The sequence below is a fragment of the Scyliorhinus torazame genome, chromosome 5, assembly GCF_047496885.1.
Source record: "Scyliorhinus torazame isolate Kashiwa2021f chromosome 5, sScyTor2.1, whole genome shotgun sequence".
NCBI lineage: Eukaryota > Metazoa > Chordata > Chondrichthyes > Carcharhiniformes > Scyliorhinidae > Scyliorhinus > Scyliorhinus torazame.
Window position 1 is genome coordinate 74,016,077 of NC_092711.1, and position 72,089 is coordinate 74,088,165.

Genomic DNA, 72,089 nt, shown 5'->3' on the forward strand with positions numbered 1-72,089 from the left:
TGACGGTGTCACTCAATTCATTACGACCTAAAAAGCACAAACTTTCAATGTGTTTGTTCTATCTGTGGGCAAAGATTTCAAATATCAGTGTGACTGGAAAAGCACCGACACACACACAGCACATACCTGAGCGAGAAAGTTCCAGTGAACTCACTGTGGAAGGAGATTTAACCAGTTTCACAGCCTGAAAGAACATCACACCATTGACAGCAAGGAAAGACTGTACACGTGTTCTGTGTGTGGACGAGGATTCAACTGATCATTGGATTGGATTGGATTGGATTTGTTTATTGTCATGTGTACCGAGATACAATGAAAAGTATTTTTCTGCGAGCAGCTCAACAGATCATTAAGTACATGAAAAGAAATGGGAATAAAAGAAAATACATAATAGGGCAACACAAGGCACACAATGTAACTATGTAAGCAGCGGCATCGGGTGAAGCATACGGAGGTGTAGTGTCAATGAGGTCAGTCCATAAGAGGGTTGGTTAGGAGTCTGGTAACAGCGGGAAGAAGAGGACTTCTGGTGGCGGCTATGAAGGAGTAAGTCACACATTTGCTGGCTTCCACTCGAGTCAGCATTTTGGACCTTTACCCCCAATTTTCTACCGGTCTTGAATTGTAAAACTGATGACAGAGGCAATTGTGTACTGAATTCCCACATTGGTGAATGGAGAGAAGGACAAGACGTGCTCGTCAAGGCAGAAACAGAAAGACAGAGAAGGCTTGGGCTGAAGCTGCAGCAGGAGACAGCACGGCGGAGGACCGGACCTCTGGTTTGTCGACCCAGCAGTCTCTGGAGCAGCTGATGCAAGTTATTCAGGAAGGCTTTGCTAAGCAGAAACTGGACTGCTTGGACCCAATAAAAGAGTCAATTGAGCGGCTGGAGCTTAGATTGGATGCCCAAGATTGGGCGATCCAGAAGGTAGAGAAGGCACTGGCTGAACAGGAGGAACATCAAATTGCGGTGGAGTTGGAGGTGGGGATGCTGAGAGACCAGCAGAAGCAGCCCCTGGAGAAGGTGGAGGACCAAGAGAATAGGTCTCGCCTGCAGAAATTGAGAATTGTTGGGCTCCCGGAGGGGTCTGAAGGAGCGGATGCTGGGGCATACATCGCGGACGCTGGGGCATACATCGCAGACATGTTTGAGAAGCTGCTGGGGGATGGGACATTCCCCCGACCCTTGGAGGTTTAGCACACTGGGCTAAATCGCTGGCTTTTACAGCAGACCAAGGCAGGCCAGCAGCACGATTCAATTCCCATACCAGCCTCCCCGACCAGGCACCGGAATGTGGCGACTAGGGGCTTTTCACAGTAACTTCATTTGAAGCCTACTTGTGACAATAAGCAATTTTCATTTTCATTTTCAGGTGGACAGGGCTCACAGAGCGCTCGCGAGGAAGTCATGAATGGGAGACCCCCAGAGGGCAATGGTGGTGAGATACCATAGGTGCTTGGATAAGGAGCGCATTCTACAGTGAGCCAAGCAGACACGGAGCTGTAAGTGGGACAACAGTATCCTGCGGATCTATCAGGACCTGAGTGTGGAGGTGGCCAGGAGAAGAGCAGGCTTCAACCAGATCAGGTCGATCCTTTTTAAGAAAAAGGTGAAATTCAAACTGTTGTATCCGGCCCGACTTCGGGTCACGCACGAGGAGCAGCACTTTTATTTTGAGTGGCCCGAGGACGCGCTGGACTTCGCGAAAAGGAAAGGACTGGTGGTGGACTGAGAACTTTTGAACTTTGCTGCAATGTTCATGTTTTTTTTTGGCTTTTCTGTTCTTCTTTTAAAAAAAAGTTTCTTGTTTCTCGTTTTCTGGAAGCTGTTTGTAATGCATTTTGCATTGATTTGGGACCAGCGGTAGAGCAGAGTGAGTTAAGGTTTTCATTTGCACTGTTGGGGATGGGGGTATGCTTGTTTAGATTTTGGTGTTTTTTGTTGGGCAATTGTGTGGGGATTGTATGACATTGGAGTTTGTTTGTATGAGAAAGGGGAGCGTTGGGAGGGAACAATAGGTGGGAGACTATCCAGCGCCAGGGATGGGGCCACCAAGCGAGTTGGGCGGGTTTGCTCACGAAAGCGCAGTGGTGGGTGTGCATATGTTCAGTTTATTAAAGGGTTTGGGTTACAGAGTGTGGTTACTAGGGGGAGGGAGGGGGTGAATGTTCTGCTGACGAAGGAGGGATTTGGGCTAAGGGACAGAAGGAGGTTGGGGGCGGAGGCTGTCTGGAGGCGGGCTGGTGGAGGCGTGGAGCATGGGCTGCAGGTGGGCCCAAAAAAGGGGATGGCTGATCGGTGAAAGGGGGAGGCAATGAGCCCCCCAACTAGGTTGATCACCTGGAATGTTCGAGGGTTAAATGGGCCGGTCAAGAGGGCATGTGTGTTTGCGCATCTTAGGGGACTGAAGGTGGATGTGGTAATGTTGCGGGAGATGCACCTTAGAGTAACTGATCAGATTAGATTGAGGAAAGGCTGGGTCAACCAGGTCTTCCACTCGGGACTAGACTCAGAGACTGGAGGGTCGCGCTCCTGATCAATAAACGGTTGGTGTTTGAGGCGGGTAGAATAGTCTCAGATGTGGGAGGTCGGTACATTATGGTCCGTGGGAAACTGGAGGGGGTGCAGGTGGTATTAGTAAATATGTACGTGCCAAATTGGGATGATGTGAAGTTTATAAAGAGGATGCTGGGGAAGATACCGGACCTGGACTCGCAAAGTTGGTCATGGGAGGGGACTTCAACATAGTTATTGACCCTGGCTTGGACCGGTCAAGCTCGAAAACGGGCAGGGTGCCAGCAATGGCAAAGGAACTAAAAGGGTTCATGGAGCAGATTTGGGGGGGGGTTGGATCCATGGCGATTTCAGCAGCCTAGAGTGAAGGAGTTCTCCTTCTACTCACACGTGCACAGAGTGTACTCCCGGATTGACTTCTTTGTTTTTGAGTAGGTGAGTAGGGCCTTATTGACATGGGTGGTGGACACGGGGTACTCGGTGATCACAATCTCAGACCATGCTCCGCACTGGGTTGACCTGCAGGTTAGTAAAGACAGTAACCAGAGCCCGCACTGGAGGTTGGATGTGGGACTTTTGGCCGACGAAGGGGTGTGCGAGCGGCTGAGGGAATGTATTCAGAATTACCTGCAGGTCAACAACACGGGGGAAATTTTAGCAGCGATGGTCTAGGAAGCAATGAAGGCAGTGGTCAGAGGGGAACTGATCTTGTTACGGGCCCAGAGGGAGAAGGTGGACAGGGCAGAGACGGGCTGACTGGTAAAGGAGATACTACAGATCAATAGGAGGTATGCGGAGACCCCAGAGGCAGGGCTTTTAAGGGAATGGCGGAGGCTACATCGGAGTCTGGCTTGTTAACCACAGGGAGGGCGGTGGAGCAGCTGAGAAAGGCGAGGGGGGCGATCTATGAGTATGGAGAGAAGGCCAGTAGAATGCGTGCACAGCAGCTTAGAAAGAGGGAGGCAGCCAGGGTGATAGGGAAAGTAAATGACGGAGATGGGAACCTGGTTGGAGATTCAGCAGGGGTGAATAAGGCATTTAGGGATTTCTACAGTAGGCTGTATAGGTCAGAACCCCCTAGGGGCCGGAGGGGATGAGGCACTTCTTGGAGGGGCTGAATTTCCCAAAGGTGGACGGGGAGGTGGAAGAAGGGCTGGGGGCCCCGATCGGGCTGGAAGAGATAGTGGAGGGCTTGAAGGCCATGCAGTCGGGTAAAGCCCCGGGGCCGGACGGGTACCCAGTGGAGGTTTATAAAAGGTTATCTGGGATATTGGGGCCGGTGTTGTTGAGGATGTTCAATGAGACAAAGGAAAGAGGGGTGCTGCCCCCGACGTTGTCACAGGCCACGATTTCGCTGATCCTTAAGTGGGTCAAGAACCCGGAGCTGTGTGGATCCTATAGGCCGATCTCCCTGTTGAATGTAGATGCCAAATTGCTGGCCAAAATTTTGTCCACCGGGATTGGGGATTGAGTTCCTGACGTTATTGGGGAGGACCAGACGAGGTTTGTTAAGGGTAGGCAGTTGGTGGCCAATGTAGGAAGGTTGTTAAACGTGATCATGATTCCCTCGGAAGGTAGGGAGTCGGAGGTAGTGATCGCAATGGATGTAGAAAAGGCCTTTGTTCGGGTAATCTTTGATGGGATTATCTGTGGGAGGTACTTGGACGGTTTGGATTTGGGCGGGGTTTTATTGACTGGGTCAGGTTGCTGTATAAGGCTCCTGTGACAAGTGTATGGATGAATAGGACAACATCGGACTATTTTCGTCTGCACAGAGGGGCGAGACAGAGATGCCCCCTTTCCCCACTGTTGTTTGCGCTGGCTATAGAGCCACTGGCGATTGCTCTGAAAGCCTCAAAGGGCTGGAAGGGGCTGGTCCGGGAGGGGGGTGGGGGTGTGGGGGGGGGAGCACAGAGTCGCACTCTAAGCAGACGACCTGCTTCTGTATGTATCGGACCCAATAGAGGGGATGGAAGAGATTATGAGGATTCTCGGGGAATTTAGCTGGTTTTCGGGGTACAAGTTAAATATGGGGAAAAGTGAGATGTTTGTGGTCCAGACAAGGGGACAGGAGAGGCGATTGGGGGAGCTGTCGTTTAGATTAGTAGGGGGAAGCTTTAGGTACTTAACCATCAAAGAGGCGCGGGAATGAGACCGACTGCATAAATTAAATTTGGCCCGGCGAGTAGACTAAATGAAGGATGATTTCCGAAAGTGGGACGCGCTTCCGTCGTCACTGGCTGGGAGGGTGCAGACGGTGAAGATGACAGTCCTCCCAAGATTCCTGTTCGCGTTTCAATGTCTCCCCATTTTTATTCCGCGGTCCTTTTTTAAACGGGTCAACAAAGTGATCACTGGCAAGACCCCGCGAGTAAGGAAGGTAATGCTTGAGCGGAGTCGGGGAGAGGGCGGGCTGGCGCTGCCAAATTTTAGTAACTATTACTGGGCGGCGAATATTGGCATGATCAGGAAGTGGGTGGTGGGGGAGGGGTCAGCATGGGAGCGTATGGAGGTGGCTTCATGCAAGGGCACCAGTCTGGGGGCATTGGTAACCGTGCCTCTGTCATTCCCGTCGGCACGATACTCCACCAGCCCCGTGGTGGTGGCGGCCCTGAGAGTCTGTGGGCAATGGAGGAGACATGTGGGAGCAGAGGGAGCATCGGTCTGGTCCCCAATCTATAATAATCACCGGTTTGCCCTGGGAAGTATGGATGGGGGGTTCCGGATATGGTGGAGAGCAGGGATTGAGAGGATGGGGGATATGTTTATAGAAGGGAGCTTTCCGAGTATGAGGGCACTGGAGGAGAAGTTTGGGTTGGCGAGGGTATACAAATTCAGGTATCTGCAGGTGCGGGACTTCCTACGTAAAGAGGTGTCAACCTTCCTGCTCTTACTGCTAAGGGGAATTCAGGACAGGGTAGTTTCCAGAGGATGGGTAGGTGAAGGGAGTGTCTCTGACATTTACAAGGAACTTATGGGGTCAGAGGAGATGCAGACCGAGGAGCTGAAGCGCAAGTGGGAGGAGAAGCTGGGAGGTGAGATAGAGGATGGTCTGTGGGTGGACGCGTTGAGTAGAGTCAACGCGTCCACAACGTGTGCTAGGCTCAGCCTGATACAATTCAAGTTCATTCAGTCGGGCCTGGATGAGCAGATTTTTGGGGGTGGGAGACAGGTGTACAAAATGTGCGGGAGGACCAGCGAACCATGTCCACATGTTCTGGACATGTCTGAAGGTTAGGGTATTTTGGCAGGGGTCTGCAGATGTCATGATCACGGTGTTAAAAACAAGGGTGGCATTGAGTCCAGAGGTGGCGATTTTCGGAATGTCAGAAGACCCAGGAATCCAGGAGGAGAAAGAGGCAGACGTTCTGCCCTTTGCTACCCTGGTTGCCCGGAAACGGATATTATTAGCTTGGAGGGACTCAAAGCCCCCGAAGTCAGAGTCCTGGCTATCGGACATGGCTAGCTTCCTCTGTTTGGAGAAAATCTAGTTCGCCTTGAGAGGGTCAATGTTAGGGTTCGCCCGGAGGTGGCAACCGTTCGTCGACTTCTTCGTGGAAAATTGATCATCAGCAGAAGGTGGGGGTGGGGGAGGGGGGGTAGTTTAGCTTAAAGTAGGGGGTTATTAAAGATGGCACCTGTAAGGGCGGGTGACGGCTTTTGTACTATGTATATAGTTTCATGTACGTTGTTTATTTTGTTGTTACAATACCAAAAAATACCTCAATAAAATGTTTATTTTTAAAAAACAACGGGAAGGAGCTGTTTTTGAGTCTCTCCATGCGTGTTCTCAGCCTTCTGTATCTCCTGCCCGATGGAAGAAGTTGGAAGAGTGAGTAAGCCGGGTGGGAGGGGTCTCTGATTATACTGCCCGCTTTCCCCAGGCAGCGGGAGGTGTAGATGGAGTCAATGGATGGGAGGCAGGTTTGTGTGATGGACTGAGCTATGTTCACGACTCTCTGAAGTTTCTTGCGGTCCTGGGCCGAGCAGTTGCCATACCAGGCTGTGATGCAGCCCGATAGGATGCTTTCTATGGTGCAACTGCAAAGGTTGTCAAGAGTTAATGTGGACATGCTGAATTTCCTTAGTTTCCTGAGCAAGTTTAGGCGCTGTTGTGCTTTCTTGATGGTAGCGTCAACATGGGTGGACCAGGACAGATTTTTTGAGATGTGCACCCAGAGGAATTTGAAACTGCTAACCATCTCCACATCGGCCCCGTTGATGCTGACAGGGGTGTGTACAGTACTTTGCTTCCTGCAGTCAATGACCAGCTCGTTAGTTTTGCTGGCATTGAGGGATAGACTGTCGGTTTTGGAGCTTTGATATGAGCTTGGCTGGGATTATGGTGTTGAAGGCGGATATGTAGTCAATAAATAGGAGTCTGATGTCGGAGTCCTTGCTGTCGAGATACTCTAGGGATGAGTGTAGGGCCAGAGAAATGGCATCTGCTGTGGACCGGTTGTGGCGGTATGCGAATTGCAGTGGATCAAGGCGTTCTGGGAGTATGGAGGTGATGCGCTTCATGATCAACCTATCGAAGTACTTCATTATGACTGAAGTCAGGGCCACCGGACGGTAGTCATTGAGGCACGCTGACTGGTTCTTCTTTGGCACCGGTGTATGATGGTGGTCTTCTTGAAGCCACTCTGGACAGTCACAAGGACACTGGCACCATGGAGAAACCATGGAAACGTAGGGATTGTGGGAAGAGATTCAGATCCCTGTCTGTGCTGGAAATTCATCAATGGAGTCACACCGGGGGAGGCCATTCATCTGCTCAGAATGTGGTCAAGGATTTACTCAGCTATCCAACTTACATAAACACCAGAGAACTCACACCGGCGAGAAACTGTTCATCTGCTCTATTTGTGAGAAGGGATTGTCAACTAACTTACCTCACTTCAAACCGACTTCTTCACTCTGACTTGAGGCCGTTTAAATGCTCCAGCTGGGAAAAGAGCTTTAAAAGTAACAAGCTTTTGCTGACTCACCAGCGAATTCAAAGTGGGGAGAGGCTATTCACCTGCTCCGTGTGCGGGAAGTGACTCACTCATTCAGCCTACTGAAACACCACCAAATTCACACCGGGGAGAGACCATTCACCTGCTCCGTGTCTGGGAAGGGATTCACTCAATCATTCAGCCTGCTGAAACACCAGATTACACCGGGAAGAGACCATTCACTGCTCTGTGTGTGGGGAGAGATTCACTCAGTCATCCACCCTGCTGAATCACCAGTGGGTTCACACTGGGGAGAGACCATTCATTTGCTTCATGTGTGAGAAGCGATTCACTCAGTTATCCCAGTTTCAGAGGCAGTGTATAGGGGAGATTGTGGCGTAGTTGGCTTGTCGCTGGACTAATGATCCAGATACCCAGGATAATGACCTGTGGACCTGGGTTTGAAGATGATTGGGCCTAGGAAACTACCCTGAGGAACTCCTGCAGTGATGTCCTGGAGCTGAGATGATTGACCTCCAAACACCACGACCATTTTCCCCTGATTCCCATTGACTCCAGTTTACCTAGGGCTCCTTGATGCCATACTCTATCAAATGCTGCTTTGATGTCAAGGGCAGTCATTCTCACCTCTCACATTCAGCTCTTGTGTCCATGTTTGAACCAAGGTTGTAATGAGGTTAGGAGCAGATTGACCCTGGCGGAACCCAAACCGAGCATCCAAGAGAAGGGTATTGCTGAGTAAGTGCCACTTGATCGCACTACTGATGACTCCTTCCATCACTTTGCTGATCATGGAGAGTAGATTGCCAATGTGATAATTGGCTGGATTGCATTTGTCATGTTGTGTACAGGACACGCCTGGGCAATTTGCGACAGTGTAGATGCCAGTGTTCTAGCTGTGCTGGGACAGCTTGGCTAGGGGTGCGGCAAGTTCAGGAGCACAAGTTATCAGTACTATTGTCCCTACATTGTCAGAGCCCAAAGCCTTTGAAGTATCCAGTGCCTTCGGCCGTTTCTTCATATCACGTGGAGTGAATTTCTCGACTGAAGACTGACATCTGTAATGCTGGGGACCTCCGAAAGAGACTGAGATGGATCATCCACTCGATACTTCTGGCTGATGATTGTTGCAAATACCTCAGCCTTGCCTTTTGCACATATGTGCTTGGCTCCTCCATCATTGAGGATGGGGATATTTGTGGAGCCTCCTCCTCCAGTGAATTGTTTAATTGTCCACAACCATACGTGACTGGATGTCGCAGAACTGCAGAGCTTGGATCTGATGTGTTCGATATGGAACCGTTTAGCTCTGTCTATTACTTGCTGCTTATGCTGTTTGGCACACAAGACGTCCTGTGTTGTAGCTTCACCAGATTGACACCTCATTTTTTGGTATGTCTAATGTTCCTGGCGTGCTCTCCTGCACTCTTCATAGAACCAGTGTTGATCCCCTGGCTTGGTGGTAATGGTAGAGTGGTGGCCATGAGGGTGGCAGGTTGTGGTTGAATATAATTCTGCTGCTGCTAATGGCCCACATAGCCTCATAGATGCCCAGTTTTGAGTTTCAAGATCTGTTTGAAGTCTATACCATTTAGCACAGTGGTAATGCCACACAACACGATGGAGATAATATCCTCAATGGGGATATCCTCAGACGGGACTTTGTCACCACAAGGACTGTGCGGTGGTCACTTCTACTGATACTGTCATGGACAGATGCATCTTCAGCAGGCGGATTGGTGAGGATGAGGTCAAATATGTTCTTCCCTCTGGTTGGTCCCCTCACCGCCTGCTGCAGTCCCAGTCTAGCGGCTATGTCCTTTAGGGCCTGGCCAGCTCGGTCTGTGGTGGTACTACCAAGACACTCTTAGTGATGGACATTGAAGTACCCCTCCCAGAGCATAATCTGCTCCCTTGCCACCCTCAGTGCTTCCTCAAAGTGGTGTTCAACATGGAGGCGTACATCATTCATCAGCGGATGGTGGCCGGTACATTGTAATCAGCGGATGGTGGCCGGTACATTGCCCATATTTATCCTGAAGCTGTGGGACCTCATGTTGTCTTCATGTTCTCAACAGAGTCCATGTTGAGGACCCCCAGGGCATCTCCTTCCTGAATGTATACCACTGTGCCGCTGTCTCTGCTGGATCTGTCCTACCGGTGAGACAGGACATACCCAGGAATGGTAACAGTGCTGTCTGGAACATTGTCTGTAAGGTATGATTCTGTGAGTATGACTCTGTCAGGTTGTTGCTTAACTAGTCTGTGAGGCAGCTCTGCCAAGTTAAATATAGTCTTAAACTCAAAGTTAAAACGTATCTTGGCAAATATATTCCCAGAGGTGTGGGAACGTTTTCAGAAAAAAAAAGTAGATGAGCAAAAACAGGGAGGACATATACCATGAGGATAAACTAGGAAGTAATATAGAAATGGACAGCAAGAGTTTCCTTCAATTCTTAAAAATGAAGAGAGGCACTGAAGTGGACGTCGGTTCCTGAGAGAATGAGACTGCGGAAATAATGATGGGGAGTCAGGAAATGGCTGAGGAGTTAAATAAATACTGCGAGTCAGTCTTCATGGTAGGAGACAGTAATAGCATTCCACAAATACTAAATAATCAAAGGCAAAAGGGGAAGGGAATAATCACAATAACTACACCAGAGAAAAAGTATTCGGAAACGAATGGAGCAAAAGTCTGCTATGTTCCTGGCCTGATGGGTTGCATCCCAGGATAGTAAAGGAAGTAGCTGCAGAGATAGTGGATGCCCTGGTCAAATTCTTGAACAGTCCCGAAGGATTGGAAAACTGCTCATGCAACATCTTTATTTAATAAAGGAGGGAGAAAAGAAACCAGTAATGATAGGCCAATAAACTTAACATCTGTCATTGGGAAAATGTTAAGAGTCCATTTTAAAGGATGTAATAGCAGAACATTTTGAAAAGCATAATATAATCAAACAGAGTCAGCATCGCTTCATGAAGGGAAAATCATGTTTGAAACATTTGGTAGAGATTTTTGAGGTGGTAACAAGCAGGATAGATGATGGGGAGCCAGTAGATCTAATATACTTGGATTTCCAAAAAGTGTTTGATAAGGTACCACACAACCGGCTACATAATAAGATAAGAGCTCATGGTGTTGGGGAACTGACCATGATAATGCACGTTCTCTCCGTGTCTCCGTGGGTTTCCTCCAGGTGCTCCGGTTTCCTCCCACAAGTCCCGAAGACATGGTTGTTAGGTGAATTGGACATTCTGAATTCTCCCTCAGTGTACCCGAACACGCGTTGGTGTGTGGCGACTAGGGGTTTTCACAGTAACTTCATTGTAATGTTAATGGAAGCCTACTTGTGACAATAATTATTACTATTATAAAAGACAGAAAATTGGGATAAGGGGGCATTTTCAGAATGGCAACATAACTAGCGGAGTGCCGCTGGGATCCATACTGGGGCCACAGTTATTTACCATATATATTAATGACTTGGACAAGGGAAGCGAATGCACTTTTGCAAACTTTGTGGATGACACAAAAATAGGTGGGAAGTCTACACACGGCTATAAACAGGTTAGTTGAGTGGGCAAAAACTTGAGAAATGGAATATAATGTAGGAAAACGAAAATGTATGCACTTTGATGGGAAGAATAAAGGAGCTGAATATTATTCAAAGTGAGAAAGACTACAGAAAACTGCAGCACAGAGGGACCTGGGGGTCCTCGGGCATTAATCACAAAAGCTAGCGTGCAGGTTCAGCAGGTCATTGGGAAGGTAAATGGAAGGTTGGCCTTTATTTCAAAGGGAATGCAGCATAAAAATAGAGAAGTCCAGCTGAAATTATACAAGGCAATAGTTAGACCACACTTGGAATACTGTGAACAACATTGGTCCCCTTTCCTGAGGAAAGATATGCGGGCATTGGAGACAGTCCAGAGAAGGTTCACTAGGTTAGAACATAGAACATAGAAAAATACAGCACAGAACAGGCCCTTCGGCCCACGATATTGTGCCGAACCTTTGTCCTAGATTAATCATAGATTATCATAGAATTTACAGTGCAGATGGAGGCCATTCGGGCCATCGAGTCTGCACCGGCTCTTGGAAAGAGCACCCTACCCAAGGTCAACACCTCCACCCTATCGCCATAGCCCAGTAACCCCACCCAACACTAAGGGCAATTTTGGTCACTAAGGGCAATTTATCATGGCCAATCCACCTAACCTGCACATCTTTGGACTGTAGGAGGAAACCGGAGCACCCGGAGGAAACCCACACACACACGGGGAGGATGTGCAGACTCCGCACAGACAGTGACCCAAGCCGTAATCGAACCTGGGACCCTGGAGCTGTGAAGCAATTGTGCTATCCACAATGCTACCGTGCTGCCCTTAAGAACAAATTAATCTACACTATATCATTCTACCGTGATCCATGTACCTATCCAATAGCCGCTTGAAGGTTCCTAATGTTTCTGACTCAACTATTTCCACAGGCAGTGCATTCCATGCCCCCACTACTCTCTGGGTAAAGAATCTACCTCTGACATCCCCCCTATTTTTCCACCATTCACCTTAAATTTATGTCCCCTTGTAATGGTTTGTTCCACCCGGGGAAAAAGTCTCTGACTAACTACTCTATCTATTCCCCTGATCATCTTATAAACCTCTATCAAGTCGCCCCTCATCCTTCTCCATCCTAATGAGAAAAGGCCTAGCACCCTCAACCTTTCCTCATAAGACATACTTTCCATTCTAGGCAACATCCTGGTAAATCTCCTTTGCACCTTATCCAAAGCTTCCACATCCTTCCTAAAATGAGGTGACCAGAACTGTACTCTGTACTCCAAATGTGGCCTTACCAAGTTTTTGTCCAGCTGCATCATCACCTCACGGCTCTTAAATTCAATCCCTCTGTTAATGAATGCTAGCACACCATAGGCCTTCTTCACAGCTCTATCCACTTGAGTGGCAACTTTCAAAGATGTATGAACATAGACCCCAAGATCTCTCTGCTCCTCCACATTGCCAAGAACTCTACCGTTAACCCTGGATTCCGCATTCATATTTGTCCTTCCAAAATGGACAACCTCACACTTTTCAGGGTTAAACTACATCTGCCATTTCTCAGCCCAGCTCTGCACCCTATCTATGTCTCTTTGCAGCCGACAACAACCCTCCTCACTATCCACAACTCCACCAATCTTCGTATCGTCTGCAAATTTACTGACCCACCCTTCAACTCCCTCATCCAAGTCATTAATGAAAATCATAAACAGCAGAGGACCCGGAACTGATCCCTGCGGTACGCCACAGGTAACTGGGATCCAGGCTGAATATTTGCCATCCACCACCACTCTCAGACTTCTATCGGTTAGCCAGTTCGTTATCCAACTGGCCAAATTTCCCGCTATCCCATGCCTCCTTACTTTCTGCATAAGCCTACCATGGGGAACCTTATCAAATGCCTTACTAAAATCCATGTCCACTACATCCACTGCTTTACCTTCATCCACATGCTTGGTCACCTCCTCAAAGAATTCAATAAGACTTGTAAGGCAAGACCTACCCCTCACAAATCTGTGCTGACTATCCCTAATCAAGCAGTGTCTTTCCAGATGCTCAGAAATCCTATCCCTCAGTACCCTTTCCATTACTTTTCCTACCACCGAAGTAAGACTAACTGGCCTGTAATTCCCAGGGTTATCCCTATTCCCTTTTTTGAACAGGGGCACGACATTCGCCACTCTCCAATCCCCTGGTACCACCCCTGTTGACAGTGAGGACGAAAAGATCATTGCCAACAGCTATGCAATCCTTGGATATATCCCGTCAGGCCCGGGGGACTTGTCTATCCTCAAGTTTTTCAAAATGCCCAACACATCTTCCTTCCTAACAAGTATTTCCTCGAGCTTACCAGTCTGTTTCATACTGTCCTCTCCAACAATATAGCCCCTCTCATTTGTAAATACAGAAGAAAAGTACTCGTTCAAGACCTCTCCTATCTCTTCAGACTCAATACACAATCTCCCGCTACTATCCTTGATCGGGCCTACCCTCACTCTAGTCATTCTCATATTTCTCACATATGTGTAAAAGGCCTTGGGGTTTTCCTTGATCCTACCCGCCAAAGATTGTTCATGCCCTCTCTTAGCTCTCCTAATCCCTTTCTTCAGTTCCCTCCTGGCTATCTTGTATCCCTCCAGCGCCCTGTCTGGACCTTGTTTCCACAGCCTTACATAAGTCTCATTCTTCCTCTTAACAAGACATTCAACCTCTCGTCAACCATGGTTCCCTCACTCGACCATCTCTTCCCTGCCTGACAGGCACATACATATCAAGGACACGTAGTACCTGTTCCTTGAACAAGTTCCACATTTCACTTGTGTCCTTCCCTGACAGCCTATGTTCCAAACTTATGCACTTCAATTCTTGTCTGACAACATCGTATTTACCCTTCCCCCAATTGTAAACCTTGCCCTGTTGCACGCACCTATCCCTCTCCATTACTACAGTGAAAGTCGCAGAATTGTGGTCACTATCTCCAAAATGCTCCCCCACTAACAAATCTATCACTTGCCCTGGTTCATTACCAAGTACCAAATCCAATATGCCCTCCCCTCTGGTCGGACAATCTACATACTGTGTTAGAAAAGCTTCCTGGACACACTGCACAAACACCACCCCATCCAAACTATTTGATCTAAAGAGTTTCCACTCAATGTTTGGGAAGTTGAAAACCTACCCTGTGACTTCTGCACCTTTCCAAAATCTATTTCCCAATCTGTTCCTCCACATCTCTGCTACTATTGGGGGGCCTGTCGAAAACTCCCAACAAGGTGACTGCTCCTTTCCTATTTCTGACTTCAACCCATACTGCCTCAGTAGGTAGATACTCCTCGAACTGCCTTTCTGCAGCTGTTATACTATCTCTAATTAACAATGCCACCCCCCCCCCCCCCCCTCACCTCTTTTACCACCCTCCCGAATCTTATTGAAACATCTATAACCAGGGACCTCCAACAACCATTTCTGCCCCTCTTCTATCCAAGTTTCCGTGATGGCCACCACATTGTAGTCTCAAGTACCGATCCATGCCTGAAGTTCACCCACCTTATTCCTGATGCTTCTTGCGTTGAAGTATACACACTTCAATCCATCTCCATGCCTGCAAGTACTCTCCTTTGTCAGTGTTCCCTTCCCCACTGCCTCACTACATGCTTTGCCATCCTGAATATCGGCTAATTTAGTTGCTGGACTACAAATCCGGTTCCCACTCCCCTGCCAAATTAGTTTAAACCCTCCCGAAGAGTACTAGAAAACCTCCCTCCCAGGATATTGGTGCCCCTCTGGTTCAGATGCAACCAGTCCTGCTTGTACAGGTCCCACCTTCCCCAGAATGCGCTCCAATTATCCAAATACCCGAAGCCCTCCCTCTTACACCATTCCTGCAGCCACGTGTTCAACTGCACTCTCTCCCTATTCCTAGCCTTGCTTTCACGTGGCACCGGTAACAAACCAGAGATGACAACTCTGTCTGTCCTGGCTTTTAACTTCCAGCCTCACTCCCTAAACGTGTTTATTACCTCCACACCCCTTTTCCTACCTACGTTGTTGGTACCAATGTGCACCATGACTTCTGGCTGCTCCCCCTCCCCCTTAAGGATCCTGAAGACACGATCCGAGACATCCCTGGCCCTGGCACCCGGGAGGCAACATACCTTCCGGGAGTCTCGTTCGCGACCACAGAATCTCCTATCTATTCCCTTAACCATTGAATCTCCTGTTACTATTGCTTTTCCATTCTCCCCCCTTCCCTTCTGAGCCCCAGAGTCAGACTCAGTGCCAGAGACCTGGCCGCTAGGGCCTTCCCCCGGTAGGTCATCCCCCCCAACAGCATCCAAAACGGTATACTTGTTTTGAAGGGGAACGGCCACGAGGGATCCCTGCACTGTCTGCCTGTTTGTTTTCTTTCCCCTGACTGTAACCCAGCTACTCTTGTCCTATACCTTGGGCGTGGTTACCTCTCTGTAACTCTTCTCTATAACCCCCACTGCCTCCCGGATGATCCGAAGTTCATCCAGCTCTAGTTCCCTAACACGGTCTCTAAGGAGCTGGAGTTGGGTGCACTTCCCACAGGTATAGTCAGCGGGGACACTGGTGGTATCCCTCACCACCCACATCCTACAGGAGGAGCATGCAACTGGCCTAGCCTCCATCCCCTCTTACCTTACAGAATATAGCTGCCCTGTGGACCAACTGGACCCCCGCCCTCCGACTCTGCTCCCAGTCAGTTGCACTCTCTGTAAACGCCTGGCTCTTTTCTCGCTCTTTGCGGAAATGTAGGAAACAAAATGAAAGGAGCACCTTACTCCCTCCTCACCCAACTCCCTCAGTCACCAAACTCTCACTATAGCACTCAAATGCACCAAATTCAGCACTCAGTGAAAACAAAGTCTGCACTGTCGGTGGATCACTTTTATACTGTGAATCTAGCCTCTGAAAACTGGCCTAATCCAATGAACTAAAGGTTAGTCCCGGATCTGGAGAGAGTTTCTGATTAGAAGAGGTTGAGTTGTTTGGGCCTGTACTCATTGGAGTTGAGACGAATGAGAGGTGACCTTTTTGAGACATAAGCATTCTCAGGGGGGTTGACAGGGTAGATGCTGAGAGGATGTTTCCTCTTGTGGGAGAGTCCAGGACCAGAGGGCATAATCTCAAAGTAAGGGGTCTCAAATTTAAGACAGACATGAGGCGACATTTCTTCTCTCAGAGCGCAGTGAATCTGTGGAATTCTTTAGCTGTGCAATCATTCTGTCTCTGGAGTTTAACCATAAAAAGGCAAAGGTGAAGGTGTGTTTACCCGGATGGACCGCTTGGTGGCGCAGTGGCTCTTTCACGGAGGGGCCTTGAGTTCAGAAACATCCCAAACAGGACTGGTGAGAAATATCTGTCTGGGAAAGGGGAGAAAACTGTGTAATCGGGGAAATGGAGCGGTGCCGATGGACCTGAGAGAAAGGAGTTCAGACAAGTTTTATTTTCTTCATTTTTCATTCAATATTTATTAAAATGTCAGAGAAAATATTCCACAAAAGTTTATTTTGAAGTTGACGAAAGGAAACATAACGATTGAGGGTCACAGTGAGAACAGAACACATACCCTCTGAGCTGCCAAATGTATGTACAACTGTAACAGGCACCAGAAAGAGAGAACAGGAGCTCAATATAAAGGGAAGGCCAAAGTTATGAGTAAGGAACGAGATAAATTACTTTACTTAGATACTGAGGGAAATTATTAGCTACAATTACATTACAGCCAAAATTATCTCGTACATTTCAAACTGGGAAACAGAAATACTGTCCATGATTGTCTCAGTTACAGATGCAGAATAATAAACTGAGAAGATTTTACTGTTAGAGTCACCAAGAGGAGATATTGTATTTGTGTCACACAGAGATCATAATAAACAGCTGAGGAAAATCTACAGCGTCCGAACGTCAACCGATCACTTGATCTGTAAAAGAGAGAGAAAATGATGAAGCAGATGTCTATGATTGGGGACATTGATGTTACAGTTTTGAATCAATCAAACATTTAGAGATTTTTGAAACGGCTTCTGTCAGTTTGAAGTGCGAGTGGATTGAATCTTCTCACCTTCACCAGAGTGACTGCAGCGCTGTAGGAAATGCTCAGGAAGAACAGGGTGATGAATGTGGAAGCGGTTGTCCAGATGTTCCCGTTATCATCCTCATCGTCTTCAGTCCAGGTGTGCTCTGTGGTATCTATGAGGATAGAGCCAAATAAATATAATTAGATTGTTTATTAATCCACGATTTATTTTTAATGTTCTCGTTTCATTTTCTCCCGCTGCTAATTCATTCTTTAATATATTTCCATTGCATATCTACTGTTGAGTTCATGACACTCAGAAATTGATGTCTTTAACTTTTTTTTTCTAATTAAGGGGCAATTTAGCATGGCCAATCCACCTACCCTGCACATCTTTGGGTTGTCGGGGTGAGACCCACGGGTAATGGGGAGAATGTGAAAACTCCACTGGGACAGGGACCCAGGAGCGGGATCAACCCCAGGTCCATGGTGGCGTGAGGCAGCAGCGCTAACCACTATGCCACCGTGCCGCCATTGCCTGACGTTTCTGTTTGTTCCTTAGCTTTTGTGTCTGTGTCGATGCGAAATTCCGTGTTTTGATTTACTCCTCTGTTGTGTGTCCAGATGTCTGTGTAGGTTCACTGTGTGTTCATCGTGTCAATGAGTATTGGTCTGTGTATTTGTGTGTCAGCGCCTGTGTGTGAATTTTTTTTTTCATAGAATTTACAGTGCAGAAGGAGGCCATTCGGCCCATCGAGTCTGCACTGGCTCATGGAAAGAGCACCCTACCCAAGGTCAACACCTCTACCCTATCCCCATAACCCAGTAACCCCACCCAACACTCAGGGCAATGTTGGACACTAAGGGCAATTTATCATGGCCAATCCACCTAACCTGCACATCTTTGGACTGTGGGAGGAAACCGGAGCACCCGGAGGAAACCCACGCACACACGGAGAGGATGTGCAGACTCCGCACAGACAGTGGCCCAAACCGGAACTTTGTTTGTCTTCTGTCAATGTGTATATATGAGTGATATATTGTATGTATATGTGTTGAAATCTATGTTTATATATTATTGCCTGTGTTAATATGTGTTTATACTTTCCTGTCTAGTAATATATGTGTTAATGTGTCTTTTTGCGTTCAACATGCATGCCAGTGTCTTAATGTTTGTGCCTGGATAAATGCGTTTATGTGTGTGTGTGTGTGTGTGTCAATGCGTGTATTTCATCATAGAATCATCATCATATAATCCCTACAGTGGAGAACGAGGCCATTCGGCCTATTGAGTCTGCACCGACCCTTCGAAAGAACACCCTACTGAGGTGCACGGTGCACGCCCTGCCCTATCCCCAGAACCTCGTAACATCACCTAACGTTTTGGGCGCGAAGGGGTGATATAGAGTGGCTAATCCACCTCACCTGCACATCTTTGGACTGTGGGAGGAAACTGGAGCACGCGGAGGAAACACGGACACAGGAGAGTGTGGAAACTCAACACGGACAATCACCTGAGGATGGAATTGAACCCGGGTTTATGGCGCTGTGAGGCAGCAGTGCTATTTGTGCTTTGATGTTTGTTTATAACTATCTATTGCTGTGTATTGATGCCTCCATGTGTATTCATGTGTGTTTGTATGAGCGTATGTACGAATCTGTTAATATGTGACTACGTGTGCCCATTAGTGTGTTAATGTGGATTATTGTCTCTGTTTTAATGGAAATATTTCTGTCATTGTGAAATTGTGCGTTTGTGGGCGGCACGGTAGCACAGTGGTTAGCACTGTTGCTTCACAGCGCCAGAGTCCCAGGTTCAATTCCTGGCTTGGGTTCCTGTCTGTGCGGAGTCTGCTCGTTCTCCCTGTGTCCGTGTGCGTTTTGTCCGGTGCTCCGGTTTCTTCCCACAAGTCCCGAAAGATGTGCTTGTGAGGTAATTTGGACATTCTGAATTCTCCCTCTGTGTACCTGAACAGGCGCCAAGAGTGTGGCGACTAGGGGTTTTTCACAGTAACTTCTTGCAGTGTTAATGTAAGCCTACTTGTGACAATAAACATTATTTTTACTATTATGTATATGTTATTGCTCACAGTTGTGTTTCATATTCTTGTGTCAGTCTGCGTGTATGGTTTTATATGTTTGTGTTTGCATATTTGTGTATCTGTGTGGACATGTGGATGTATGTGCATGTTTGTGCATGCCGGCCTGTGTGTGTGGATTTGTGCGTGTGTGTCCACGAGTGTCTCTGTGTACAGAAACGTGTGCTTGTTTGTGTTTATGTGCCTGTTTGTAAATTTTTGTTCATTTATGTGTATATGTATGCATGTGTTTCTATGTGTACATATATGTGTGTGTTTGTGTCTGTGTGCTCATGTATATGGTTGTGGGTGTGTGTACATGTGCCTGTATGTTTAGTGTTTGTGTCTTTATCTGTCTGTGTATTTGTATCAGCTGCCTGTAGCTTTGCCAGTTGTGGGTATTATTGGTACCGATGTCGAATATGTTGAACTTTCTGCTTATAAATGTGTTTTCTGTGAGTTGCAAGCTGACATCATTGACCTAATGCAAAAATACAAGGAAGTGTCTCAGGAGAGAACAGCAAAAACCCAGGCAGAATTTAATCACCAGTCTGGATTTGGATTTTGGGAAATCAGTTGTCGCATATGGATAAGAGGAACAAGGGTGCTGAAGAAAATTATGTTGCGTGAATAGATAGTTTAAGAACATCTTTAGCATGATGGGCTTTTAAAATCTTCAGCCAGTAAGCTACAAGCCATCTTGTAATGTCAGTAACTGAGTCCTTAGTGTAGAGACACATCCACTCCCAAATTCCCTGCTTGGGGAGTAGGTGGATAGTGATTTAATAGTCTCCCCCTCTCTGGCCAGCTGAACAAATTCTCTTTGGGTTCCCCCTGCTGAAGAGGTGGAGATACAGAGAGTTCACTCATCACCTTCCTCCTCTTTTGGTCGGAAAAGTGGAGGTAAAATGGGTTTATAATGCCCATCCCCCTCTCTCTGTTGGGGAAGTGGGCGGACAGTGCATTTATTTAGGCCCTCCCCCTCTCTTTGTTGGAAGCGGCTGTACAGTGAATTAACTAATGCCCCAGCTCTTTGGTGGGAAAGTGGGGGTACAGGGTTAATTAATGCTCCTCCCCCACTATTTGTTGGGGCGTGGTGATACACTGGATTAACTACTGCCCCCCATGCTTTGGTGTGGAAGTGAGGGGTATAGTGGGTTCACTAAGTCCCTTCCTCTTTGTTAGGGAGTTGGGGTGCAGGGCATTAGCGAACGTCCATTCCCCACTCTCTGTTGGAGAACTGGGGATGCAGTGGATTAACTATAACCCCTCCCCCTCTCTGTTTTGGGAAGTGTGGTTGCAGTGGATTAATTTATGCGCCTTCCTCTCTCTTTTGAGGAAGTGGCAGTAGAGTGCATTAACTAATGCCCCTCCTCCTGTCACTGTTGGGGTGGTGGGGGGACAGTGGATTAACTAACGCCCCTCCTCCTGATTTTGTAGGAGAGGTGGAGATATAATGGATTAAACATTTCCCTTTCCCCTCTCCGTGATGGGTGATTGTTGGTCCTTGTTTCTGTTTGATTATCAATTCAGTTCCCAGTGGGTGTCATGCAGCAATTTTAAGCTGACATCAATTTTAAAGGGATGGGCAATTGGAGAAGCAGGAACACCGAGATCTAAATGTGATGTGTTTGTTTGTCTGAAATGGGAAAGTGTCCGATTTCTCCTCAGCGGGAAGAAAGTCAATGAATATATTTTGTGAATCCTGCAATTAATGAATTTTACTCTGTCTCCAACCCAGGGTGTATCTGAGCTGGGAGCTCTGGTTGTATGAGACCTGGGGCTGAGACCTGTAGAAATCCGGGTCTCATTGAACAGATCTAATATCAGCAAAGTGGAAGCTCCATTAATTCAGCGGCTGTACATTTAAATCACAATTGGAGGAAAAAAACCTTTTTAATTTTTTTATTTAGTTCGAAATGCAATTAATAGATTCTCATTGACATGAATTAACGGTGTCCATCAGAGCGAGGGAAATGTTCACAAAACTGGGTTTACCGCTGGATTTATCAACCGTTCTGTTGATGATCTTCAAGGGGATGGCTTCATGTCCCACCACACAGGAGTAAGAAGCGCCGCTGGCCCACTCCTCCGCTGCAATGGATAACAGGCTGTACATGAAGAAGGAGCTATTGCCGTTCTCCGCCATCACCTCGGTGTTCTTGTAGTTCCCGGGATTCACCGGCTTGTCATTGACGGTCCACTTGACGAAGATCTCTCGGGGGGAGAAACCTCTCACTAAGCAGCTGAGGGAGACGAATCTCTGAGCGGAGACGTCTTCAGCCGAGGGCAGGAGGACAGAGACGGACGGTTCCCGCGGATTGGGATCTGCAGAAAATGTACAATAAATGTCAATAAAATGGGGAATTCCGGAGACAATGGAACCGCGGGTTAGATGTGAGAGAAATGTGTTTTGTGTTGGATTTTAAAGGTTTCCATTTTCCTCTTTGGGATCTGTCCAGTTTCCGAGCTCGGAGCTGAGGTGGACACAAGCCTTTTCCCTGAGAATTTATGGATGTTGGATTCGAAAGTTTCAGAAAGTGTACAGCAGGGAAACAGGCCATTCGGCCCGCCTGTTCTGTGCTGGTGCATAAACTCCACTCCAGGCTCCTCCCACCTTACTCCCAAGAGGATTGGGAAACTGCCAATGTAACACCCTTATTCAAAAGGGAGGGTGTCAAAAACAGGTAACTTTCGGCCAGTGACCTTAACATCTGTCAGTGGGAAACGGTTCGAGTCCATTATAACGCATCCAATCGCTGAGCATTTAGAAATACACAATAGAATCAAACAGAGTCAGCACAGCTTCATGAAGAGGAAATCATTGCCTGACAAAGTTATTGCCCTTATTTGAGGTGATAACGAGAAGGCGAGAGAGAGGGGGGCCAGTAGATGTAATATACATGAATTTCAAAACTGTGTTTAATAAATGAATGTTCTATTCCCACGTTTGCAGATGACAAAAAATAGGTAGAAAGGCAAGTGGTGAGGATCACAGAAAATACACAGAGGGACAGAGAATGTGAAGTTAGACACTTTGGTAGGAGGAAGTACATAACGGAATATTATTCAGATGGAGAAAGACTGGAGAAAGCTGAAGTAACGGGGGAATTGGGGGTCCTCGTGCAAAAACCACACAAAGCAAGTTCTGTAGGTAATATGGAGGCAAATTGAATGTTGACATTCATTTCAAAGGGAATAGAATATAAACATTGGGAAGTCTGGCTAAAACTATACAAGGCATTGGTTAGACTGCACCTGGTATACTTTGAACAGTCTCGGCGCCCTTATCTAAGGAAGACAGATTGGGTTTGAAGGCAGTCCAGAGAAGGTTCACGAGGTTGATCCCGAGTATGGAGGGATTTTCTTATGAGCTGAGGTTAAGTAGGCTGGGCTGTACTTAATGGAGTTTAGAGGAATGAAGGCCACCTAATTGAGACATGAAAGATTCTCAGGGAGCTCCTTAGGATAGATGCTGAGGGGTTGTTTTCCCGTGTGGGAGTGTCTAGGACCAGCGTGCATGATCACAAAGTGAGGGTTCGCCCATTTCAGACAGAGATGAGGTGGAATTTCCTCTCTCAGAGAGTAGGGAAGCTGTGGAATTATTTAACCCGGGGGGCTGTAGATTCTGGGTTGTTCAGTATGTTCAAGGTTGAGGGAGACATACTTTAAATCTGTGAATGCGTCAAGAGATATGGGGATAAGGCGGGAAAGAGGAGTTTAAGATTATCACATCAGATCAGTCATGACCTCACTGCAGGCTGGACCGGTGTTGATGGGCCCAATGGCCAACGTCTGTTCCTCAGTCTTGTGGTCTATGGTTTCGCTCCATCTAAACCCAATATCACTGTTGGGTTTCATTGTTCATTCATCTGCATATCAATTTCCGCCTTAAACTCTAAACGCCCCGAGTATTTAGTTAGTGGAATTACCAATCCGAATGGACCATAAATACACTGAATGCTAAACACTGACCGCTGCACTGACACTAGAAATAGACACAATGCCTCACTTATTGCTTCAGTCTCACCGCTCACCTATTTTTTTGTGGATTGAAATTCTTAAAGGAGTTGGCAGGTCCTGGTGGCTCGCCACACAGTCAAACACAGCCCCACTCAGCCAGGCTTGTGTCGAGATGTTTAATTTGCTGACCACACTCTCAGTATCTGCTCCAGGCTGGTCGGCAATCTCTGATTTCAGCGGCTTCTTCGCTTCACTCCAGGACACGTTGACTCCATAAGGAGCATTCGAAATGACGCAGGTTAAGGTTACTGTCGCCTCCAATAAGACCTGTTCTATTTGTGGTGACAGTATTGTTACTGAGGCATCAGTGCAAAGGGAAGGATCTGCGAATGAAAAAAGTGGAAATCAACCCAAGTTTGATCTTCAGAATCAGGACAGCAGTATTCAGCCTGAACTCTAAATGGGAATGAATCAACTTCGAAACATCAACCTCTAAATAATCAACTTCGAAACATCAACCTCTAAAGACCGCCTTTAATCTTCTTTACGCAATGGAAAATCAGTTTGGTTTGTGAAAACTATTCTCATTGTGAAATACAGTCAGCCCCGATATCGTTCTAACGAATCAGTAATTCAGCATTCCCAATACAAATATTCCATTCCTGATCTCAGGAACGAAGTACTGGAGGCTGATCCATAAATAGGTTGGATGAACTTTCCAACACTCTCCCCCGGAGCTGTTATCAGTTAAGTGTTTGAGACACCCACTGACTCAAATATAATCAGCTGTCTCAGGATAAAGCTGGTATCAAGTACCCCAGGGGCTGGTTTAGCACGGGGCTAAATCGCTGGCTTTTAAAGCAGACCAAGGCAGGCCACCAGCGCGGGTCCAATTCCCATACCAGCCCCCCCGAACAGGCGCCGGAATGTGGCGACTAGGGGCTTTTCACAGTAACTTCATTTGAAGCCTACTTGTGACAATAAGCGATTTTCATGTCATTCATTCACCTCACTCACTAAATTACTTCAAATTATAGGGATACAGTTATTTCCATATTCATAAAATCGTGAATGATAAGCAACCCTCATGCAGCTCTTACATCAGAATGAAACACAAACTACATGGCAGTAAATTAGAAGTTGTTCTGTGCTTTGCACTAACTTCAGTAAATTCCTGATTTGGATTAACATCAGAGTGCAGGATGATTTATTGTTTCCCCTGTTTGAGTCTCTTACCAGACGCGGTGATGTTTTGACTTTGTGTGACTCCTTGATGAGTGACCTGGCAGGTATAGACCGCTTTGCTGAACCATTCCCCAGCGGAGACTGTCAGCCGACTGCTAGCCGAGAAGTTCCCGTTCACTTCACAGGGGGGCGAGGTGACAAATCCTGAACCCATGGCTTGTCCATTCTTCAGCCACTTCACCGTCATTGACTTTGGATGGAAATCGTTGATTGAACAGACCATGGTTGCAAATTTCTTGCTTGAGATTTCTTCATTGGAACTCACGGTGAGGAGAACATTTGGAGTGTTGACTCCGCCTTCAAGAAACACAAGTTAGACATTTCTTGAAGAAGATGTAACGAATAAAATGACTAATTATATTTGAACAGTTTCTCTGTGGTCACTATTTCTCGCAGGAATCAGAACTATGCAGAGAACCATAAATGTGTTATGACCAAAGATGTAAATAAAGTAATCAAAGCATCTGTTTCTCACAGATTCCACAACACTTACATTTCATTCCAATGCTCTTGTCTGAGCCGCTGTGTCGAACCTCACAGCTGATTTCGCTGCATCCCCCCTCTGACTCGGTGATGGTTAACTGGCTGCTCAGGGTGTAGGTTCCCTTCTTGTTTCTCACTGACGGGTATTTCTTAACTCCAGTGGTGATCAGCTGCCCATCTTTCTTCCAGGTAAGGCTGGTGATTTCTGGGGAGTAATCCATCGCCAAACAGCCGTAGATCACGGAGCCGTCGTTGTTGTGTTGCTGACAGGAGGAGACCAGGCTGTAGAGAGTGGGCGGAGACGGTGTTGCTGGCAAAGAATGGCCCATTCAACAAGTTAGACTCTGTTATTTGTGATCTATAAGTTACCAAGCACATCAAAATGTGACGATGCATTTATCCTAACATGTTCTCATTAACTGTTACATCCATATTTCAGCGTCTATTAGTTCTATCATTTGAGAATCGCCATCTCTTTGCATCCCTTTCTCCGTTTCGAACACATACAAAAAAATAACATCTGATGCCGCCTGAATGGTGTAACTGTCATTGGATTGAAGGAGAGGAGCAGAGGGTTTCCCCCATTATTTCAGCTACCATGTAAAATAAAATAGAAATGTCACCATAGTCCCGGAGACTGCCCTTTCCTTCTGAGAGCTGACTGGTGGTGATTTAACCTGAGGGTTAAATCTTTATGAATATCCTCAGCCGGTACAACAATTGAATCCGCGCTGTTGGGATCGCTCTTCATCACAAACCAGCCGTCCAGCTAATTGAGCTGTGCACGTCACACTCCAGCTGACTGAGCTGAGTACGTCACAATCCAGCTAACTGAGCTGTGGACGTCACAATCCAGCTCACTGAGCTGTGTCCGTCACAATCCAGCTAACAAAGCTGTATACGTCACAATCCAGCTAACTGAGCTGTGTATGTCACAATCCAGCTAACTGAGCTGTGTATGTCACAATTCAGCTAACTGAGCTGTATACGTCACAATCCAGCTAACTGAGCTGCGTACGTCACAATCCAGCTAACAGAGCTGTGCACTTCACAATCCAGCTAACAGAGCTGTGTACTTCACAATCCAGCTATCTGAGCTGTGCACGTCACAATCCAGCTAACAAAGCTGTATACGTCACAATCCAGCTAACTGAGCTGTGTATGTCACAATCCAGCTAACTGAGCTGTGTATGTCACAATTCAGCTAACTGAGCTGTATCCGTCACAATCCAGCTAACTGAGCTGCGTACGTCACAATCCAGCTAACAGAGCTGTGTACTTCACAATCCAGCTATCTGAGCTGTGTACGTCACAATCCAGCTAACTGAGCTGTGTACATCACAATCCAGCTCACTGAGCTGTGTACGTCACAATCCAGCTAACTGAGCTGTGGACGTCACAATCCAGCTAGCTGAGCTGTGTACGTCACACTCCAGCTAACTGAGCTGTGTACGTCACAATCCAGCTAGCTGAGCTGTGTACATCACAATCCAGCTAAGTGAGCTGTGTATGTCACAATCCAGCTAGCTGAGCTGTGTACGTCACACTCCAGCTAACTGAGCTGTGTACGCCACAGTCCAGCTAACTGAGCTGCGTACGTCACAATCCAGCTAGCTGAGCTGTGTACGTCACACTACAGCTAACTGAGCGGTGTACGTCACAATCCAGCTAGCTGAGCTGTGTACATCACACTCCAGCTAACTGAGCTGTGTATGTCACAATCCAGCTAGCTGAGCTGTGTACGTCACAATCCAGCTAACTGAGCTGTGTACGCCACAATCCAGCTCACTGAGCTGCGTACGTCACAATCCAGCTAACTGAGCTGTGTACGCCACAATCCAGCTAACCGGGCTGTGTACGTCACAATCAATTTGTGTTAAAAATTTTGTCTCTTCATTTGTATCTTTGCAATTTGGGAAATTCCCTTTGTTCCAACTGACTGACCCCGCCCCCCTCTCTCCATTTCACTACCCCCATTCCCCAAACCAGAGAGTAGTGTCTTTGCTTCAAAAATACCTTCGGAATGCACATTTATATAATTACAATAAGGTTCTACATTTGAGTAATTGCAATAGTCTCTCATTTTAGGATCATGAAGGAGTCGGCAATTCAGCCGGTCGAGCCTCCTCCCCCATTCAATAAGCTCCTGGCTGTGCTGATTGTGGTGTTAACTCCACATTCCGCCTGTCACTGAGACCGGGCTGTCTGCAATCCCCCCGCACCCCGCCCCGCGCTCCCTGTGCGTTCCCCATCTCTCTGCGGTTCCCGCTGGATCTCTGCACCTTTCTCCTGGTCCCTTCACTTTCGTTTAGCTCTCTGCTCTTTTCCACGGCTCTCTGCGCTTTCCTCCGCATCTCTGCACTTTCTCTCGACTCTGCATTTTCTTCCTGCTCTTTAGTGCTTTGCCCAGGTGTGCTGCACTTTTCCCAGTTCTTTGTGCTTTTCCCGGTTCCTGGATCTTTGTGCGGGCTTTTTGAGGTTTTCGCCAGCACTGTGCGCTTTACCCCGATTCTTATCGCTTATCGCCCACTCCATGGACTTTCTTCCGGCTCTCTGCACTTCCCCCGGCTCTGTGCTCCTTCACCCTACTCCCTGCATCTTTCCCCGGCTCTCTGCATCTTTCCCCGGCTCTCTGCGTCTTTCCCCGGCTCCCTGCATCTTTCCCCGGCTCTCTGCGTCTTCCCCCGGCTCTCTGCACAGCCCCGGCTCTCTGCACCTTCCCCCGGCTCCCTGCACCTCTCCCCCCCCCCCCCCCCCCCCCGCGGCTCCCTGCACTACCCGCCCCCCCCCCCCCTCATCCCCCGCCCCCGGCTCTCTGCACTTCCCCCGGTACCCTGCACCCCCCTCCCCCCTTGGCTCTCTGCAGTTCCCCCGGCTCCCCGCACTCGCCACCCCCCACCCCCCCCCCCCCCGCCCCTCGCACCCCCACCCCCACCCTGCTCTCTGCACCTTTCCCTTGCTCTCTCCACTTCTTTCCAACTCTTTGTCCTTTTCTACGACTCTCTGTGTGTTCCGCTGCATCTCGGTCTATTCCCCTGCATTTCTGTCCTTTCCCCTGCATCTCTGTGCTTTCCTCCCAACTCTGCCTTTTCGCCGCCTCTTTGTTCTTTTCCACCGCCTCGGCGCTTTCTCCCGGCTCCGGGGTCTTTCCCCGGCTCTCTGCACTTTCCCCGGCTCCCGGCAATCCCGTGTCTTGCAGCCACATTCGGGCGCCACTCGTCATCAGTTTCGCTCCAGTTCTCCATTCCTCTCTCGTTGCAGCCGCTCCCTTGCCCATTTCCTGGGCATGAGTGAGAGAGGATGAGTGAGTAACTGAGTGAGGGTAGGAGAGCGAGTGTGGGTGAGTGAGTAACTGAGTGAGGGTAGGAGAGTGAGTGTGGGTGAGTGAGTAACTGAGTGAGGGTAGGAGAGTGAGTGTGGGTGAGTGAGTAACTGAGTGAGGGCAGGGGAGTGAGTGTGGGTGAGTGAGTAACTGAGTGAGGGCAGGGGAGTGAGTGCGGGTGAGTGAGTAACTGAGTGAGGGGAGGAGAGTGAGTGTGGGTGAGTAACTGAGTGAGGGTAGGAGAGTGAGTGTGGGTGAGTGAGTAACTGAGTGAGGGTAGGAGAGTGAGTGTGGGTGAGTGACTGAGTGAGGGTGGGAGAGTGAGTGCAGGTGAGTGAGTAACTGAGTGAGAGTAGGAGAGCGAGTGTGGGTGAGTAACTGAGTGAGGGTAGGAGAGTGAGTGTGGGTGAGTGAGTAACTGAGTGAGGGTAGGAGAGTGAGTGTGGGTTAGTGAGTAACTGAGTGAGGGTGAGTGAGTTGGGTGATTGAGGATGTATGAATGTTGATAAGTGGCGGATCAGGGGTGACTGACTGAGTGAGGGTAGGTATGTCACCGAGGACGGATGAAGGGTGTGTGAGGGAGAGTGAGTGAGACGCACAGAATGAGTGACGCTGGGTGAGTGAGGTTGTGTAGTGAGAGTCAGTGAAGGTGAGTGAGCGAGGGTCAGTGAGTGAGGGTGAGTGAGTGAGGGTGGGTGAGTGAGGGTGAGTGAATGAGGGTGAGTGAGTCAGGGGGTCGACTGCTGGTGAGTGAATGGAGTGGGTGAATGAATGAGGGGGAGTCACTGAGCGTGGGTGAGTGAGGGTGAATGAGTGAGGATGGTTGAGGGACGATTGAGTGAGGGTGGGTGAGTGAGAGTGTGTCAAGGAGGGTGGGTGAGTGAGAGTGTGTCAGGGAGGGTGGGTAAGTGAGGGTGGGTGAGTGAGGGTGTGTCAGGGAGGGTGGCTGAGTGAGGGTAGGTGAGTGAGTGAACGTGAGTGTGGGTGGGAGAGTGAGCGAGTGTGAGCGCCTGAATGAGGGTGAGTGAGGATACGTAGGTATTTGAGGATGAGTGAGTGACGGTAGTTTACTGAATGAGAGTGTGTGAGGGTGGGTGAGTGAGTGTGTGTGAGGGTGGGTGAGTGAGGGCGTGTGAGGGTGAGTGAGTGAGAGTGTGTGAGGGTGGGTGAGTGAGGGTCTGTGAGGGTGAGCAAGTGGGCGTGGGTGGGTGACTGAGAGGGTGAGCGCCTGAATGAGGGTGGGTGAGGATGGGTGGGTGATTGAGGATGAGTGGGTGAGAGAGTGTGAGTGAGGGTGAACGAATTAGGTTGGGCGTGTAAGGGTGAGTCAATAACGGTGAGTGGTGCTGAATAAGGATGGGTGAGTGTGCGTGAGGGTGAGAGTGAGGGTGGGTGAGTGAGAATGTGTCAGGGAGGGTTGGTGAGCTGAGGTGGGTGAGTGAGAGTGTGTGAGGCGTGTGAGTGAGGGTGGGTGAGTGAGGGTGGGTGGGTGAGTGGTGGTGGGTGAGTGAGTGAAGGTGAGTAAGGGTGGGAGTGAGGGTGTGTGAGGGTGGTTTACAGAATGAGGGTGGGGGAGTGAGGTGTGTGAGGGTGGGTGAGTGAGAGTGTGTCAGGGAGGGTGGGTGAGTGAGGGTGTGTGAGGGTGGGGGAGTGAGGGTGTGTGAGGGTGGGGGAGTGAGGGTGTGTGAGGGTGGTTTACAGAATGAGGGCTTGTGAGGGCGGGTGAGTGGGGGTGTGTGAGTGAGGGTGGGTGGGTGAGTGGTGGTGGGTGAGTGGTGGTGGGTGAGTGAGTGAAGGTGAGTAAGGGTGGGAGTGAGGGTGTGTGAGGGTGGTTTACAGAATGAGGGTGGGGGAGTGAGGTGTGTGAGGGTGGGTGAGTGAGAGTGTGTCAGGGAGGGTGGGTGAGTGAGGGTGTGTGAGGGTGGGGGAGGGTGTGTGAGGGTGTGTGAATGAGAGTGTGTCAGGGAGGGTGGGTGAGTGAGGGTGTGTGAGGGTGGGGGAGTGAGGGTGTGTGAGGGTGGGGGAGTGAGGGTGTGTGAGGGTGGTTTACAGAATGAGGGCTTGTGAGGGCGGGTGAGTGGGGGTGTGTGAATGACTGAGTGAGGGTGAGAGCCAGAATGAGGGGGAGTGAGGGTGGGTGGGTGAGGGTAGTGAGGGCGGGCGAATGAGTGTGGGTGGGTGGCTGAGTGAGGCTGAGAGCCTGATTGAGAATGGGTGAGGATGAGTGAAGATGGGTGGGTGTTTGAGGAGGAGTGAGTGAGAGTGTGTGAGTGAGGGTGAGAGTTAGTTTGGGCGTCTAAGGGTGAGTCAATGACAGTGAGTGTTGCTGAATGAGGATGTGTGAGTGTGTGTGTGAGGGTGTGAGAGTGAGGGTGGGTGAGTGAGAGTGTGTGAGGTGGGGGAGTGAGTATGGGTGGGTGACTGAGTGAGGGTGAGAGCCTGAATGAGGGGGGGGGAAGGATGGGTGGGTGTTTGAGGATGAGTGGGTGAGAGTGTGTGAGTGAGGGTGAGAGTTAGGTTGGGCGTCTATGGGTGAGTCAATGACAGTGAGTGTTGCTGAATGAGGATGTGTGAGTGTGAGGGTGTGAGAGTGAGGGCGGGTCAGTGAGAGTGTGTCAGGGGGGTGAATGACGGTAGATGAATGAGAGTGTGAGCCTGCGTGTGAGGGTGGTTAAGGAAAGGTGTATCATTGAGGATGGTTGAGTGAGGGTCAATGAGTGACGGTGAGAATGGTGAGTGAGGGTACGTGAGTGAGTGTGGGTGAGTGATCATTCCCAGGTGCTCCCAGCCCATTGGGACGATGTTTCTTGGGATGATTTTCCGCTCAGGCTCAGCTTTCTGTTGCCTGTTGTCCACAGCCGAGCTGGGGGATCCGCCATTCGGGTCCACCACCCCCACCTCCTCCTCTTCCTCTCCATCGATCCTGTCCTGATTCTCCACATTGATCAGCTTTCAGTAACACCGGCTGTGTACAGTCAGACAGCAGTGTAGATCACTGGGCAGCTGCTTTAATACTTTCAGGAACACCAGCTGTGTACAGTCAGACAGCAGTGTAGATCACTGGGCAGCTGCTTTAATACTTTCAGTAACACCGGCTGTGGACAGTCAGACAGCAGTGTAGATCACTGGACAGCTGCTTTAATACTTTCAGTAACACCGGCTGTGTAGTCAGACAGCAGTGTAGATCGCTGGACAGCTGCTTTAATACTTTCAGTAACACCGGCTGTGTGCAGTCAGACAGCAGTGTAGATCACTGGACAGCTGCTTTAATACTTTCAGTAACACCGGCTGTGTACAGTCAGACAGCAGTGTAGATCACTGAGCAGCTGCTTTAATACTTTCAGTAACACCGGCTGTGTACAGTCAGACAGCAGTGTAGATCACTGGACAGCTGCTTTAATACTTTCAGTAACACCGGCTGTGTACAGTCAGACAGCAGTGTAGATCACTGGACAGCTGCTTTAATACTTTCAGTAACACCGGCTGTGTACAGTCAGACAGCAGTGTAGATCACTGAGCAGCTGCTTTAATACTTTCAGTAACACCGGCTGTGTACAGTCAGACAGCAGTGTAGATCACTGGGCAGCTGCTTTAATACTTTCAGTAACACCGGCTGTGTACAGTCAGACAGCAGTGTAGATCACTGGGCAGCTGCTTCAATACTTTCAGTAACACCGGCTGTGTACAGTCAGACAGCAGTGTAGATCACTGAGCAGCTGCTTTAATACTTTCAGTAACACCGGCTGTGTACAGTCAGACAGCAGTGTAGATCACTGGACAGCTGCTTTAATACTTTCAGTAACACCGGCTGTGTGCAGTCAGACAGCAGTGTAGATCACTGAGCAGCTGCTTTAATACTTTCAGTAACACCGGCTGTGTACAGTCAGACAGCAGTGTAGATCACTGGACAGCTGCTTTAATACTTTCAGTAACACCGGCTGTGTACAGTCAGACAGCAGTGTAGATCACTGAGCAGCTGCTTTAATACTTTCAGTAACACCGGCTGTGTACAGTCAGACAGCAGTGTAGATCACTGGACAGCTGCTTTAATACTTTCAGTAACACCGTCTGTGTACAGTCAGACAGCAGTGTAGATCACTGGACAGCTGCTTTAATACTTTCAGTAACACCGGCTGTGTACAGTCAGACAGCAGTGTAGATCACTGAGCAGCTGCTTTAATACTTTCAGTAACACCGGCTGTGTACAGTCAGACAGCAGTGTAGATCACTGAGCAGCTGCTTTAATACTTTCAGTAACACCGGCTGTGTACAGTCAGACAGCAGTGTAGATCACTGGACAGCTGCTTTAATACTTTCAGTAATACCGTCTGTGTACAGTCAGACAGCAGTGTAGATCACTGGACAGCTGCTTTAATACTTTCAGTAACACCGGCTGTGTACAGTCAGACAGCAGTGTAGATCACTGGGCAGCTGCTTTAATACTTTCAGTAACACCGGCTGTGTACAGTCAGGCAGCAGTGTAGATCACTGAGCAGCTGCTTTAATACTTTCAGTAACACCGGCTGTGTACAGTCAGACAGCAGTGTAGATCACTGGACAGCTGCTTTAATACTTTCAGTAACACCGTCTGTGTACAGTCAGACAGCAGTGTAGATCACTGGACAGCTGCTTTAATACTTTCAGTAACACCGGCTGTGTACAGTCAGACAGCAGTGTAGATCACTGGGCAGCTGCTTTAATACTTTCAGTAATACGGGCTGTGTAAAGTCAGACAGCAGTGTGGATCACTGGGCAGCTGCTTTAATACTTTCAGTAATACGGGCTGTGTAAAGTCAGACAGCAGTGTAGATCACTGGACAGCTGCTTCAATACTTTCAGTAATACCGGCTGTGTACAGTCAGACAGCAAAGAACAAAGAACAAAGAAATGTACAGCACAGGAACAGGCCCTTCGGCCCTCCAAGCCCGTGCCGACCATACTGCCCGACTAAACTACAATCTTCTACACTTCCTGGGTCCGTATCCTTCTATTCCCATCCTATTCATATATTTGTCAAGATGCCCCTTAAATGTCCCTATCGTCCCTGCCTCCACTACCTCCTCCGGTAGTGAGTTCCAGGCACCCACTACCCTCTGCGTAAAAAACTTGCCTCGTACATCTACTCTAAACTTTGCCCCTCTCACCTTAAACCTATGCCCCCTAGTAATTGACCCCTCTACCCTGGGGAAAAGCCTCTGACTATCCACTCTGTCTATGCCCCTCATAATTTTGTATACCTCTATCAGGTCGCCCCTCAACCTCCTTCGTTCCAGTGAGAACAAACCGAGTTTATTCAATCGCTCCTCATAGCTTATGCCCTCCATACCAGGCAACATTCTGGTAAATCTCTTCTGCACCCTCTCTAAAGCCTCCACATCCTTCTGGTAGTGTGGCGACCAGAATTGAACACTATACTCCAAGTGTGGCCTAACTAAGGTTCTATACAGCTGCAACATGACTTGCCAATTCTTATACTCAATGCCCCGGCCAATGAAGGCAAGCATGCCGTATGCCTTCTTGACTACCTTCTCCACCTGTGTAGCCCCTTTCAGTGATCTGTGGACCTGTACTCCTAGATCTCTTTGACTTTCAATACTCTTGAGGGTTCTACCATTCACTGTATATTCCCTACCTGCATTAGCCCTTCCAAAATGCATTACCTCACATTTGTCCAGGTTAAACTCCATCTGCCATCTCTCCGCCCAAGTCTCCAGACAATCTAAATCCTGCTGTATCCTCAGACAGTCCTCATCGCTATCCGCAATTCCACCAACCTTTGTGTCGTCTGCAAACTTACTAATCAGACCAGTTACATTTTCCTCCAAATCATTTATATATACTACAAAGAGCAAAGGTCCCAGCACTGATCCCTGTGGAACACCACTGGTCACAGCCCTCCAATTAGAAAAGCATCCCTCCATTGCTACCCTCTGCCTTCTATGGCCTAGCCAGTTCTGTATCCACCTTGCCAGTTCACCCCTGATCCCGTGTGACTTCACCTTTTGTACTAGTCTACCATGAGGGACCTTGTCAAAGGCCTTACTGAAGTCCATATAGACAACATCTACTGCCCTACCTGCATCAATCATCTTAGTGACCTCCTCGAAAAACTCTATCAAGTTAGTGAGACACGACCTCCCCTTCACAAAACCGTGCTGCCTCTCACTAATACGTCCATTTGCTTCCAAATGGGAGTAGATCCTGTCTCGAAGAATTCTCTCCAGTAATTTCCCTACCACTGAAGTAAGGCTCACCGGCCTGTAGTTCCCGGGATTATCCCTGCCACCCTTCTTAAACAAAGGAACAACATTGGCTATTCTCCAGTCCTCCGGGACATCCCCTGAAGACAGCGAGGATCCAAAGATTTCTGTCAAGGCCTCAGCAATTTCCTCTCCAGCCTCCTTCAGTATTCTGGGGTAGATCCCATCCGGCCCTGGGGACTTATCTACCTTAATATTTTTTAAGACACCCAACACCTCGTCTTTTTGGATCACAATGTGACCCAGGCTATCTACACCCCCTTCTCCAGACTCAACATCTACCAATTCCTTCTCTTTGGTGAATACTGATGCAAAGTATTCATTTAGTACCTCGCCCATTTCCTCTGGCTCCACACATAGATTCCCTTGCCTATCCTTCAGTGGGCCAACCCTTTCCCTGGCTACCCTCTTACTTTTTATGTAAGTGTAAAAAGCCTTGGGATTTTCCTTAACCCTATTTGCCAATGCCTTTTCATGACCCCTTCTAGCCCTCCTGACTCCTTGCTTAAGTTCCTTCCTACTTTCCTTATATGCCACACAGGCTTCGTCTGTTCCCAGCCTTTTAGCCCTGACAAATGCCTCCTTTTTCTTTTTGACGAGGCCTACAATATCACTCGTCATCCAAGGTTCCCGAAAATTGCCGTATTTATCTTTCTTCCTCACAGGAACATGCCTGTCCTGTATTCCTTTCAACTGACACTTGAAAGCCTCCCACATGTCAGATGTTGATTTGCCCTCAAACATCCGCCCCCAATCTATGTTCTTCAGTTCCCGCCTAATATTGTTATAATTAGCCTTCCCCCAATTTAGCACATTCATCCTCGGACCACTCTTATCCTTGTCCACCAGTACTTTAAAACTTACTGAATTGTGGTCACTGTTACCGAAATGCTCCCCTACTGAAACATCTACCACCTGGCCGGGCTCATTCCCCAATACCAGGTCCAGTACCGCCCCTTCCCTAGTTGGACTGTTTACATATTGTTTTAAGAAGCCCTCCTGGATGCTCCTTACAAACTCTGCCCCGTCTAAGCCCCTGGCACTAAGTGAGTCCCAGTCAATATTGGGGAAGTTGAAGTCTCCCATCACCACAACCCTGTTGTTTTTACTCTTTTCCAAAATCTGTCTACCTATCTGCTCCTCTATCTCCCGCTGGCTGTTGGGAGGCCTGTAGTATACCCCCAACATTGTGACTGCACCCTTCTTATTCCTGATCTCTACCCATATAGCCTCACTGCCCTCTGAGGTGTCCTCTCGCTGTATAGCTGTGATACTCTCCTGAACAAGTAGCGCAACTCCGCCTCCCCTTTTACATCCCCCTCTATCCCGCCTGAAACATCTAAATCCTGGAACGTTTAGCTGCCAATCCTGCCCTTCCCTCAACCAGGTCTCTGTAATGGCAACAACATCATAGTTCCAAGTAGTAATCCAAGCTCTAAGTTCATCTGCCTTACCCGTAATGCTCCTTGCATTAAAACATATGCACTTCAGGCCACCAGACCCGCTGTGTTCAGCAACTTCTCCCCGTCTGCGCTGCCTCAGAGCCACACTGTCCCTATTCCCTAGTTCTCCCTCAATGCTCTCACCTTCTGACCTATTGCTCCCGTGCCCACCCCCCTGCCATACTAGTTTAAACCCTCCCGTGTGACACTAGCAAACCTCGCGGCCAGGATATTTATGCCTCTCCGGTTTAGATGCAACCCGTCCATCTTATACAGGTCACACCTGCCCCGGAAGAGCTCCCAGTGGTCCAGATAACAGAAACCCTCCCTCCTACACCAGCTGTTTAGCCACGTGTTTGTCTGCTCTATCTTCCTATTTCTAGCCTCACTGGCACGTGGCACAGGGAGTAATCCCGAGATTACAACCCTCGAGGTCCTGTCTTTTAACTTTCTGCCTAGCTCCCTGAACTCCTGCTGCAGGACCTCATGCCCCTTCCTGCCTATGTCGTTAGTACCAATATGTACAACGACCTCTGCCTGTTTGCCCTCCCCCTTCAGGATTCCCTCTACCCGTTCGGAGACATCCTGGACCCTGGCACCAGGGAGGCAACATACCATCCTGGAGTCTCTTTCACGTCCACAGAAGCGCCTATCTGTGCCCCTGACTATAGAGTCCCCTATAACTATTACTCTTCTGCGCTTTGACCCTCCCTTCTGAACATCAGAGCCAGCCGTGGTGCCACTGCTCTGGCTGCTGCTGCTTTCCCCTGATAGGCTATCCCCCCCGACAGTATCCAAAGGGGTATATCTGTTCGAGAGGGGGACAACCACAGGGGATTCCTGCACTGACTGCCTGCCCTTTCTGGTGGTCACCCATTTCTCTGCCTGCACCTTGGGTGTGACCACACTTACATAACTGCGATCTATGACGCTTTCCGCCACCTGCATGCTCCTAAGTGCATCCAATTGCTGCTCCAACCGAACCATGCGGTCTGTGAGGAGCTGCAGTTGGGTGCACTTTCTGCAGATGAAGCCATCCGGGACACTGGAAGCAGTGTAGATCACTGGACAGCTGCTTTAATACTGTCAGTAACACCGGATGTGTACAGTCAGACAGCAGTGTAGATCACTGGGCAGCTGCTTTAATACTTTCAGTAATACGGGCTGTGTAAAGTCAGACAGCAGTGTAGATCACTGGACAGCTGCTTCAATACTTTCAGTAATACGGGCTGTGTAAAGTCAGACAGCAGTGTAGATCACTGGACAGCTGCTTGAATACTTTCAGTAACACCGGATGTGTACAGTCAGACAGCAGTGTAGATCACTGGGCAGCTGCTTTAATACTTTCAGTAATACGGGCTGTGTAAAGTCAGACAGCAGTGTAGATCACTGGACAGCTGCTTGAATACTTTCAGTAACACCGGCTGTGTACAGTCAGACAACAGTGTAGATCACTGGGCAGCTGCTTTAATACTTTCAGTAATACGGGCTGTGTACAGTCAGACAGCAGTGTAGATCACTGGACAGCTGCTTGAATACTTTCAGTAACACCGGATGTGTACAGTCAGACAGCAGTGTAGATCACTGGACAGCTGCTTGAATACTTTCAGTAACACCGGCTGTGTACAGTCAGACAGCAGTGTAGATCACTGAGCAGCTGCTTTAATACTTTCAGTAACACCGGCTGTGTACAGTCAGACAGCAGTGTAGATCACTGGGCAGCTGCTTTAATGCCGATGTAATTTCATTTTCCACAAAACCATTTAGAACTGGGACAATTAACATTCCTGCGACTTAACGGATTTTCATTTTGTAAATGGGATTTTTCTGCCCGTAAAATTCTTGTCATATTGTGTCAGAGAGAGTGTGTTGTGTTTATTCATTTTTGTGATGTAGGCGTCTCTGGCTCGGCCAGCATTTATTTTCCATCCCTCATTGCCTTTGAGAAGGTGGCGAGCTTCCGTCTTCAACCATTGCAGTCCATGTGGTGTTTCCCCGAGTCAGTTACATGATTTTGAACCAGCGGCAGTGCAGGAACGGTGATATATTTTAGAGTCGTGATGCTGAATGGCTTGGGATTGAACTTCCAGTTGGTGGTGTTCCCATGTCTCTGCTGTCCTTGTCCAGGTGGCCGCTGTCATGGGTTTGGAAGGTGCTGTCTAGGGAGACATGATGAGCTTCTGCAGCGGATCTTTAAATGGCGGACAGGCTTTGGGGAGTCAGCAGATGAGTTTTTCACCGCAGGATTCCTCACCTTTGATCTGTTCTTCTGGCCTCAACATTTATATGACTCGTCCAGATCACTTTCTGGTCCATGTTAATCACCAGGAGGTTGTTAGTGGGGATTCAACGCTGGTAATGCCAGTGAATGTCAAGGGGCGGTGGTTAGATCCGTTCTTACTGGAGGTGGGCATTGCCTTCAATTGGGTGACTTGACTGTTACTTACCACTTGTCAGCCAGAACCGGATAGAGCCTCCATGTTGCTTTATTTACAGGTTTATTCAGTGACTGCACAGTTGCAAATTGTGCTGAGCATGGTGCAATCATCTGCCATCAACCCCTGTTCAGACCTGATGATGGAAAGAAGGTCATTGATGAACAAGCTGAAGATGGCTGGACCTCGGACACTGCCCTGAAGAAGTCTCGCAGTGATGTCCTGGAACTGAGCTGATTGGCCTCCAGCAATGGAATCCATCCACCTTGGTGCTGGTTGTGACTCCAACCAGCGGGGATTCTTCCCCTGATTCCCATCCATTCATTCTTTGGTTGGGTTGCTTGAGGTCACACGTTTCAATGCTGCCTTGATTTGGCGGCACGGCTGTACAGTGGTTAACCCTGTTGCTTCACAGCACCAGGGACCCGGGTTCGATTCCCACTTGGGTCATTGCCTGTGTGGAGTCTGCACGTTCTCCCCGTGTCTGGGTGGATTTTCTCCGGGGGCTCCGCTTTCCTCCCACAAGTCCTGAAAAACGACCTGTTAGGTGGTTTGGACATTCTGAATTCTCCCTCTGTGTACCCGAACAGGCGCCAGAGTGTGGCGACTAGGGGCCTTTCACAGTAACTGCATTACAGTGTTAATGTAAGCCTACTTGTGACAGTAATACAGATTATTATTTTTATTATTGATGTTAGTTCAGTTGCTCTCACCTGTGTATGTGAAAGTGTGTGCGTATCTGAGTGTGTGTGTGTGTGAGGGAGTGTGGGGTATGTGTCTGAGAGCCTGTGAGTGTGTCTATGCATGTGTCTGCATGCATGTGTGTGAATGCGTGTGTGTTTCTGCAAGAGATGAATCAAGAGAGTGGGAGAGAGAGAGTACACGTGTGAGTGTGGGTGTGAGAGTGTATCTGTGTGTGAGGGAATATCTGCGTGAGAGAATATCTGTGTGTGAGAGCGCGATTGTGTGTATTTATGCGAGCGAGTCGATGTGTGTGTGTGTGAGGAGCAAAATAGTGTGCACAGGAGAGAGACTGTATGCGCAAAATTGTGTGTGTGAGAGCATGTGTGTGAAAGAGTGCTTTCACAAGAGAGCATGTGTGAGAGAGCATGTATGCACCAAAGCATGTGAGTGAGACAGCATGTATGTGAGAGAGCATGTGTGCGAGAGATCACGTGTGTGAGAGCATGTGTGTGAGAATGTGTGTGAGAGAGGGTGTAACAGAACATGTGTGAGAGTATGTGTGCGAGAGAGCATGTGCGTGAGAGAATGTGTGTCAGAGAGCGTAAGTGCAAGAGAGAATGAGAGAGCGTGTCTGTGAGAGAGCTTGTGAGTGAGAGAGGGTGTGTGTGTGAGAGAGTGAGTGTTTGAGAGAGCATGTATGTGAGGGAGCAAGTGTATGAGAGAGCATGTGAGTGAGAGGGATTGTGTGTCAGGGAGCGTGTCTGCAAGAGAGAATGAGTGTGAGTGAGCAAGTGAGTGAGAGAGTGTGTGCGAGAGAGTGTGAGTATCAGAGCGCATGTGTATGAGAGAGCATGTATGCAAGAGAGGATATATGTGTGAGAGAGCAGGTGTACAAGAGAGCATGTGTGTGCGAGAGGCCGTGTGTGCGAGAGGCCGTGTGTGCGAGAGGCCGTGTGTGCGAGAGGCCGTGTGTGCGAGAGAGCGTGTGTGTGAGAGAGCGGGTGTGTGAGAGAGCGTGTGTGTGAGAGAGCGTGTGTGTGAGAGAGCGTGTGTGTGAGAGAGCGTGTGTGTGAGAGAGCGTGCGTACGAGAGACCATGCATGTCAGAGAGAGTGTGTGAGAGAGAGCGTATGCGTGAGAGTGTGTATGTGTGAGAGAGGGTTTTTGTGTGAGAGAGATGTGTGTGACAGGGCATGTGTGTGCAAGAGATAATGTGTGCGAGAGTGCATGTGTGTGAGAGTGTGTCTGTGAATGATTGTGTATGTGAGTGAGATTGGTAAAACGTGAAAGAGAGAGTGTGTTTGTGAGAGAGTGTGAGAGAGGGAGATTGTCTGTGAAGAGAGAGAGGGATAATGTGCCTGTGTATGTGAGAGAGTGAGTGACAGTCTGTTGGTGTGTGAGGGAGAGTTGGAGAGAGAGAAAGTTGGAGACAGAGAGTATGTAAGAGAATGAATGTGTGAGGCAGTGCGTGTGTGTGAGAGACTGTGTGTTTTTGAAGAGCTATCGTGTATGTGAGAGTCTCTGTGAGAGAGAGTGTCTGTGTGTTTGAGGAATAGTCCGGGTTTCTGGGAGAGAGGGAGTGTGTGAGGGAGAAAGAGTGTGCGGATGAGAGCGTACCTAGTGTGTCAAATTTCACTCTGAAACACAGGGGAACGAATCATTCAAACTGCTTGATTCTAATTGATAAATAGTCAACTTACGACAAAATAAATTTAATAACCTCTTTGAAATTAAACTCATATTAATTTCAAACTCCCTTCGCCTTTCAGACATTTCTGGGCAAAATATATTTTCACTGAGAATGAACCCATTAATTATAACAGATTGAGGGGAGTTTAATGTCTGTGACAGAGATCCAGTGTTTGATAAGAAATAAACAAACCAGGAAACATTCACATTGGAAACTGATTACCTGATTTGATCCAATGTCTTAATTAAATACAATCAACAAAACAATGGAGGCGGGCCACCTATTCAACCGGAGCAAATAAATGTATTGTTTTCTAAATTATTTTCAGTACAATTAACCATTCTCCAATAGCTTTGATATCACACACCAGTATGCTACTCAATTGCAGCAGTTAATTTATGTTGAATTAGTTCGTACTAATGTCGCATTGCAAGTTATTGCCAATTGTCAATTAGTTGACCTGTCAGCTGATTTGTACTCTATAATATAAATAATAAAACATGGTTCTCTGTAATTCAAAACCTGCTCCTGCCTGAAATTTGATAAATAATTTGGATTTAATTAAATATTAAACTTCAAATTATCGGATGGAATAATTCAGACATGTGTAATATCTCATCTGTCTGTTAAAGTGGTATTCCCGAATTGATAAACTGTGGTAACTCGAAACTATATATATATATAAAACAATAAAGTCCTTGGTAGTTTGTGATCAATAAAGTGTTTCTGAGATTTAATCATTCAGGCAATTCGAGTAACTTTATTATTGAAAATATTGCTGAAGAAAAGGAGATCCAAATTAATCAGTGCACAACTTAATGAAAACAGTTCAGTCAGATCCTCCACAGCCCTGAAACATGGTGAGAAAATGATTGAGAAATGTTCTTGTTCAATTTACGAGCTTGAGGCTCAGATATAATCTATTCTTCTATTGTATAATTTGTTTTATTTCTATAATGTTATATTGTGTACAGCACAGCTCTGCGAGACACGATGTTATTATTATTGCAAAGCTAATATTCTCCTTTTGTAATTAAATTAATCTCTTTGAATTTCAAGCTTTTACTTGTCAATCTCCAGCACTGTGCAGTATGAATATTCCTACAATTTAAATAAAATCATAAGAACAATTCCTGCACTGTCAGCGACTTCCGCCTCTGAGAAAACTCTATGATTAGGTTAGAGACAACTACAAATATTGAAGAGATAATATTCTTGCTGCTGCACATAATTAATACAATAACCGGGTAAATAAATTGCCAAACTGCAATATAAAACTCATATTTAAGTAACTGCAAACGAAATCAGAGAAGTAAAAAATAATTCAAATATATCTTTTGTAACTGAACAGTGCTGTAAAATCAATATGTTATTATTAAAACAGTTTCAGAAATAATCACAAAACATTCCCAGCCGAGAAACTTTTCCGGTCATGCTAATGGTGTACAAAGCACAGCAGAATTGTGAAAGGAGATTGATGATTAATGATATTAATATGAAAATATATTTGGATAATATGGTGATAATACCGCATTATAATTGTTTGTCATATTAATTTTACTCACGAATTTGAAAACGGTTTAATTAAATAGTTTCAGACTGCAGTAACGAATTGCGTTCTTAATGACGCCATGGTTTAGTTTAATCAGTAATCAGTAGGTAAAATTTAAAAATGTCAATCAAATCTTTAATTCCTTTCTTTATTTTCGAAACCTGACGCGTTTACTCCCCACAATTGTGTTTCAAGGAGATTCAAATGCGCAAACCTTTTTACATTTAACCAGAAAACGTGTAACTGCTCAATGTCACCCAATTTGAACAATGCAGAGACAACGTAGAAACAGAAAACCGCTTCACAAATTGTACTTATTCAAAGTCACCCAGACACACCATCTCCTCAGCAGCAAAACACCAAAACTCATTGTAAGGACTGAACCCGTTTCATTGAGAAGCAGCTCAATTCTACATTCAACAGAATCAAATGTAACATTTCAAAAACATCTGAATATCGAATCCAGCAAATCAGTTCGACACCAAATGTATGAATTATCAAACTAAATAGAAATACAGAACAACAGTAACATCATTGTGAGGATGTGGGGTATGTGCAAAATATTTTTGAAACTTTACCACATTTTATTCATGTTGGACCATATTTCAAACGCATTTAAACAGTTGACAGGAGAGATAAAAGCTGCATCCATCAATCCTACCAAGATGGAACATTGAAGAAAAGCCAGACTGTGATTTCAGTAACAAATTATGTTCGGAAAGAGCATTTTAAACTGTGGCTTAGTTTAATCTGCAATCATCACTTTTAAAAAACACTCTAAAATCCTAACTGTTTTCCACCCACAATCGTGTGCCAAACAGTTTCAAATACGTATCTTATTTCATTCAATTACAAAACATGGAAACGCTCAATATCACCGAGTTTAAAGAATATAGAAACGCCAGAATCGTTTCACAAATTTTACTAATTCAAAATCACCCAGACACAATCTCCTCAGCAGAAATACATCAAATTACATCACCGAGAGGCTGAAACTCGTCTCATGGAGAACCAGCTCAATTCTTCAAACACTTTCAATAGAATCAAACAGCATTTCAAGAAAATTTATATCTAGAACCCACCAAATTCGCCTTTCAGCAAGTGAATGAACAATTAAAACAAACAGAAATATGGAAGAATATCATCAGCATTGTCAATACGCGGGAAGTGTTCAATAAATTGATACAGATACTTCAGCATATTTTGTGAATATTGGGTAGATTTCTAACACTTGTGCAGGAGGTGGTAAAATCTGCAGCCACCAGATGTCACCGAGATTAAACATTGCAGAAATACCAAACTGTTTAACAGGCGTTAGGTATTTAAAGTAACCCGGCCACAGTATCCTCAGCAAATAAACATCAAATCATAACAACCAGGGACTGAATCCCTCAGCAGAACCTTTTGTCAAGAGACAGAATAATTCCTTTTTCAGCTGAATCACATAAAGCATTCCAACAAAATCTCAATACAGAATCCAGCAAACCCGCAATTCAGTGAACGAATGCGTAGTTAAAATAGAAAAAATAAATAAAACAAAGACTCAAGTAAAACAGTTCATAAATAATGGAATTGTTCTTACCTGCAGTCACCGTCACCATGGTGCCTTGTCCCCAGTAGTCCATAGCGTCACAGTGTCACATTCCCTGGGCAGCTCCGTACAATAACCGCACCTGCACAAAATAGACAGAAATCCACCATTATTTTAAATATTCACAAACCAGAGACAAGGTAAAGTCACGGTAAATTTTCATTAAACTAGAATTGTACTTGTGGAGATCGCTTGCTGTTCAGAAATGACCCTAATGTTTTATATTTCAGAGTAACACATGATCATGTTCTTGAAATCACCAACTAACGAGTGAATAATTGTCACAGATCTCCATATTAATTATTGTCATTTTGTCAATGCTGGATATGAATAATACTTCACTGTAAATAAAGTTGGATTGTAAAAGCGAGCACTGAGCCAGCCTCAGTTAATTAGTGCTGAGGGGTTTTTTGTATTGACAGTAACTGCTGTGCCCCAGTTATCACAGTGAGACACAGCGTGTCAAATACTGCGGCAGACTGTTAACTGTAAAATACAGAGATTTAATTTCACTGCGCGTTCAAAAAACTAACTCTGTCTCTTCCAAGAGCGAATGGGTGAGTTATTTCAGCTTGTCCTGGTCAATACATTTATAAAGAGGATCGGAACACTTTTAAACCCTCTGGGCACATTTAGCGTGTCGTTCCACAGAGATAAAGTGGAAGATTGTTGTACCTTTTCACAAACTAATATTGTGTTTTATTTAAGCCTCATTTACGTTGACAATCCTGCTGTGGCCCTGATCACCAATTTGGACAAACTCTTTCACTGAGGTTTTTGTATGAGGATGTCGCTGTGGACAGCACTGTGACCCACTGCTGTAGTCACAGTGACAGACACCCGCACAAAAACCGCACTCACTCCCTGTTCAGCCCTGCCGCTCAATATTCACTTCAAATAGACGATTACTTCTGATCGAATTTACAATTTAGACAGCAGTTCATAAAACGCAATGCACATAGACTTTCTCCAAGTATCAGAAATAATACAACGATGAGTATATCCAGGTCTGTAATTACTGAAACTGTTAACAGTAAACATCAACAGACAAAAGCTAATACTTGCAGATCGATTGGTTTGTTCGGTTTTACTGTTTAATTTTCCCTGTGTCAGTTATGTAAGAAGCAGCTTGTGTTTTGACTCTGATCACTGACATCAATATTACATTTGAATCAAGTACTGACCTTCAGGTTAAGGTGCAAGTTGCTGAATTCCCTCTCGAGCTGTTCTTGTGCGGGTCCAGCCCTGGTTCCTCTCGCTGTGTCTGTCTTGCACAGTAATAGATGGCGGTGTCTTCTGTCTTCAGGTTCGTCATGGCCAAAGAGAAGATGTTGTTTGAAGTGTCTTTGGACGCAGTAAATCGATCTTTAATTGCTGGGGCGTAGCTGTTGCTGGATGAAGTATAGTACAAAACCAGCCACTCCAGCCCCTGCCCGGGAACCTGTCGGACCCAGTGCATGTAAGCGGTGCCGAGATCGAAGCCGCTGGTTTTACAGGTCAGTCTCAGGGAGCCTCCGGGACGCCCGGTCTCTGCCTCGGGCTGAGTCAACACAACCTCCGACTGGACACCTGTAAAAATATATCAAAAAGCCCGAGGATTAATGCTGGTGAAATGATTGGTGACTCTGGAACATTCCAGAGGGAGACTAACACTGAGACAGTAACAGTGAGAGACTTGGACAATAAAAACTACTCACGGGATAAGAAAGTCAGCAACAAACTGAGAGAAATGGCCCACCTCATCCTTCTGGTCATTTGGGGGAAATGGTTGTGTCAGGAACTCAGTGAACAAACCAGCTCCCGGACTGTTGGATTCGGGTCCTAGTGAGCGGCATTTAAATACCCGGCAGAAGGGGGCGGGTTTCCAGGCGCCGCCTGTTGATTCCCTGGTGGAGGCGGCATCTGGATCCACGTCCCACCTTCCACCCCCCCCCCCCCCCCCCCCCACCCCACCCCAACAGAATGGACCCGGAGATTTACTATGGGTTATTATTAAATAGACATTTATCTGTAGCGGGATATTTGTTTCCCTGAATCGATTCTTTATAATGTCCCCATTGCGAAATTACTTTTGCTCATCTGTTAAGAAAAGAACTATTCCATTGCAAATTCAGTCCCTTTATTTCTACTCCAATATATTGAGATGATCTTAAAAAGACTAATTATTTTGTTAGGGAATAGGTTGTGTGTCAGTCTGATTTGCAACACTCCGGGTCCCCATTCCATTTGTAAAAATATATCATTTATCAGAGGAATTGTTGACGATTTATGTCGGAATGCGGGAATGAACAAGGTGATTCCATTTGCAGTGCGGATGGCTATCACTGAGCATTGCGGGTCTGCAGACAAGGCTCCTAACATTACACAATGTCTCTCCTTACATTTCTGAAACTGCCCCTGAGCCTCAGACAGTCCTGTGAAAATAGGCGGTAAAAGAAACCCGCTTTCAAACATAAAATTGACATTAACATTTGACAGAATGAATCAGAACGGACAGGGCGATCAGCAAAGTTATCCTTCAGCATCCAAATCAATGCCGCTAATTTCACTGACCACCGGCTGTCTAACATTCGCTATGTTGGGAACACAGGATATCAGGATTTTGCGGAATATTACACAATATCACAAGAATAAATGTTTTATCTTCCACTGAAGCAGGTCATGAACTGGTCATTTCTCCACTCATTGGCAGCAATGAGAGGGACTGTTAAATAATAATGGAAATCAGCACAAATTAAACTGCACAGAACACGGTGCGAATCAGGTATAAGAGACGCCTCCGTTTAAATGAAGTCAACAACTCGGAGAATATTCCAGGAATTCAGGCGGGTTCAAGGCAGTTTTATGATTTTATTTAAGTACCTCGTCTTATTGGGCTTGTGGATTGGGTCCATCAACACCACCCACTCTCACTTCATTAGGTTTTTAACAAACGGACTTCAATAACTATAGTGACCTTTACTCGGAACTAATATAAATTAAATAGCATCTGGTCAGTTTACAATGTTCCGATCGCGTCTAACCTCAGATTGATCACAGCATTCACTGAATATATTTATTTAGATAGAACACCATTTAAAACGTTTACTTCATGTGAGACTGAAACATTTATTGTTTGAATGGATAAATCCCATTTTGTCCATTCATATTCAGGCTCATCTGCCCCACACAGTATTTGGCAGCAATCCAGCCGCTTGCAGCAGGCAGGCTCGAATGTTCAAAGTTGTTTACAGGAAACATCTGGATTTTTTTTCAAAGATCTGTTTCCTCAGTACTGACCGTTTGGCTGCAAGCCAACTTCAAACTCTTAACATTGTCAATGAGGACTATTTATAAACAAATCTACCCAGCAACAGTACTGGAGATCATTTTACGTTTTAAATTGTGAACCTATCTGAACTGTTCCCATCTCAGGGAAGGAGAGTTATCCAGCTTTTCTTGTCCCTCTTAGCAACAACAGCCGGCTGGAGATCTCTCCCACATCTCATAACATTGTGATGATGGATAGAAATACAATTAGACTATCAGACAGGGGTCCATTTGTAACAGATCAACATGGATATTCTGTCTTTTTTCCGACATGCTTCCATGGAATGTGGGACTCACTGGCCAGACCACCATGTGTTCCCTGTCCCTAATTGCTGTTGAACTGAGTGGTTTGCTGGGGCAGCTCAGAAGGAACTGAAGAGTCAGACATGTTGCTGTCTGACTGGAGCCACATGTAGGTGAGACCAGGGAGGGATGTCACAGTTCCTTCATTGGTGAAGCAGAGGGAATTCCATGGACACAGTTAGTCTATATTCCAGATTTATTAATTGAACTCAAATTCCCCCACCGGTCATGGTAGGATTTGTTCGCGAGTTCCCACAGAATTAGCCTGAGCCTTTGCATCATTGGTTCAATGGCATTAATACTCCCCCACCACCAGCCAACCAAAAGATAAAGGGATGACTGCTTTGATGTAGGGATGGATGTTGGTTGGATGCCTAAATATGTTGATTGAGGAATCAGTGAATGGGGTTGATGGATGGATGGATAGATGGTCCTGAAAGATGCTGTTCTACATTCTCAGTTTTGCGCTTGATGACTTCACAAATTAAAGCTGGTCCTTTATAATTTGCGTCAGAATGATACAATCGGTGGCTCAAGATTTCCTGTGTGAATTCCATCCCCAGACTATTGGGAACAGACCAGCTGGGCGTTACTAGGAGGAAACTGGAGATACTCCTGTGGTGCTGGTGTTCTTCTCTGCTGATGGTGAATCTTCATCTCAATGACAGAAAGCGGGAACATGATTACGTTGAGGAGGGACGGTAATATTTGGAGCATGTGGTCATTTCATGTACAATAAGTCACTCAAGATGTCCTCACCCAAATTAATGAAGACACCAGACTAAAAACATATTAATGTGAAAACAGAAATACCGTGAAACTCAGTGGACAGCTGCAGACTTTGAATTACTTTCCAAAACAGTGTAATAACAAATCGGGATTGAAAGGTGCAATAACGTCACATTAGGTACAGACATTTTCATTTCTACCGTCACCACCTGGATATTCCGATCCAAATCACTGACTATCCTGACTTGGAAATATATCGCCGAATCTTCGCTGTCGCTGGTTCAAATGACTGGAACTCCCTCCCTAACAGCATCGTCGGTGTGCCTGCACTGGAGTGACGGCAGAGGTTCAAACACGCAGTTCACCGCCACTTTGTGAAGGGTAGGTAGCGATGGCAATAAATCATGGCGAGCCTGCGACGGCCACACCGTATAACTTAATTTAAAACTGTTGTAATCTTTGTGAAACGATGGTAGTTGGTGAATCTAATTATTTATGTTCATAAATAAATGAAAAACTGTGAATATAATTACTATGTTTCTGAACATTTATGGCCTTCTCCTTCTCTGCTGGAAGATATAACCCATCCCACAGGAGATTCATGATGCAAAATCATAACCAATATCGGAAAACAAAGTGGACAGAGGAAACTGCAGCAACTATTGACATATCTCACTCATAGCAGCACTGGGAAGGCCTCTGCACTCTGCAAGTGTTTCACACTTTCAACACTTCATCTGCTTGCAGGCCGAATGTAGCTGGAAGCAAGTTGCGGTATTCATATCGCAAGATTTACTCTGGACACGATCTGCTCCCTCTGCCACACGTCTACCTCTTCACCTTACTTTCATCAATCTCAATAAACTTTCGACACCGTCAGCAGAGCAGGGACTATAAGATTTGGAGACATTTGGCTGTCTGCTAAAGCTCCACTGTTTCATTCACTCTTTCCATGGCAAAACACTGTACAGATGGATGATTCCACTTCCGACAGATTCTAAGTGAATAATTGAATGAAAGAGGGCCGTGTTCACACCCAACTTTATTGGACAGCATCCTGCTGATCTTCGCCTTCCCTGAAGATATGGATGAAGTCCACTTGCACACTAGGCCAGGCTGCAACCTCTACAACCTTCCAGTCATCAAAACGGAGACATAATCACAATACATCCTCCACAGAGAACTCCTCTACGCGGAATCATCCAAACAAAACATCATCTACAGAAACTATGTCTCCGGTGACTGTAATTTGTTCTTCCTTACCAATGAGTAGTATGAGGAAAACCGTGGTCGTGGGACAAGGTGTTGCACTTTCGCCAATGGTCACGCAAAATAAGAGCAGGCGAGCAATTTCTGCTGCCGAGTTTCCACGCTGAGAGGCTGCCTTGAAGTAGAATGTGATGCTGACATGGGGAAAGCAGATCCGACCTTTGTTTTACTCATTGAATGTCCATGGAATGACATCAAGCTGACCCTTTGGAACAAGCTGATGGTTTATAAGGCCTGAGCTCTCAGAACCTTGTTGTATGGCTGTGAAACAACGACTTACAGCTGTCAAGAAAAATATCTCAGCCAATGTAATCTTTGTTGTCCGCAATGCATTATGGATATTTACTGGCGGGACAAAATCAGAAATGCGGCAGTTCTCTCAAAGACAGAGCTTCCAAGTCTCTCCAAGACAATTAAAAATAGGTGGTTTGCACATTTCCAGTATGGTCCCTAAATGGGACATGGTCACACGACCAAGGAATTTCCACTTTGCGAAGTAGCCGGAGCCACGCACCCAGTGGGAAGCCCGATATTCCGCTTCAATGATTCTTCCAAGTGTGACATAATGTCCCTAAACTAAACATTGATCATCAAAATTGGGAGTCACCAGCTGCAAACTGAAAAAAATGGCGACACCTCCGGTGGGCTGGTGTGAACCACCAGGACCAGTGGATTTAGCAGCTTTGAAATAGACACAAACCGAGAAAATGACAACCCAGAAGACAATTGGGAGCTTCAGGTGCAACATTTGTGGAAATATTTGCTGTGTATCTATTGGAAATAGAAGGATGCCGTGACCTTTGTGAAATTTAGTTGTGCGCAACATGTGTTTCACACAAACACACACACACACAGTCTCTCACACACGCATTCTCTCTGTCTTACACGCACATCCACATTTCCCCTTTAAAATTAAAATCCCATGTTAACTTCCTGGGAAGCTTCGGAGACAATGACCCCAACCATTTTCCAGGTGGTATAATGAATCAATGAACTCTCCCCAACACTATGTTTGTTAGATGAATGTCACATTTTCCAGAGCCTCCATACAGCGCCCAGGTAAACATTTCTCTATTTAACAAAGATGAACAAAAATGCATGACCAGGAATTGAGCTGCTTTGCTCTGGTGCTGATCTCAATGTGGGAGAATCAGTTAGCGACACCTGCAATTAGTTACACTTTAAATGTTGGCACCTCCCGCAGAAGGCGATGTGATATTACATTTGTGGAAATGGATTATGGATACATCAACATCATGGATTATACCTGACAGCGACATTTTCACAGTAACTGCAATTGCAAATTTTGGCCAGCAGATGGAATTTAAATCGAGATGCCTTGCATTACCATTGCCTCAATAATTACTGCTGTCTCTGCTAATTTTAAATTGGACTTCATCTGTATTTTTGTCAGACTAGACTCTGTCTTTGTTTATAATACACAACAGTCTGTTTAAATTAATACTGCACCAGTACTTGTCAATGTTTATATCACACAATCAATGTGATCCTATTTTCAATATACAGGATCTATCTCTGCAGTTTTGCCACATCCAGTCCTGAATATGAATGAATAAATAAACAAAAAGCCGGCATAGGAGCCTCAATAAAATCCCCCTCTTCAATGATGGGGGACTCCAGCACGTCATTGCAAAAAACAAGACTGAAAGTTTCTGCCAGAGGTGCCGAGAGGGTGATCCATCTCGGCCTCCTCCGGTGGTCTGCATCATCATGGGTGTCAGTCTTCAGGAAATTTGATTCACTCCACACGATATCAAGAAATGGCAGACGGCGCTGCAAATGCATTATCCCTGGCAACATTCCAGCAACAATGTTGAAGGTTTGTGCTCCAGAGCTGGCTGCGCCCCAGACAAGTTCCTCCAGTACAGGTACAGCACTGGCATGTACCCAACAATGTGTAACATTGCCAAACATGACCCGTCCACAAAAGGCATGAAAAATCCAACCCGGCTAATTATTTCCCTGTCAGCCCGCATTCGATCATCAGCAACTTCATGAGAAGTGTCAAGGATCACCCTGTCACATATAGTCTCCATAGCATAATGTCCCCGGCCCTAGCTTCTCAATTCATCATAAGGTCAGAAGTGGGATGTTCGCTGATGATTACTAAATGTTCTGCACCATATTCGACTCCTCTAATACTGAAGCAGTCTGTCTTCATATTCAGCAAGACTTCGACAACATTCAGGCTTGGGCTGACAAGTGTCAGGCAATGACCATCCCAAAAAGGGAGATTCTAACCATCTCCCCTGGATTTTAAATGACACTACCGTGATTGAATCCCCCACTATCAGCATCCTCTGGATTATCATTGATTAATAACTGAATTGGAAGACTCTTTTAAATAATATGGCTACAAGAGCAGCTCAGTGGCTGGAAATTCTGCGGTGAGTTTTAACCTCCTGACTTCCCTAACCCAGATCCATCACCGTAAGGCAGAAGTCGGGAGTTTAACTGAATGTTCTCCATTTGTCTCACATGTGCCCCTCAAGCAACACGAGAGAATCGCGACGCCATCCAGGACAAAGCAGCCGTCTGACAACACCTCATCGACCAGCTTAAACATTCACTCCCTGAATCACGGGTGTACAATTCTAGCAGCGTGAACGATATTCAATGATCTACTGCAGCAACTGCCTCCTTCTATAGCACCTTCCAAACCCACAAACTCAGCCATCTAAAAGGACCAGGCCCCGACCGATGCATTGCAACAGTAGGCCTTGCAAGTTCCCCGCCAAGTCACACACCATCTTGATGGGAACTATGTTTCTGTTCCTTCACTGTCATTGGTCAAAATCCTGGAATCCCTTCCTATCAGCACTGTGGGTGCACTTGCTCAGGGTAGGATGCAATGGTTCAATAAGAGGGCTCAACACAAGGAGGGGCTGTGGGCAGATGCCCTAAGCAGGGTAAACTCGTCGTCCTCGTGTGCCAGGCTAAGCCTGATTCAGTTTAAGGTATTACAAAGGGCGCATATGACTGGAGCACGGCTCAGTAAATTTTTTGGGGTGGAGGATAGGTGTGCGAGGTGCTCGAGAAGCCCAGCGAATCATACCCATATGGTTTGGTCATGCCCGGCACTACAGGGGTTTTGGATGGGGGTGACAAAGGTGCTTTCAAAAGTAGTGGGGGTCCGGGTCGAACCAAGCTGGGGGTTGGCTATATTTGGGGTTGCACAAGAGCCGGGAGTGCAGGAGGCGAGAGAGGCCGATGTTTTGGCCTTTGCGTCCCTAGTAGCCCGGCGCAGGATATTGTTAATGTGGAAAGAAGCCAAGCCCCCGGGGGTGGAGACCTGGATAAATGACATGACAGGGTTTATAAAGCTAGAGCGGATTAAGTTCGTTCTAAGGGGGTCGGCTCAAGGGTTCACCAGGCGGTGGCAACCGTTCGTCGAATACCTCGCAGAAAGATAGATGGAATGGAAAAAAGAAGGCAGCAGCAGCAGCCCAGGATCGGGGGGGGGGGGGGGGGGGAGGGGGGTGGGGAGGAGGAACCAGAAGGACTCTCAGGGTTGTTAATATATACTGTATAATATGTATAGGTCGTTGCGACAGATAATTATATATTGGACTGTTAAATTATATTTTTGGAGAGTGTTACTTGTGATAAGGCAGTTGCCAATTAGGGTTAGTTTTCATTTTTGTTATTTATTATTTATTCATTTTTTGTTTATAAAATAGGTCATTGTTATTTGTGTTGTTATAATATTGTGTAACGGATGCACAATGTACTGTGTTGGTTGACCAAAAAATTTTCAACAAAATATTTTATAAAAAAAAAAGAGGGCTCAACACCACATTCTCAAGGGCAATTAGGAATTGGCATCAAATATTGACGTTACTGGTGATGCCAAGATCCTATTAAATCATTTTAAACATATCTCTCAGCTTACATTCACCTAGTCCCCGCCTCGGTTTAAAGTACACTCGGCCGTGTCTCTATCACATTGCAACAGGCTCTCTCTCAGTTTTCCTGCACTCGGCTGAATATCAGTTGTTAATATACCAGCCCACACCCTGTTTATGTTACAAATCATTAATTATGCCGCACTGACCCATGTCTGGGTTAATCTGGCAAGAAATGCGTCACAATTGTTACTGCATCAGAACGTTTATCTGTGCATCGCAAACTGGAACAACATTCTGTTTGCATCACATGTGGTTCTGTCTCAGTTATTACTCTACTAGATATTTAGATTCTAATAAAGTCAATCCTGCCTTAGTTAATGCTGCACCTGCCCATGTCCCTGTTTATATAACACTAGGCCCTGCCTGTTATTCTTGTATTGTACAATATCCTTCTTATTGCTGCATTGTTTGTGTCTGAATTTGTATCAGTCGACACTTCGCTAGACCAGAACTCAGTTTAGATTGCACTAGACCCAGTCTCTGCTTATGGTGCCGGCGGCACAGTGGCACAGAGGTTAGCACTGCTGCCTCATAGCTCCAGGGTTCAATTCTTGACTATCGTGCCGAGATTGCACTTTCTCCCTGTGTCTGAGTGGCTTTCCTCCGGGTGCTCCAGTTTCCTCCCATAGTCCAAAGATGAGTCGGTTAAGTTTATTGGCCATTCTACATTGCGCAGGTCATGGTGCAAGGGCAGGGGATGGGGAGGGTGATCTTTCATAGGTAGGTGCAGATGCTATGGACCGAGTGACCTTCTGCCCTATAGGGATTTTATATTTGATCCTGAATCTGCCTATTTTTTCCGAGACCTGCTCACTTTTATTAGTGCACCAGATGATACCTCTGTTTTTAACTGTGGGCGCATTATTCCACATGTCTTTGAGATGGAAATATAATATATTAAATACATATTTTGGACAAGAAATCAGTATATGGCAACAGCCTGAAACGGGATGTATAGTGTCTACAGTGTGTGCGATGCAACATTTGATATTCATTTTCAGTGCAGTTAGCGGAATTAGATTTCAGTTGGCATTTCTTCTTTGCCAATGCCCAAGATCAATTTCTGCCCCAGAGGGCTGTATGTGTAGGAGGATGCAGAGCATTGTGTTCCCATGTGCTTGCTGCCCTTGTGATTCTCGGAGGTCTCGGGTATGGAAGGTGCTGTTGAAGAATTCTTGGCGAGTTGTTGCAGTGCATCCCGTCGATGTTACACACTGCAGCTACTGTGTGGCCGTTGTGAAGAGAATGAATGTTGCTGTAACATTAAGTACTCAGTTATTTATCTAATGGTCCTTTGCTTATGTTGCACAATTACAACTGGTCCATTCCCTTAGTTTATTGCACTAGGCCCAGGCAATAGAAGTTAAGTTGCACAATTTGAAATGGCTGCAAGAAGATCAGGGAGATCTGCGGTTGTATGTGCACAAAACTAGGGTGCTGACAAGACAGATGGCGACGTTTATCTGGGCATAGATCAGCATTGCTCGCTGAAGAATTTTACATTATTACTGTTACCTCAGTTTTTCTTTATCTTCACAATTTCCACCCCAGCCACTTTCGACATTATTGTGCATGGTTTACCGCAGCAAATACTGAGGCCGGGCCCAATGTAATATGAACAGAGATATGGCCCAATGCAGAACTGAGGCTGTGTCTAATTTAATACAGAGACAGGTTTAAATTAATAGAAACAGAGTCAGGTTCTGGGTTAATGTAAACAGAGACAAACAGGTTCCATGTGTCCATAAGATATAGGAGCAGAATTAGGCCTTTCGACCCATCAAGACTGCTCCGCCATTAAATCCTGGCCGATATGTTCCAAATCCCCATTCTCCTGCCAACTTCCAATAACCCCTGAACTCCTTATTGATCAAGGCATGTCCTCTAATTGGTGGCCTTGTTTAATATGAACAATCAGAAACAGATCCTTATTGAATATCAACTGACACGGGTACGAGGTAGTATAATATAAACAGAGGTGGGTTCACGGCCTGGTACAATACAGAGGCAGGGCCTACTGACCCTTCAAACACTCGCAGGACAGTTGCATCATTGGTTGGAGGCAAGATGTCGCCAGGACTTCTTCAATCATACTGTCCCCATCAAACATTCCCAGAGCAGTTGCAGATTGCATGAGGGGCTGGTTTAGCACAGCGGGCTAAATAGCTGGTTTGCAATGCAGACCAATGCCAGCAGTGCGGGTTCGATTACCATACTGGCCTCTCTCAACAGGCGGTCGAATGTGGCGACTTGAGGCTTTTCACAGTAACTTAGTTGAAGCCTACTTGTGACAATAAGCGATTATTATTATGTGGAATGAAATTCCCTCTACATAACTCGCTAAGACACATTAAAGGCCTGGAAATCAAGGGTTCTATACCAGGTAAAAGCTCTTCTGCACTCTTCCTTCCGAGATCCCCAAGCCAGGTTGACAGTGGGGTTAGTTACTGGGTAAAGAAACCTCTGCATTTTTCCATCAAACCCACCCAGATCAGGTCCAGCAGAGTTCAGATACGGAGTAAAGCTCCCTGTGCACATTCATAACAAACACTCACAGGGCAGGTTTAGTGCAGGTTACATGCAAGTAAAGCTGGCTCCACCCTGGGTAAACAAATGCTCCAAGGTCACGGCAGCTTGGTGAAGTACAAGGAAAGATTCTCCGGCCCTGCCACATCAAATCCTCGCCACCAGGCCCAGCCCAGATAGGGTAAAATTGTCCTACAGTTCTCATTAAACACTCCAAGATCATTGAATGCTCCAACCACATTTTAGAGTTAAACTCACTCTACGTATTCCAATTCATTGGATTCAATCCATTTAGTTGGAAACCAATGGGGTGCGATTGGGCTGAGAGAATGTATTGGCCACATGTTGACTTCATGTTGTCGATTAAGCACAATGACCCATCGTGGAGAGTTATCAGAAAGGCACAGAGAGAGATAGGATACAGAAAAACTCTACAAACACATTTCACAGGTCCTTATATTTAGAGATTAGAGGGAATCTTTCCTAATTCTGAACATGGATATCATCATGAAATTTTTCTCATATAACTGATGAATACAAAATGTGGAAAAACAAGCATTCCTGGAAACCGTTGATCTATTTGCATCCTTGCCTCTATTTCAGTGTTGTGTTGGTGGGGAAATATTTGTTTTGTTTTTCTCAGTCCACAATCTAAACTGGGATATCTATTTCTGTGTTTATTTACCTAAACACCTCACTGGTCACAATTAAGTGTGCATTTCAGCAAAACGAGATAAACATATTCACGTATTGATTAGTTTCAACTCCAAATAGTGGTTTATTTTAAGAATATTGACAGTTGGTTAAAGTGAATAGAAACTTCCATTAGAACAGATGTTACTTAATTGAAAGAAAAATAGATTTAAATTAAGTATTCATTCTGAAAGTTATGAAGCCTCAATTAATAAAGCACCTTTAACCAGCTACTTTTCCACTGAATGTTACTTTGATTGAAATATTAACCAGTTTAAAGTATTTAAATTAAAACGTAAGGCAGAGGAGTGATCTATTGTCACATTAATCTCAGATCATTCGACATGTTACAACTTGCAGTTTAAAATGTAAACATTTGGAAAGAGCTTGCTTTTGTAAAACGCTTTACCAGGTCATCCCAACGCCCTTACAACTCACTGATATATTTTTGCTGAATTTAGTCACTGCTGTAATGTTGGAAACAGAGCAGGGAATTTGTGCACAGCAAGCTCCCACAAACTGAGATGTGATAAGTGACCAGCTAATCTGTGATTTTAGTTGAAGAACGGAAATTGGTCTAGCATACTGGGAAAAGCAGCTCTGCTCTTTAGAATTATGTCAATGAGGTAATCCACCTGAAATGTGAATCTGTTTCTCTCTCTGCTGATGTTCACTGACTTGCTGAGCAGCCTTTTTTGTTGTTTTAGTTTTAGATTTCCAGAATCTGCAGCACTTTGAACAGTTTTGGATTCATTTCCGCCATATGGCCATCAATGACAGTCAGCATTAACTGTCCATCCTGAGGAGCCGGATGGGAACCACCTTTTCGATAAGGTGCACTTCGGGCGGTTTAATTCACATTTGACTTTCTGTAGCATCGTCCCATCAACTGACCTGCTTGCGCGGCAATATCGGAGATAGTTAATAGTCAACCCATCATTGTTGAACTAGAGTTACATATGGGGCAGAGAGATTAAGGAGGGAAGCTTTCTTCTCCTGAAGGACATTGGTGAATCTGCTGGACTTGGCGAAATTTCGATAGCTTCATGAGTATTATGAATGACACGATGATTTTTATTTCTGATTTATTGATTCATTCAATTGCTATTTCCCCCAGCTACCATAAAACTATAAGAGGGAGGAGCAGATGTTGGCCATTCAGCTGATGGAATATGATCTGCCATTCAATGAGATCGTGGCTGATCTGATAAAATCCACAACTGCTTCCGGTTGCAGCTATGCGGAGCTAAGCCACACGATTCGGCAGCCCCCGCTACCACGGACTTTCGGGCTCGCTAGAGGAGCCCCAATGGAACTTTTTTTGACGTCAACCCGTGGGGAAGGGAAGAGAGAGGTCCGCCTCTAACTTCCATGAAAGGGACCAGAAGTGTAAAGGCCAAAAAATCGGCACTGGAGCAGCGGGAGAAGCGAGGGAAAGAAAACAAAATGGCGGCGGCCAGAGACAACGGGGAGCTGCAGGAGTTCATCAAGCGCTGCTTCGAGGAGCAGCGCGAGGAGATGCGCAAGGAGATGCTGGCGCCTATGCTTTCGGCAATTGAAGGACTCGGGATCACCCAGAAGGCCCACGATTTTAAGATCCAGGAGGTAGAGAAAAGAGTCAGTCAGAACGAGGACGAGCTCTTGGGCCTGGCGGTGAGAGTGGAGCAGCATGAGGCGCGACACAAGAGGTGGGCGGGCAGACTCGAAGACCTGGAGAACAGGTCGAGGAGAAAGAATCTGCGGATCCTGGGTCTCCCTGAAGGATTGGAGGGGGCCGATGCCGGGGCATATGCAAGCACGATGCTCGGGGTGATGATGGGCAAGGAGGCCCCTTCGAGGCTGCTGGAGTTGGACGGGGCACACCGGGTGCTGGCGAGGAAGCTCCAGGCAAATGAGCCACCAAGGGCGATGGTGGTGAGGTTTCACCGGTTCATGGACAGAGAGTGGGTCCTGAAATGGGCCAAGAAGGAGCAAAGCAGTAAGTGGGACAATGCAGAGATCCGAATATACCCGGACTGGAGCACGGAGGTTGCAAAGCGGAGAGCGGGTTTCAACCGGGCCAAAGTGGTGCTGCACCAAAAAGGAGTGAAATTTGGAATGCTGCAGCCAGCGCGACTGTGGGTCACATACAAGGACCAACACTATTACTTCAAAACGCCTGAACAGGCGTGGACCTTTATTCAAACCGTAAAGTTGGACTCTAACTGAGGGTTTGTGAGGGTGGGGGGAATGATTGAGGTTTGATGTGTGATGGTTGGTGTATATAGGGGGCCAACCACGCGCAGGATTGTTACATGGCCTGGGGGAGAGAGACAAGGCCGCGACAGGATCTGCGCCAGAGGGGGCGGAGTGGGCTGTGGAAAGCGCGGGGTTTTTCCCACGCGCAGGAAGAAAGGCGGGAAGGGGAATGAAGGAACGCAGATAGATTGGGGGAGTCCCACACGGGGAGGTCAATGGGATGGCGGGGGAAGCCGGGGTCAGCAGGTGTCAGCTGACTTACGGGAGTGACATGGGGGGGTGCAAAAAAGCTAGACAGGGGTCTAGCGGGAGCGAGGGGAAGGGGGGGGGAAGGGTTGCTGCTGCACTGGCCGAAAGGGAATCGGACACAGAAGAGGTGGTCGGGGCGGGGGTTCCCCGTCTGGGGGACTGGAGGGCGAGGGAGGCGTCACACGGGACTGGCCCGGAAAAGGAGATGGCTAGTCGGCGGGGGGGGGGGGGGGGGGCGGGGGGGGCGGGGGGGGGGGGGGAATGTGAGAGCCACTCCAATCCGGCTGACAACGTGGAATGTGAGGGGCCTGAATGGGCCGGTGAAGAGGGCTCGAGTGTTTGCGCACTTAAAGGGACTGAAGGCGGACGTGGCCATGCTCCAAGAGACACACCTGAAGGTGGCGGACCAGTTCAGGCCAAGAAAGGGATGGGTAGGACAGGTATTCCGCTCGGGACTGGGCTCGAAGAATAGAGGGGTGGCAATATTGGTGGGAAAGCGGGTGTCATTTGAGGCCAAGACTATTGTAGCCGACAATGGAGGGCGATATGTAATGGTGAGCAAGGGACGTGGGTGGTGTTGGTAAATGTATATGCCCCGAACTGGGATGATGCAGGATTCATGAAGCGCATGTTGGGGCGCATTCCAGACCTGGAGATAGGAGGCCTGATAATGGGAGGGGACTTCAATACAGTGTTGGATCCAGCACTGGACCGCTCCAAATCAAGGACTGGAAAGAGGCCGGCTGCGGCCAAGGTACTTAGGGGGTTTATGGATCAGATGGGGGGAGTGGACCCATGGCGGTTTGCAAGGCCGCAGGCCAGGGAATTTTCTTTCTTCTCCCATGTACACAAAGCCTACTCCCGGATAGATTTTTTTGTTCTGGGCAGGGCGCTCATCCCGAGGGTGGAGGGGACGGAGTATTCGGCCATAGCCGTTTCGGACCATGCCCCGCACTGGGTGGAACTGGAGCTGGGAGAGGAGAGGGACCAACGCCCGCTGTGGCGGCTGGATGTGGGACTGCTGGTGGACGAGGTGGTGTGTGGGAAGGTGAGGGGGTGTATCGAAAGGTACTTGGAGGCCAACGACAACGGGGAGGTGCGGGTGGGGGTGGTATGGGAGGCGTTGAAGGCGGTGATCAGGGGAGAGCTAATCTCCATTAGGGCCCATAGGGAGAAGACAGAGGGCATGGAAAGGGAGAGGTTAGTGGGGGAGATTTTGAGAGTGGACAAGAGATACGCAGAGGCCCCGGAGGAAAGATTACTTGGGGAAAGACGACGGCTCCAGACGGAGTTTGACCTGTTGACCACAGGGAAGGCGGAGGCACAGTGGAGGAAATGCAGGGGGCGACCTACGAGTATGGGGAAAAGGCTAGTCTGATGCTGGCAAACCAGCTCTGTAAGAGGATGGCAGCGAGGGAAATAGGGCGAGTCAGAGATGGAAGGGGTGCCGCGGTTCGGAGTGCGACGAAAATAAACGAGGTATTTAAGACCTTCTATGAAGAGCTGTACAGATCCCAGCCCCCAGCGGGGGAAGAGGGGACGAGACGATTCCTAGACTGGCTGAGATTCCCGAGTGTGGAGGAACAAGAGGTGGCTGGTCTGGGGGCACCAATTGGGTTGGAGGAGCTGAGCAAGGGTTTGGGGAGGCTGATTTGGGTTGGAGGAGCTGAGCAGGCAGGGAAGGCCCCGGGACCGGACGGGTTCCCGGTGGAGTTCTTCAGGAAGTACGTAGACCTGTTGGCCCCGCTATTAGTGAGGACCTTTAATGAGGCAAGAGAGGAGGGGACACTGCCTCCGACAATGTCGGAAGCGACAATTTCTTTGATCCTAAAGCGGGACAAGGACCCACAGCAATGTGGATCACACAGGCCAATCTCGCTCCTTAATGTGGATGCAAAGTTGCTGGCAAAAGTGCTGGCCACGAAGATCGAAGACTGTGTCCCGGGGGTGATCGATGAAGACCAGACGGGATTCGTAAAGGGCAGGCAATTAAACAGTAACGTGCGGTGGCTCTTAAACGTGATGATGATGCCATCGGTGGAGGGAGAGGCGGAGATAGTGGTAGTTATGGACGCAGAGAAGGCCTTTGACCGAGTAGAGTGGGAGTACCTCTGGGAGGTGCTGCATAGCTTTGGGTTCGGGGGAGGGTTTATCAGTTGGGTTAAGCTCCTTTACAGAGCCTCGGTGGCGAGTGTCGTGACGAACCGGCGGAGGTCGGAGTACTTTCAACTGTACCGAGGGACGAGGCAGGGGTGCCCCCTGTCCCCTCTGTTGTTCGCATTGGCGATCAAACCATTGGCCATGTTATTGAGGGAGTCTAATAAATGGAGGAGGGTGGTCCGAGGTGGAGACGAGCATCGGGTCTTGCTATATGCGGATGACCTGTCGCTGTACGTGGCGGATCCAATGGAGGGGATGTTGGAGGTCAGGCAGACTCTAAGGGAGTTTGGGGACTTTTTGGGCTGTAAGCTCAATGAAGGGAAGAGTGAGCTCTTTGTATTACAGGCGGGGGACCAAGAAAGAGGGATAGGGGACCTACCGCTGAGGAGAGCAGAGGGGAGTTTTCGGTATCTGGGGATCCAGATAGCCAGGAGTTGGGGGGCCCTACCTAAACTGAATCTGACGAGGCTGGTGGAGCAAATGGAGGAAGACTTCAAAAGATGGGACATTTTACCGCTTTCGCTGGCGGGTAGGGTGCAGTCGGTCAAAATGGTGGTCCTTCCGAGGTTTCTGTTTGTGTTTCAGTGCCTTCCCATCGTGATCACTGAGGCCTTTTTTAAGAGAGTAGGTAGGAGTATTATGGGGTTTGTGTGGGCGAACAAGACCCCAAGGGTAAGGAGAGGGTTCCTGGAATGCAGCAGGGACCGAGGAGGGTTGGCGCTGCCAAACCTGGGGAGCTACTACTGGGCAGCAAATGTGGCGATGATCCGCAAGTGGGTTATGGAGGGAGAGGGGACGGCATGGAAGAGGATGGAGATGGCGTCCTGTAAAGGAACGAGCCTGGGGGCGTTGGTGACGGCACCGCTGCCACTCTCACCATCAAAGTATACCACGAGCCCGATGGTGGCGGCAACACTAAGGATCTGGGGCCAGTGGAGACGGCACAGGGGTGCATTGGGAGCATCGGTGTGGTCCCCGATCAGGTGTAACCACCGGTTTGTCCCGGGGAAGATGGACGGGGGGTTCCAGAGCTGGCATCGGGCGGGGATCAGAAGAATGGGGGACATGTTAATTGACGGGACGTTTGCGAGTCTAGGGGCACTGGAGGAGAAGTTTGAGTTACCCCCGGGAAACGCCTTTAGATATATGCAGGTGAGGGCTTTTGTGAGGCGACAGTTGAGGGAGTTCCCATTGCTCCCGGCACAAGAAATTCAAGACAGCGTGATCTTGGGTGTATGGGTTGGGGAGGGCAAGGTGTCGGCAATACACCAGGAGATGAAAGAAAAGGGGGAAGCGCTGGTAGAAGAGTTGAAGGGTAAATGGGAGGAGGAGTTGGGGGAAGAGATCTAGGAAGGTTTGTGGGTTGATGCCCTAGGTAGGGTTAATTCCTCCTCCTTGTGTGCCAGGCTCAGCCTGATACAATTTAAGGTGGTTCACAGAGCTCACATGACAGGGGCGAGGTTGAGCAGGTTCTTTGGGGTAGAGGACAGATGTGGAAGATGCTCGGGGAGCCTGGCGAACCATGTCCATATGTTTTGGTCATGTCCGGCACTGGATTGGTTCTGGAGAGGCGTGGCGGGAGCAATATCTCAGGTGGCGAAAGTCCGGGTCAAGCCAAGCTGGGGGCTAGCAATATTTGGAGTAGTGGACGAACCGGGAGTGCAGGAGGTGAAAGAGGCCGGCATTCTGGCCTTTGCATCCCCATTAGCCCGGCGAAGGATTTTGCTAATGTGGAAGGAGGCGAAGCCCCCCAGCGTGGAGGCCTGGATAAATGATATGGCTGGGTTCATAAAGTTGGATAGAATTAAGTTTGCCTTGAGAGAGTCTGCGCAGCGGTTCTACAGGCGGTGGCAACCGTTCCTCGACTATCTCGCGGAGCGTTAGAGGAAGGTCGGTCAGCAGCAGCAGCAACCTGGGGAGGGGGAGGTGGGGGGGAGCTGCCTGGGGGGGAGGGGGGGAAGGGGGGACTGCCTGGAAGGGTGGACGAGCAAGAGTTAACATGAAGGGTTGGGGAAACTGGCACGTACGCGAGAGAGCCAGTGTACAAAGCTATGTAAATATATCATCTTGTCCTGTATATCTTGCTCCGCGTGATTTCTTGCTCTTTTGTTACCGGGGTAAGGTGCCGGTCATTTCAGACGAGGATGAGGAGGAATTTCTTCTCTCAGTGGGTAGTGATTCTATGGAATGCTTATTGTTATTGTTTGTAAGGGAGAAAAAGTGTGTTAAAATACTTTAATAAAGAGATATATTTTTTTAAATCCACAACTCCACTTTGCCGCCTCATCCCCATAACCCTTGATTGCCTTACTGATGAAAAATCTGCCTGTCTCAGCCTTGAACATATTTATTGATCAGGCCAACTCTCTACGGCAAAGCATTCCATAGAATCACTACCCTCTGAGAGAAGAAATTCCTCCTCATCCTCGTCTGAAATGAGCGACACCTTACTCTGAGATTGTGGCCTATGGCCCTAGACTCACCCACAAGCCGAAACAACCCCGAGCATCTCCACTGTCAAACCCCTTAAGAACACTATATATCTCAGAAATTTCACCACTCATTCTTCTAAACTCCAATGCGTGTCGGCCTAACCGACTTAAACTCTGCCCATGTCAGTCTCTGAGGTGCAATTGGTCAGCGTGTTTGGCTGTTTACCGAAAGGCCTGTGATTCAAAGCCAGATTCTTCTTTTTCTGCTGACAGGTAGAGTAACGATGGGCCGAAAGGTCTCTTTCTGTGCTGTGAAATGCTACCTAGCTTTGAAAATCCCTCCATACTCGGGCTTAACCTAAAGAACCTTCTCTGGACTGCCTCCAAAATATCTACCCTTATATAAGGAGACCAAAACTGTTCACAACATTACAATATGCCCTGGTGGAATTTGTACTCCTGTGTCTGGAGTATTAGTTCAGACCTCCAGATTACCAGTTTTGTAATAATATTGCGAGACTATCCCAAAGACTGTAATATCATCACATCTAAAAGGTGGAACAATTGAACATGAAACACTCCTGCATTGGATCACAGGTCTGGATCATGTGCTCAGCTATCTGTTGTGGGAGGTGATATTGATTCTACTGAGACAAGACTGTTAACCTACCATGGTTTGCTTTTTGACATTCTGAAATATTGCTCGGGGAATCTAAAGTTCAAACTCAGGGTCCAGTCTTACATGAGTCAATTTAATTTTCAGAGGCTGGTCTTTTATTAGTCTTGGGTCTTATGCTGACATGATGCGAATGGTGAATCGGATTCCATTGGCTCCATACAAAATATCAGTTATTCCAAAAATAGAGCAAGGCAGAAACATAAGTACAATTTGATCTTCCCACTGCATGAGCTGCACGATCAGAGCGGTTGGAAGCTGGGATTGTTTTCCTTTAACCGAGCAGGTTATAGAACATAGAACATAGAACAATACAGCGCAGTACAGGCCCTTCGGCCCACGATGTTGCACCGAAACAAAAGCCATCTAACCTACACTATGCCATTATCATCCATATGTTTATCCAATAAACTTTTAAATGCCCTCAATGTTGGCGAGTTCACTACTGTAGCAGGTAGGGCATTCCACGGCCTCACTACTCTTTGCGTAAAGAACCTACCTCTGACCTCTGTCCTATATCTATTACCCCTCAGTTTAAAGTTATGTCTAGCGGGTTACAATACAGAAGGATGCCCTTCACCCACCATATCTTCGATGGCAATCAAGCACCTTTCTATTCTAAGATCGTCCAGAGATAGTCTTCCTACAATAAAACCATAAGACACAAGAGCAGAATTCGACGATTAGACCACTCGTGTGTGCTCCGCATTTAATCACGACAGTTATGTTTCTCATAGCCTATCTACTGCCTTCTCGCCATAACCCCTGATCCTGTTATTAATCAAAAAAACTATCTATCTCTGTCAGACTGGTAGGATAAAGGGAAAGATCCTTCGGCACTGCCACATCAAATGCTCACCACACTCTGCAGCTCAGGTTAGATACAGGGTAATTTTTTCTCTACAGTTCTCATTAAACCCTACAAGGTAATTGGATACTCCAACCACATTTTAGAGTAAAACTCCCTCCATATATTCCAATTAATTGGATTCGATCCATTTAGTTGGAAGCCAATGGGGTGAGATTGGGCTGAGAGACTATATTGGGCGCATGTTGACTTCAAGTTGTCGATTAAAGGAAATGGCCCATCGTGGAGAGACATGAGACAGAACCAGTTCGGAGAAAGACACAGATATCAGAGACAGGTAAACTCTACGAACACATTTCGCATGTCAATATATTTCGAGATTAGAAGGACACTTTCCTAATTGTAAACATGGATGTCATCATGAATTTTTTCACATATAACTGATAAAGAAACTAATGTCCAAAAATAATCAATACTGGAATCCGTTGATCCATTTACATCTTTGCCTCTATTTCTGTGCTGTTTCGGTGGGGAAATAGTTGTTGTGTTTTTGTCAGTCTATCATCTAATCTGGGACTTCTATTTCTGTGTTTATTTACATAAACACCTCACCGGTCACAATGAAATGTTCATGTCAGCAAATCGAGATAAACACAGTCACATTGATTAGTTTCAACTCAAAATAGTGGTTTATTTTAAGAATATTGACCGTTGGTTAAAATATATAGAAACTTCCATTAGAACAGATGTTACTTAATTGAAATAAAAAATACATTGAAATTAAGTATTCATTCTGAAAGTTCTGACGCCTCAATTAATGAAGCATCTTTAACCAGGCTGTTATTCCACTGAATGTTAATTTGATTGAAATAGTAACCGATTTAAACTAGATAAATTAAAACATCAGGCAGAGGAGTGACCGACAGTCACATTAATCACAGATCTTTCAACATATTACAACTTGCATTTTAAAATGTTAACATTTGGAAAGAGCTTGCTTTTGTAAAACCCTTTATCCGACCTCAGGACATCCCAACGCCCTTAAAACTCACTGATATATTTTTGCTGAATTTAGTCACTGCTGTAATGTTGGAAGCAGAGCAGGGAATTAGTGCACAGCAAGCTCCCACATACTGAGATGTGATAAGTGACCAGCTAATCTGTGATTTATGGTCAAGAACGGACATTGGTCGAGGATACCGGGAAAATCAGCTCTACTCTTTAGAATTATGTCAATGAGGGAATCCACCTGAAATGTGAATCTGTTTCTCTCTCTGCTGATGCTCACTGACCTGCTGAGCAGCCTTTTTTGTTGTTTTAGTTTTAGATTTCCGGCATCTGCTGCACTTTGCCCAGTTTTTAACATTCATTCTCGGCCTATGACTGTCACTGGCAAAGTCAGCATTAACTGTCCATCCTGAGAAGCCGGATGTGAACCACCTTTTAGATAAGGGGCACATTGGACGGTTGAATTCACATTTGACTTTATGTAGCAGCTTCTCTTCGGCTGACTTGCTTGCTCGGCAATACCAGAGGTAGTTAAGCGTCAATCACATCACTGCTGAACTAGTCACATATAGGCCAGACAGAGTAAGGAGGGAAGATTTATTTTCCTGAAGGACATCGGTGAACCTGTTGGGCTTTGCGAAATTTCGATAACTTCATGAGTATTATGAATGAAATGACGATTTTTATTTCTGATTTATTAATTAATTCAATTGAAGGTCCCCCAGCTGCCATAAAACCATAAGATGCAGGAGCAGATGTTTGCCATTCGGCCCATGGAATCTGACCTGGCATTCAATGAGATCAGGATGATCTGATTAAATCCTCAACTCCACTTTTCCGCCTTATCCCCATTACGCTTGATTCCCTTACTGATGAAAAATCAGTCTGTCTCAGCCTTGAACATATTTATTGACCCGGCCTCTCCAATTCTCTGTGGAAAGAATTCCATAGAATCACTCCCCTCTGAGAGAAGAAATTCCTCTTCATCCTCGTCTGAAACGAGTGACACCTTACCCTGAGATTGTGCCCTACGGTCCGAAACCCTCCCACAAGCAGAAACAACCTCTAGCATCCACACTGTCAAGCTCCTTGAAAATACTCTCTATCTCAGTAAGTTCGTCTCTCATTCTTCTAAACTCCAATGTTGTAGGCCTTACCTACTTAACCTCTCTTCATGTCAGTCTCTGTGGTGCACTTGGTCAACATGTTTGGCTGTAAACCGAAAGGTCTGTGGTTCAAGACCATCTAGGGCCGGATTCTTCTCTGTTTGATAACAGGCGCAGTAACGATGGGCCGAATGACCTCTTTCTGTGCTGTGAAATTCCAGCTACCTATGAAAATCCATCCGTATTCGAGATTAACCTAATGAACCTTCTCTGGACTGCCTCCAAAATATCTATCCTTAGGTAAGGTTAAGTAAGGAGACCAAATCTGCTCACATCATTGCAATATGCCCTGGTGGAATTTGTACTCCAGTCTCTGGAATAATAGTTCAGGCCTCCGGATTACCAGTCCAGTAATAATATTGCGAAGCAGCCCCAAGACTGTATATCATCACATCTAAAAGATGGCGCAACAGAACATAAAATACTCCTACATTGGATCACAGGTCTGGATCATGGACTCAGGTATCTGTTGTGAGAGGTGGTATTGTTTCTACTGGAACAAGACTGTGAACCTATCGTGGTTTTCATTTTGACATTACATTCTGAAATATTGCTCTTTAGTGTATCTAAAGTTCTAACTCTGGGTCCAGCCTGGCATGGGTCAATTTAATTTTCAGAGGCTGGTCCTTTATTAGTCTTGTGTATTATTCTGACACGATGGTAATGGTGAATGGGAATTCCACTGGCTCCATATAAAATGTCAGTAATTCCAAAAATAGCATCTGAACACAAGCAAGGCAGAAATATATATGCAATTGGGCCTTCCCACTGCATGAGCTGCATGGTCAGAGCGGTTGAAAGCTGGGATTATTTTCCTAAGAACTGAGCAGGTTATGGGAGGCGTGGTAACAATGTTCAAAATTATGAAGGTTTTGCTGGATTAATTAGGAAGAAACTTCATTCACTGGAAGGAGGATCAGAAATCAGAAGACACTAATTTATGAAATATTAATTTCGCCTTCTGATTATAAACCTATAATATTGTAACAGGATTAGACAGGGCGGATGCAGAAAGGATATTCCCGATGGCGGGGGAAGCTAGAACCAGGTGTCACAGTCTAAGGATACGGGGTAAACCATTTTGGACTGAGATGAGGAGCAATATCTTCACCCTGGGAATCCTGAGCCTGTGGAATTCTCTACCACAGAATGAAGTTAAGTCCAAAGTATTGTATGTTTTCAAGAAGGAGTTAGATAAAGCACTTGGGGATCAAAAGTCTAAAGGGACCAAATTATATAGGAGAAAATGGGAACAGGTTACTGAGGTGGATGATCAGCCATGATCAGAATGAATAGCAGAGCAGGCTCGAAGGGCAGAATGGTCCACTCCTGCTCTATTTTCTATGTCACTGAATTACATCAAATCTGTTTCTTCTCATATTGAATGAGACCCTGTCTTTATTTCTATTAAAGTAACCCCTGTCCCTGTCTATGCTACGCTGTACTGTTGTACTCAATTATTAATACGCCAGAACATGCATAGAGTAAATTGCTCCTCTTCTCAGTTATGAAGGATCGTCTCACAAATCTGAGGTTGTGCCCTCGAATTCCAGTTTCACCTCCTAGGCCTCTCGCTATTCTGTAAGTTTCAAGGAGACCGCCCCCACGAACCCTCCCCCACAGCACCTCATCCTTCTAAACTCTCTCCAGTACACATCCAGAGTCGTCAACGCTCCTTATATGACAAGTCCGTCATTCCGAGGATCAGTCTTGAGAATCTCCTCTGGAGCTTCTCCAAAGCCAGCACATCCTTCCTTCGAAGAGGGGACCAAAACCTGTCACAATATTCCAAATGGGGTCTGACCAGAGCCTTATAGAGCCTCAACAGTTACATCCCTGCTCTTGTAATCTAGCCCTCGCAACATGAATTGGCCTTCCTAGCTCCCAATTGATCCTGTATGTTAACCTAATTATATCATATTGTGGTCACTGCCCCGTGAGTGTTCCTTCGCCTTCGGTTCCCTGTTCAAGTCTACCTCATTACACATCACCAACTGCAGAATTGCCTGTTCCCGACTGGGCTCTATCACAAGCTGCTCCAAAAATAACTTCTCGTCGATATTTCACAAATTCCTTTTCTTGGGATCTGCTACCAACCTGACTTTCCTCCTGCAAATTGTCCCCCATGATTATTGTAATATTGCCTCTCTTATACGCCTGTTCTATCTGATGATTTATATTCTGCCCCACATTTTGACTACGGCTAGGGAGCTGTACTTAACTCTCATCAGTGTCTTTTTTCCTTTGCGATTCGTCAACTCTGCCCACAGGGATTCTATGCCTTCTGACCCTCAATTGCTTCTTGCTATCGAGTTAATTTCATTCCTTACTCACAACGCAACCCCGCCCCCTTTTCCCATCTGCCTGCCCTTTCGATAGGACACATATCCTTGGATATTTAGATCCCAGCCCTGATCCCCTCGCAGCCACGTCTCTGTGATGTCCACAACATCGGACCGGCCAATTTCAATGTGTGCAATGAGTTCATTTATCTTGTTGCGTATACTGCGCACACTTAAGAACAACACCCTCAGTTCTGCGTTGACCACCCCTTCTCAACGCTGTCCCTTTTTCTGCTGTGCCTGAAGTTGTACACCTGCTACTTTCCACACTCCCTACTCTAGTACGTGTTCGGGAAACTTTACTAACCTTCCCTGAGCCCTCGGCCCGTTTTACTCGGTTAATGTCCTGATCAGTAACCTGCACTCTCACCTTCTGTTTTAACTTTGGTTTTCTTAGTTTTCATACAACCGACCCCCCCCCCCCCCCACCCCCACCCCCCCACCCCCTCATATTTAGTTTTAATGCATCACTTCTCAGCATTGAATTTTATCTGCCACCTCTCTGCCTGTATACATGTTGCAGCGAGGCTGGACGCATGCTTGTTACAACACCAGGGACGGCGGGATTGTCATATGAGGAGAGATTGACTACGTTAGGATTGTTCTCGTTGGAGTTCAGATGAATGAGTGGGGATCTCATAGAGACTTATAAAATTCTAACAGGACAAGACAGTGTAGATGCACAGAAGATGTTACCTATGATGGGTATGTCCAGAACCAGGGGCCATAGTCTGAGGATTCCGGATTCATTTCGGACAGAGATGAGGAAACATTTTACCATAGATTATCATAGAATTTACAGTGCAGAAGGAGGCCATTCGGCCCATCAAGCCTGCACCAGCTCTTGGAAAGAGCACTTTACCCAAGGTCAACACCGCCACCCTATCCCCATAACCCAGTAACCCCACCCAACACAAAGGACAATTTTGGACACTAAGGTCAATTTATCATGGCCAATCCACCTAACCTGCACATCTTTGGACTGTGGGAGGAAGCCGGAGCACCCGGAGGAAACCCATGCACACACGGGGAGGATGTGCAGACTCCGCACAGACAGTGACCCAAGCCGGAATCGAACCTGGGACCCTGGAGCTGTGAGCAATTGTGCTATCCACAAGGCTACCGTGCTGCCCCAAAGGCTACCGTTTCTTCACCCAAAAAGTGGTGAGCCTGTGGAATTCATGAGCACAGGAAATAGTTGATCCTAAAACACTGTATATATTCAAGAGGCGGCTGGATATAGCACTTGGGCAGAATGTGATCAAAGGCTATGGGGAGAAAGTAGGATTAAGCTAATGAGTTGGATGATCAGCCATGATCGTGGTAATGGTGGAGCAGGCTCGAAGGGCCAAAAGGCCTCCTCCTGCTCCTAACGTCTATGTATCTATGTCTGTAATCCTCTTCCCTGTTTACTACATTGCCAATTTGGGAGACAAATGCAACTTTTCAATTGATATCCTGTGAACCCGAGTTCCGAGTCCTGTCTATTAATATATAACAGAAAAAGCAGTGCTGCTAATATTACCCACGTGAGAATAACACTCTGAACGCCACCTAATCTGAAACAATTATTAACAGCTACACTGTATTCTGTCCCTTAGTCACTATTGTACACATTCTGCTACTGCCCCTTTAATCACCTGAGCATCAATTTTCCTCACTTTTCAAATTTGACACAAACATTAAGATATTTGTCCCAGACCTTTCCATTCCCCGTGTCCCATCAGAATTCCAAGGGCAGGTTTACTAACGCTCTGCTTGCCTAAACTATTCCGTCAAATTCTCGCAGGCCAGGTACAGCACAGGGTTGTATACAGAGCAAAGCTTCCTGCTCTCTGAACCAGCAAACACTCTCAGGACAAATGCATCACAGGTTTCGATAAAGAATAAACCATCCTAAAACCTGTCCCATTATATACTCCCAGGGCCCCAACAGTAAACATTTAGTTACTGAGTAAACTTCCCTTGACAATCTCCCCTCAAATACTCTTTTTTTAAATAAAAATAATTTTTATTAAAGGTTTTCATAAAATATCAAGAACAAAATGAGAAAGAAAAAAGAACGCAACAGGGTTAAGTACAAAACACAATCTAAAAAAGCAACCCCCCCAAACCCCTCCCCCCTGTACCGAAATAATAAATTAACATTAACACCCCAACTTAAGACAACAGGTGTATACACCCCCTCAGACCCTCCAGTGTAAATAACATAAACAAATATAAAGTAACCCCCCCCCCCACCCCCCGAGCTGCTGCTGCCATTGACCAATGTCGATCGTTCTGCCAGAAAGTCTAAGAACGGTTGCCACCGCCTAAAGAACCCTTGTACCGACCCTCTCAAGGCGAATTTCACCCTCTCCAATTTAATGAACCCTGCCATATCGCTGATCCAGGATTCCACGCTTGGGGGCCTCGTATCTTTCCACTG

At 46.8% G+C, this 72,089-nt stretch overlaps 1 gene segment (V, D, J or C); it reads right to left on the reverse strand.

Annotated features, from left to right (window-relative positions):
• Positions 1–16,775: 16,775 nt before the first annotated feature.
• Positions 16,776–43,881, reverse strand: LOC140418465 (Ig heavy chain C region, membrane-bound form-like). The segment is given in 7 exon segments: positions 16,776–16,985; positions 17,126–17,253; positions 21,157–21,486; positions 23,196–23,504; positions 24,358–24,663; positions 24,860–25,159; positions 43,816–43,881. Coding segments are annotated over 7 exon segments (1,425 nt in total).
• Between the last annotated feature and the right edge of the window lie 28,208 nt (positions 43,882–72,089).